Source organism: Megascapheus bottae, chromosome 7 (assembly GCF_031878675.1).
Source record: "Megascapheus bottae isolate mThoBot1 chromosome 7, mThoBot2.hap1, whole genome shotgun sequence".
Lineage (NCBI taxonomy): Eukaryota > Metazoa > Chordata > Mammalia > Rodentia > Geomyidae > Megascapheus > Megascapheus bottae.
The window spans coordinates 48404060-48476148 of NC_143515.1; positions in this window are offsets into that span (position 1 = coordinate 48404060).

Here is a 72089-nt window from a genome sequence, read left to right on the forward strand (position 1 = left end):
TAGAGAGCTCATAGTCAGAAGACTGAGGTTGCCTCCTTCTACTGGCTTCAGTGAACTGACTGTAGTGCTTGTGTGATGTGCAGTATTTAACGGGCAAAGCCCTAAAGAGAAGCACGGGCTGCATGTTGATGAGAATAACTGCTCACCATTCACCCAGCACAGCCTACTCTTTCAAATCCTCTTTCATGTTATGACAAGAGAGAACTTAAGAACATGTGTTTAGGATTTCTCTTTCTGTTTATGTTGGAAGAAACAGAGAAAGGAAACTAACTAGGGGATTGAAATAAACCAAGAAACCAAAGAAAACAAGTGGCAGTCAAAGGAGTAAGGGGCAGAACCTAAAGCAGTACATTTTTCCAACAGGAATGAAATTTTTATCTTAGGTTCTTTGTTCAAAGGAAGCCAAACTAGAAGGTTGATTTGGCATTGAAGATAAGGAAGGAGAAATGGGAGAGACAAGTACTACTATTGGTACATATAATCCTTATTACAGACCCCGTGGGGATTTTTAAAATCAATTCTAATGACTTCCTTTTATGCTTTTGTCTTCCTTCCTTTCTTTCATTTTTTGGAATGAAGTTGGAGATTCCATGACTTGCACCCAACCTCCCCATTTTACAAAGAAAGGACAAAACAGCTCTTAAGAAATCAAAATGACTTTTCCAATTTGTACTTCCACCAATTCCTCTAAGTGCTGAAAATATAATGTAGGCTTCCTGAATTTATTTCCAGTATCCTTTTCTGCTCCTTTTCATTATAAGCAGCTCATATTTCTCTCTGGTGTTTCCTTATTCTTGCAAAACAACTGTACTAATCTTTTTTTTTAATTTGGCATTTGTATAAAATCACAACATTGGTAGGATATTTCTTTTAAACTTAAAAAAAAAGTCAGTATTAGCCAGGCACAGGTGGCTCACGCTTGTGATCCTAGCTACTCATAAGGTTGAGCTCTGAAGATTGCAGTTCAAAGCCAGCCCAAGCATGAACATCTATGAGTCTCTTATGGCCACTTAACCACCAAAAAACTGAAAGTGGCGCTGAGGCTCTAGCCTTGACACTTGAATTTTGTTACTCTATTTTCTCTCCTGAAAAATTTAGAGGTAGCCTAACTATAACTCAAATCAGAAAGTAAATACTTTATTATCTAACATAAGAAATATTTGATGTCTAGTATTGCTAGTGTGCAAAACAGAGAAAAAAAGCAATGTTGAAATATTTTTTAATTCATTGAATAGTTTTTGTAACTGACTTTTAATAACCAACATTTCTGGTAGAATTGAAGGATATGGGAAATTGGAAGAATGTGATATGTTAGTATGTTATGAGGGATCTTCATGTTTTTAGGGGAAAATGTTAGAAAACATTACTTTCTGAAATAGAAATTAGGTGAATAAAGAAAGAATCCTGATGTTAAAGAGAGAATCTTGATACTTCAGGTCAAACAATATTTCCACTAAAAATATACAAATAATTTAAACAACATATGTTCTGCTCTAGACAGAAATTGATCCAAAAGTGAATTAGTACCAAATTCCTCAGTATACATGTCATAACAGTGCCATAATAGCAAGAAAAATCACACTTTTTAAAATTCATAAAAATGGATTAATGTGTGAAAAGAAATGCTAGAAGGAATGAAGGAAATTATGTAATTTAGCCCATTCATTTGGTGAAGAACAAAATTAAGCCTAGAGAGTGAAATGTATCATACAGATGTTAATTGACTTACATAAATTTTGAAAAGTTACTTTCAAAATTTCAGCTACAAGCTAATTTAATACCCTCCCTTCCAACACTGGGTACCAAACAGTAGACAAAATAATTCTAGAAAGTTATAAATTCACTAGGAAGTGTCTACTGATCCATATGTGAAATGAACATTGTCTATAGATTTGGAAAAGAAACATCACTTAAATGTATACTTTATTATATATATATATATAGGATTTGCTGTAATTTATATAATACCTTATTTATTTATTTAGATATTTATTTAGCCAGTTGTGGAGCTTTAACTCAGGTCCTGAGCATTGTCCTTGGGCTTTCTCAAGGCTAGAGTCGTATCATTTACGACTTTTTCTCTGTACATGGTACTGAGGTATCAAACTTGGGTCTTTGTGCATGCTAGCTACCACTAGCCCAAACTCCTGGCCTCTCATACAATATTTTATAATTATTGTTGATTAAACAATCATTTCTCAACCTCTAAAGGATCAATCCATTTTCTAATCTGAGAATATTATCATTTGATATCTCTCAACATTTTTGATATTTGAAGAATTTATTATATTTTAGCATACTGAGAAATAATGTTCCACTACATGAATGAATTATATTTATCAAGTCAAGAGCTGATATTAAAATTTATCATGTAAGTTTTTGGGAAAATGACGGAAGCCTAGTAGGTTCTAGGCTGAATCATATTTTAAACACATTTGGAAAATTGCTTTGTTATCAAATCAGCATTGTGATAAAATTAATATTACTCTGTGTTGATATGAATTTTTTAAAGTCAAATGTTAAATTATATTTAATCAAATTCACATGACCTTATATTCAATATTTAATTTTCCAAATAAAACCTATTGGTGGCATATACTTTTTCTGTTCCTTGAATTCTCAGATATTTTAGAATATAAATATTTTGAATAGGCTGCCATTATTATACCATGTCAGAATAATTGAGGGGGAGGAGTTTTTAAAATTAGTTCTGTGTAGTGTTAAACTACATTCTCTCACTCTGATTCTAGGATTGTCCTAGGAGACCTCTAAATAGGAAAATGATTTAGCCCTTGGAACTTGGGTGGTCTCAAGCTTTCAAACACAAAGATACCTGGTGGGATATGACTTTTGCAAGATTTCACAGTGGCATCCAAGTCACTTCAAAGTAACCCATCACAAACTAAGTTTGACAAGAGTGGTAAGGTTTTTCAAAGGATTCCAATCACCTCAATTAACCAAGCCACAGGGATTCAAAATAAAGCAATTAACAAACTTAAATAACATGGCATGTTGGAATGCAATCACTATTTTGACTTTCAAAATTTTTTAAATCCTTGGTTTTTGAGTGAGATGCTGCTACCATGTTACTTGTAAAAAAAAAGAAAAGAAAAGAAATACCAATGGAACATAATACTAGTTCTTAAAGGCCTAAGAATTGTGTTTTCAACTTTGACTATTCTGATTGTGTCAAAATAGTTTAATTATATCTGCTTTTAAAGGTAGTTTAATTATATTTTCATGTAAATGGAGTTTCAAAAAGTGTTCCTGATATGATAATCGTTTTGTATAAGACTTTGTGGATCGCCTTAAGTGTAGAGAAGTTAAGGATAGGTTACCCTAAAGTAAGGCACCTTTACATTTGAAGGATCACAATATCCTCACATTTGAAATTGTGGAGAAATAGAAGGAGGTGAGGAAGCTATCCCAGGAAACATATATATATATTATGTTTATTTTACAGTCAGACTCCTTGTTTATTTAGTAGAATGTAAAATATGTTATCAAAAGTATATTTAATGAGTTATGAAAATAGGGAGAGGGCCTTGGGGCTAAAACATCATAGGTTACTTAGTAGCTATGTTATTTGGAAGTTACATTTTTTTTGTCTTGGCTTGTTGATTTTTCATTTTCTCCTGAAATACAATGTTATAACTACATCAACAGATTATCAGAATTATAAAGTATAATATATAAAATGGCAAACCAAGGATTACTTTAGAATATGGCTAGCTGGTTGTTACTTTTGGGTTTGGTTTTTCTTTTTAAAAAAATAATATAGAACGATAACCTACCAACATATAACTTCATAGGTCATTTTAATCAACAATGTCATACAATTTTAGTACTAAAAGGCATATTCAGAAACATTTATTCCCTGCTTGAATGCATGTGTAGATGTGTGTGGATGGTGTGGGTGTGTGCGCATATGTGTGTGTTTTATGTTGTTCCTGGGGCTTGAACTCAGACCCTGGATTCTATCCATGAGCATTTTTTTTTACTTAAGGCTAGTGCTCTACCACTTTAGCCACAGTTCTACTTTTAGCTTTTTTGATAGTTTATTGAATATGTGTCTCGTGGACTTTCCTGCCCTGGCTGACATTGAAATGTGATTTTCAGGCCTCAGCCTCCTCAGTAGCTAGGATTACAGGCATGAGACACCGATGTGTGACTCCTACTTTTAAAGAAAGAAGAATTCAGGCCTATATTAAGTAAATAAGTTCTGTGTCATGAATTTAAAACAAATTTCCTAAGGAACTGTGCATCCATTTTCCTTGCTTAATCCATATTAGTGATAGATTATAATACTGTCCTTATATTTTTTAAATTTTACAACAAATTTCATATCAAAATTTTATTATCTTGCTTCCTAAAGAAGATTATGTTGAAAAATTGTCAAACACTGACAGAAATAAAGAGCTGGCAGTTATAAAGATAAATTACATCAAAAATTTTCTCCGCTATAAAGAAAATTCTGGGTTCTATAGCACAATGAGAAGTTCTCTCAGTAATTGTATTCATTACATGAAGTAATATGTGACATTGATTTGTGTTACTACTAACAGGTTTGATGATTTAGTGATGTAGCTCAGTGGGAGAACTAACTAGCATGTGCCAAGGTACCCCCTGGGTTAACTTCTAGGACTACAGAAGAAGAAGAAAGAGGAGGAAGAGGAAGATAAGCAGACATTTTGGAAAATTTATTTATTTGCTTATCTATTTGTCAGTTATGGAACTTGACCTCTGGGCCTGGGCTTTGTCCCTGAGCCCTTCAGCTCCAGGCTACTGCCCTACCTCTTGTGCCTCAGTGCAACAGTGCAACTTCCAGTTTTCTGGTGATTAATTGGAGAGAGGAATCTAAAGGATTTTTAGTGCGGAGGCTGGCTTTGAACTTAGATCCTCAGATCTCAGCCTCCTGAAGAGTTAGAATTACAGGCATGAGCCACCGCACCCAACTTTTTGTTTGTTTGTTTGTTTGTTTATTTATTTATTTTGCCAGTCCTGGGCTTGAACTCAGGGTCTGAGCACTGTCCTTTGACTTTCTCAAGGCCAGAGCTCTACCACTTGAGCTTCAGCACCACTTCTAGCTTTTTTCTATGTATGTGGTACTGAGGAATTGAACCTGGGTCTTTGTGCATGCTGGGCAAGCACTCTACCACTAGGCCAAACTCCGGGCCATGACTTATTATAAAAGTCCTTTTTTTTTTTTTTTTTTGCAAGAAAGTATATCTGGGTAAAAGTAGGGAAAATTAGAAAAGGAGAAATATTTCTTGTTTCCAGCACAGAGAATTAGTGTTAAACATTTCCTCAAATTAGTAAAGAAATGTTATTATTTACAAGGGAAAAGAGCTAAGGTAGTGTACTAAATAATTATAATGTGTCCTTTCAATCATAAAAACATATACTCCAAAGACTGGACTTTAAACACTTTTGGAATGGCAGATTTCCCCCATTCTACAGTAAAAAAAAATGTGTACATCAGAAAACATTTCTTTTTGTTGGTAATGGATTCAATACCATTCACTGAATTACCTAAAACTTACAACACTTGATCTAATTGATTTTACAGTAATAACAATGTGATTTAAAAGCTGAGTAGAAATCCAGCATGCTGTTTAGTATGAACAATTTAGAGTTCATGGAGGGAGCTGTTCCTAAAATACCATGATTCAAAATGGTGATGAGCCTTGAGGAGCTAAAGCTATACAGCACTACATGGTAAAAGTGGAGAGAAGAATCAATTAACTGCTTATATAACTAGAGATCAGCCTCACAGAAGAAGTGTGTCAGCTTGGTTTGTGAAGAGTAGATGTAATTTCCAATGAAATTAAATTTTTCAGGGGTTTTTCTTTATTCATAGGAAAAAAAAATGAGGAATCTTTGAGATAGGCCTCTGCTTGAATTTTATGCTTGATTTTGAGCATTCAAGAGGATGATGTAAACTGTCAAGTGGTTTGAGCTAATCTAGAATTCCTTTAAGAAAATGTCACCTAAAAGCTGGAAGATTCTAAGAGGCAAAATAAACTAGGACGATAATATTTTTAGGTGAAGAGATTTGTTAAGATTTTTTTCTCTTTTGATCATTCCAAAATTAGATATAATTTAGCCTGAAATGAAATTTATATGCATATTTTATATATAATGTTAAAGCATATGCTTTTATTGAATTTATCTTATATTTGCTGAATGATTTTTTTGTAGATTTTTCCCTTTTACATGAATTATGGATATAGAAGATATTATTAATACACTTCCTAATATGTACTCATGCTAGGTAAAAAGTAGTCTTCCTTTTTTATATAGACATTGCTCTGTGTTTTAGAAAACACATAATTGTTTAGAAAAGGCACAATTGGCCAAATGTTATTGAGTCATGCCAACTCCAAGGAAGCAGGACAAAGGGACAGAATAAAAGATGGCAGAGAAGAACAGAAAACTTAAGGAGGCTTATTCTCAAGGGGGTCCAACTTAGTAACAAACAAACCTAACTCTTGGCTTTTCAAGGTATTCTTAGAAATCTTGTGGAATAAGATAGCATTGGTTGGAAATTGGGAGGAATATTTTCCCCTCTTCCCTGTTACTCACAACTCCTAGGTAAATTCCATTTCATATGGTTTTTAGTTACATTTCATATTACTGGACAGGTCTTTCTCAGGTAGAGTAAGCCAGGGTCACTCTGTGTTGATGTTTCAAATCACAGATGCAGCATGTGCCCTCCCTTTCAGGTAACCACTTCACCAGTTCTGCCTGCACTAAAAGCTGGAGAGAACAAGAATGAGAGCAAAAGTGGGGAAGGACACAGTGATCACATGGTATATTTAAAATTGAACAGACCAATTTGCTCATCTGCTCATAAAGTGTCATAAATTAAATGTATAAATGTCCATTTTGATATATTTTCTAAGGAGTGTTCATTTTGTTCAATTTTGTGCATTTTTCTGTATGAATATTGTAGATAAAATTTATTTATTTATTTTTAATTTTTTATTGTAATTAGTAAAAGGGTTACATGAAATTTGCCAGATAGAAGGTGCCTTAATTCACATACATTGATACCCTTTCACATGTCTTGGTACCCATTACCCTCCCCCGCACCCACCCCACCTGTCTTGGTTTTCCCCCCTTCCCTATCAAATTTCAAATAACCAAATCCAAATAAATTCAATATATTAGATAACAAAGTGAGATACTGTAACAATATGAGATAACCAAGAGACAGCAAAGGAGATGAGACACAACATAGTACATTAAGGACAACAATCATTTGTTATATGGCTTTTGTTTCAATATCTTGGAGGTCCTTTCAATTAGCTACATACTATATGGCCTTATGTATCAAGATTTTGCTCTATTGCATATCTCTGCTAGTAGAGCCCAAGGTTTCTACTGATTATGACGAATCAGGGAAATCATTGAGCCTAAGTTCCTTTGAGTCTGGCTTACTTCACTTAATAAGATTTTTTCTAAGTGTTTCCATTTCCTAACAAATGGGGTGATGTCATTCTTTCTGACAGCAGCATAGAATTCCATTGTGTACAAATACCACAACTTGTTGATCCACTCATCAACTGAGGGACATCTAGGTTGGTTCCATATCTTTGCTATGGTGAATAGTGCTGCAATGAACATTGTTGTGCGAGTGGATTTAGTATGCCCTTGTTTTTGGATGGTTGGGTAAATGCCAAGTAGTGGAATTGCTGGGTCAAAGGGGATGTGAAAATGACAGTCTTGCCAAGGGCTATCTACAAATTCAATGCAATACACATTAATATCCCAATGGCATTCTTTAAAGAAATAGAAGAGGCAATTCAAAATTTCATATGGAATAATAAAAGACCCCATATAGCAAAAACACTTCTTAGCAGAAAGAACAGCACTGGAGGAATTTCAATTCCAAACTTTATACTGTATTACAGAGCTATAATTATCAAAACAGCTTGGTACTGGCACAGGAACAGGCCTGAAGACCAATGGAATAGAACTGAGGACCCAGATATTAAACCACAGACCTATGGCCACCTAATCTTTGACAAGGGAGCCAAAAAAATAGAATGGAAGAAAGACAGCCTCTTCAACAAGTTGTGCTGGCAGAACTGGTTAAGCACCTGCAGAAAACTAAAGTTGGATCCTTCTTTGTCACCTTGCACTAGAATTAACTTCAAATGGATCAAAGACCTGGAGGTAAAAGCTTCCACATTGAAAACTTTACAGGAAGGAATAGGAGATACACTAGGCCTCCTTGGCACAGGTTGAAACTTTCTTAATAAGGACCAAGAATCACAACAAATCAGAGAAAAGCTGGATAAGTGGGACTGCATTAAACTGCGGAGCTTTTGTATGGCAAAGGACATAGCAAATAAATTATTAGGAAGCCCACAGAGTGGGAGAAGATCTTCACCAACCAAACAACAGACAAAGGCCTCATATCTAAAATATATCAAGAACTCAAAAAATTGAATCACTCCAAAACTAATCTCCAAAGTAACAACCATCCCATTGGAAAAAATGGGCCAAAAACTTAAAGAGAGTCTTCTCTGAAGAAGAAACAAAAATGGCGTATAGACACATGAAGAAATGCGCAACATCTCTGGTCATAAAAGAATTGCAAATCAAAACAACTCTAAGATTCCACCTCACTCCAGTTAGAATGGCCAGGATCAGGAAAACGAATAATAACAGATGCTGGAGGGGATGTGGCCAGGAGGGATCACTACTACACTGTTGGTGGGAGTGCAAACTCGTTCAACCACTATGGAAAGCAGTGTGGCAGTGCCTCAAAAGGCTAAACATACAATTTATTTATTATAATTTGTTTTTACCCTCTGTGCCTATTTTAAACTGTTTACATGCTTTCAAATTAACTTACTGAATATCTGGTATGGTGGTTTCCAAGGCAATGAAAATATTTGAAAAATATTTGGTCATTTGGAAAATTTATAAAGTTGTTGCTAGAAGGCTAAATTTAAAATATGGCAGTAAAACTACTTAAAATCATCAATGATCTCTCAAAATTGTATCATCTTAATCTGTGTTCAAAGGTATATTTCATTTTCTATCAATTTTTACAGATAAATTCATTGAATCCAGGAAACAAAAAGTTGGTTTTATAGGGCTGTTCATTTTTACAAAATAAATAAAAATGCTATAATTCTATTTTTATTAGATATAGGAAGGATATTTCCTAAAATGTTATATCATTTTTTAAAAATGATAATTTCTTACTCAATATGTTGGTTGATCTTCACAGTCAACTAAATTGGACTGAGAGGCATGCAGATTAATAAAGTATACCTCTGCTTGCATCTGTGAGAATATTTCCAGAGATCACTAATTCTTGGACCTACTCAATATTTTAATGCATTGTTGGATTTAAATTTTGAAATGTCTGTTGAGAGGTTGTGAAAAGTGGAGACTAGCTAGAGGAACTGAATAACTAAAACATGGCTTTGAAGGGTATATTGGTTCTGGCCCTTTTTTTGTCATTTCTCTTTGCTTCCTGGCTGGGTTGTGGTGAGCAGCTTTCCTCCATCACACCTTTCTTTCATAATTTTTTCATTTTTCCTTCTTTTGCCTTTCCTTTCTTCCTCTCTCTTTCACCTTCCACCAAAAGCTCTGAAACCATGGGCCAAAATAAGTCTTTAATACTTTATGCTGTTTCTCTCAGGTATTTGTCAAGATGATAAAAAATAAATCAAACATAACTGACATGAGAGAGAAGTTAAATTTGTTTTATGATATCTATAAACCTGCGCGTGCACACACACACACACACACACACACACACACAAATTTAGAATTATATAACTTTAAAAAAGAATTAAAAAAGAAGCCAATAAATAATTGGAACAACTATACAAATAGCAACCAGCAGTGTAAAGACATGAGGGGGAAGGAAATGAGTACAAAAACATGAGAAGGGCATCAATGTGTGAGAGGTAATGCATCTACTATCTGGAGAAAGTAACAGTAACCCCTCTTACATTACCCTGAAAATAAAAAATTTTAAAAAGACTTAAAATCATATTAAGTAAGCCAGACTCAAAGGAACTTAAGCTCAATGGTTTCCCTCATTTGTCATAATCAGTAGAAACCTTGGGCTCTGCTAGCAGAGGTTTGCAATAGAGCAAAACCTTGATACAAAAGGCCATATAGTAGGATGCTAAATGAAAGGATCTCTAGGATATAGAACCATAAGCCATATAATGAATGATTGTTGCTCTTAAGGTACTATGTTATATCTCATCTCTTCTGCTGTCCCTTGGTTGTCTCATATTGTTACAGTATTTCACTTTGTTACCTGATATATTGTATATATTTGTATTTGGGTATTTGAAATTGGTTAGGGAAGGGGGGGGAAGGGGGAAACAAGATGAGGGGTGAGGGTGGGGGGGAGGGAAATGGGGACCAAGACATGTGAAAGGGTATCAATGTATGTGAATTCAAGCACCTTCTATCTGGCAAATATCATGTAACCCTTCTATTAATTACAATAAAAATATATGAAAAAAAGATTTGTATAAAGATGTCATAGGAAAAATGCAGGAGGAAAAAGAATTATAAATCAGCTTCTGACCATTGTGAGAAGAGGACTACAGGGAAGGCACATTTCCATAATGTCTTAATTTAAGTATTATAAACATGGTTTGATAATATGTGGTAATGAGCTCATTTTTGGTCAACCTTCATATAGAAAGCCAAATGATTTACTACATAGGTGTTGTTTCTACAGGGAGTTTACATCAGAATTTGCTCTGTTTTAGAAGTGCTTATTTTTAATCTTAAGTTTTTCTTTTTAAATTTTATTTCTCCAACTCTGAGTATATAAAGAGATAAAGTTAGTTGTTATAACCTTAACACTTATTTTGAACTATGTAGACTTTAGCCTTTTTCTGTTCCCTCTGTACTAAATACTGTCCCCATGCTTTCCTCCAACTATTCCTAACTAACTACTCAGGATAATAGATTCAGAAGAAGAAGAAGAAGATGTGAAACTTACCTTGCAATATTTATACTTCTCATTGGATCAGATATTCTGCTTCATGACAGGGTACATTGTAGGGTAATTAGTGTTTGGTATTACAAAGATCTCGGGAGGTGCTACTTCATGACAAATCTATTTGCTATAGATTAAAAAATAACAACTGAGGCAAATTTGTACTAATTCACTATGACTTTTCACTCTCTTGCCCATCTATTGTTCTTCCACCTGGTTTATCCTCTGCTTGTGGATTTTTCATGTAGTGAGAGAAGAAAATCCATCAACCTCAAGCTTTATAATTTGTGTAATTACTGACTTCTTGTAAGCAGTATGTCACACCTATTAGCAGAAGGTGATCAAAATTTTTCTACAAGTCATCCTCTGTAGCTGAAGGTTAGGAGAGAAGTTTCCTTATGTTTTCCAGAAGATCTTTTGGGAATCCCTAACACTGGAAAAGTGAAACAGTCCTTTCTCTCTTACTCAATGATCATTAGAAAAGGAAATATAACCATTCACTTTAATCTATTTCCTAAAATGTATGCATTCTATATTAAAGTTTAGTACATTTTTAATGTAACATATGTGAGACAGGATCTCACTATGTAGCAGAGGCTGGCTTTCAGTTTTCCTGTCTCTACCTGTCTGGTGCTGAGATTATAAGCATATCCCATTGCACCTCGCTTCTGTTCTTTTTGTTTTGTTTTTGGTAATGGTGTTAAGCCCAGGGTCCTGAATGCAGTGAGCATAAGCTATAATAATAAGCTTCATCCAACAATTTAGTCATCTAGAAGTATTAAGCAGGTTCATTCTGAATGTCAACCATGGTTATTAACTTTGACAACAGGGATAACTTTCTTCTTCATTTTTAATTGCTATGCATGATTTCCCACACTTTCCTAAGTGATGCAGGCTGACTGTTTAACACAAAACCTAGTGGTTTATTCCTTTATGGTAGAAAGAAAATATGCCTAAAGAAAATTAAAAAAGCCTGGCCAGAAATAGAATGCTTTCTAGGTAGAGGTGCTATCCTGACTACATACTTAAACCATCTCATGTAATCTTCAAAATAATAACATAATATAGATACATAGTCATTATATTTACTTCACTTTAATGGAGTCAAATGAAAGCAGATAAATTGCTTACAATTCCTAGCCTGTGACTAGGCTATGAAGTGGACTTAAGATTGTATGAATATAGGATCTGTCATCTTAAAAATCATAATGTACTATGAATGGCTATTGGCGATATAATATTTGTTGGATCAAGGCCTTATGTATTTGGTGTGCTGTAGCAGTTCTTATCTAATCATTTATCCATTTGCTTGAGGGACACAAGGACTTTATAGTCTCCTGAATTTTTATATTAAATGCACACAGACACACATTTCTTTCAGGAGCAGGCTAATATGTTTTACACTACTTTATTGCAAGGGGTAAATAATTTCTCTATTTTTTTCATATATTTTTTATTATAATTAATAGAAAGGTTACATGATATTTGCCAGATAGAGGGTACATTAATTCACATACATTGATACCCTTTCCATGTCTTGGTCCCCATTTCCCTCCCCCCCACTCCCACTCCTCATCTTGATTACCCCCTTCCCTATCCAATTTCAAATAACCAAATACAAATATATCCAATATATCAGATAACAAAGTGAGATACTGTAACAATATGAGATAATCAAGGGATAGTTAAAGAGATGAGAGATAACATAGTACCTTAAGGACAACAATCATTCATTACATGGCTTATGTTTCTATATCCTAGAGGTCCTTTCATTTAGCATCATACTATATGGCCTTATGTATCTAGGTTTTGCTCTGTTGCAAATCTCTGCTAAGAGAGACCTAGGTTTCTACTGATTATGACAAATGAGGGATCATTGAGCCTAAGTTCCTTTGAGTCTGGCTTACTTCACTTAATATGATTTTTTCTAAGTCTTTCCATTTCCTAACAAATGGGGCAATGTCATTCTTTCTGACAGCAACACAGAATTCCATTGTGTACAAATACCACATCTTGTTGATCCACTCATCAACTGAGGGACATCTAGGTTGGTTCCATATCTTTGCTATGGTGAATAGTGCTGCAATGAACATCATTGTGCTAGTGGATTTAATGTGTCCTTGTTTCTGGGCGATTGGGTAAATGCCAAGTAGTGGAATTGCTAGGTCATAGGGGAGCTCTATGTTTAGTGCTTTCCATAGTGGTTGAACAAGTTTGCACTCCCACCAGCAGTGTAGTAGTGATCCCTACAGGCCACATCCCCTCCCACATCTGTTGTTACTAGTTTTCTTGATCCTGGCCATTCTAAGTGAGGTGGAATCTTAGAGTTGTTTTGATTTGCATTTCTTTTATGACCAAAGATGTTGAGCATTTCTTCATGTGTCTATAGGCCATTTTTTCTGGGGGGGGAGCTGATGGAGCTTGAACTTGGCCTGGGCATTATCCCTAAGCTCTTCAGCTCAAAGCTACTTCCCTACCCTTGAGCCAAGCCCCACTTCCCATTTTCTAGAGGTTAATTGGAGATAAGAGTCTCAGGTCCTTTGTGCCCCTGCTGGCTTTGAACCTTGATCCTCAGATCTCAGCCTCCTGGGTAGCTAGGATTGCAGGCATGAGCCACAGCACCCAGCTATACTTTACATTTTTAACAGTTCTTCTTTTCTTAACTTTAAACTCCTGTTCTATGACAGTAGGTGTGTTGGAGTATAAGCTATTTCTTAAAATGATATCTTCAATAATGACCTTTTACTTTATTTTTTGTGTGCAAGACCTATCACATATTTACCAGAATTCCAAAAAATTATAATATAATTTTTGGTCTTGTGGAAATCATGGTCTATTTTAAAATATTATATATGGACTGAGAGGGAGAAAATAGAAATATAGACTATTATACAATAATATCTAGTAACATTGTCTTAAAGGAGAGTTTCTAATAATAATTATGTATTGGAAACCTAAGTCAGTGTCTAGATCAAGGTAGGTACTAATGTAGAGTTTGCCATCATGATTATCATTTATCAAGTCACCTTGAAAGGATTCAAGCCTCATAGCAGGTAGTAAGTGTATTGAGTTTTTTCTTTTACCTTCCATTCGAGATTTTTGTTAGTGACTAAAAGGATTCACAAAAAATCTATAATATTACAAATGGCTCTCCATTAAGAGTGGATAGTAAAATTATTCTGTATAATGAGGTAAAATCATTATGCATAATAGAAAAAAGTACTTGGTCCAGGATAAGTCTGCAATCATGGATTTTTGAATTCTAGCCAGATTTATTCAGGAAAACTCTTATTTATTCACAAATAACATTATTTATTCATAATAAACTGCTCTTTATTCGTAATAATCATTAGAGTGACACAGAAAAATGTTACTATGAAGATTTATTTGATCACATATAAGAATGGAGAAATGAAAGAAACGGAGTCTTCTAACGTTTGAATTTTTTGAGTACATGGAGCAGCTGAAAATGTTTAGAAACGGGGAAGGTAGTTGAAGTTAGTAAAATCTTCAAGAAGGGACTTTGCATACCCCAGGTATCTGAGGAAGTGGGGTCCTCTCTTATTGGAGGTGGTGCTTCTGGAACTGAGTGAGTGACTCAAACCTTTGCTTTTGAGTGCCAGTGTAAGAACTCAGACCTCTAAGAAAAGAGATTCACATCTCACGATGTTCCTCTCTATACATGAGATACAAAATGAGAGAAATCAGCAGGAGGCAACTTTGCCAAGAGAAATAGCCATCAAGGGATGATGCTAATGAGAACAAAAGACAACAGTAAGTCCTTATCTTTTTTTTTTTTGCCAGTCCTAGGCTTGAGCTCAGGGCCTGAGCACTGTCCTTGGACTTTCTCAAGGCTAGAGCTCTACCACTTGAGCCTCAGCACCACTTCCAGCTTTTTTCTACATGTGGTACCGAGGAATCGAACCTAGGTCTTCATGCATGCGAGGCAAGCATTTTAACCACTAGGCCAAACTCCTGGCCCCAGTCCTTTATCTTTAAACTTCTTCCAACTTCCCAGCCTGCCAGTCTCTTTCTATTATTTCTGGTTAACAGAATGTATAGTAAAGCTATTAGGAGAATGAGAAACTGGATTTATGCATTCAAATACAGTACCAGTACTAGTAAAATCTAAATGGGTGTGTTTAAAGTTGGAGAAACAATAACTTCCCAATCACCGCATGAATTTTTCCTCAATATGCCAGATAGTATCTATGTAAATAAAAACCCTAAAAGTGTGTGGGATGTCTGTAGGTATAATTTGTAGATGCTTTAGGGGAGAGTTTTAAAAGATTTACAATGTGTAAAGTACTTTAAAGGGAAAAGTTTGGAGATATATATATATATATATATATATATATATTTACTGCTCGTCAAGGACCCTATCCTCATGATAATGAACAAAAACTATTTTTTCCTACATACATTATACAAGATGCTTCAATTATTTTCTTGTATTTAGGAACACAATATTAATATGTCATGTTAAAAATGATGTCAAGGTGCCAGGAGTTTGGCCTAGTGGTAGAGTGCTTGCCTAGCATGCATGAAGACCCGGGTTCCATTCCTTGGAACTACATACACAGAAAAAAGCCAGGAGTGGTATTGTGGCTCAACTGGTAGATCTCTAGCCTTGAGAAAGTCCAAGGACAGTGCTCAGGCCCTGAGTACAAGCCCCAGGACTGGCAAAAAAAAAATGATGTCAAAATCTGAATGGTTAACATGTGATGATTGAACAAACAGATTAAAAAAAAGAGGAGGTCAAATACTATGAGCAGAGGACTGGTTATTGGTTCAGTTTTTACTGAATTGGAGAATATTGGAAATGGCACAAATTGTTTACTCCCCCAGATTTGTCTTATGTCTTCTTAAACGATGCAGTCAGAGTAGGTGTTTCTTAGAATTAATTCTGCTTCAAGTGTTCTGGGAACATTTCCCATAGACAATATCTCATATGTTATTTAATTATTTAAATAATTTTAATTTGAAATAAAATGTTTATATTTACCTGCACACCATGGAAAGTTGGCAAGGTGACACAGCCTCACTGTCTTAAAACGTTCAGTTAGATTTCTAGCTTCTTATTCCTATCTTCATTCCTATTTCAAGTTCTCTCACGTGTAATTAATAGTACCATTTTCTGTTCTGAACTAACCATGACATTCTAGTGATGAGTAGTTAGAATGTCCATTTCAGCCATTCCCTGGCTTAATGAAGCCATCTATAAAATTATCCCTAAAGGTCAGACATGTGTCAAGGCCAAAATTAAGTAATATCTGTTCTAGTCTTGGCATTTCATAGTCGACAAATTTTACATATTTTATTATTATTACCTTAGAAAGAAAATCAAAATAGGAAAGTTTTCTTATTGAGGACTAATTAAAGCTCTTTTTGAGACTTGTTATGAATGTTGAGACTTCTGGGTGGAAATCTACAGATGGTAGTAATTTTGGTTGAAATGCCTTTCCAGTTTCCATCACTTGGTAAGCTATAGAAGCGGATCTACCCTCTCTTCGATTTCTTGTTTATAACAAGATATGACATTTATAAAGAGACATTGGAACTCAAAAAAGGGGATTCTATTTTATAAATACTTTTTAGATCATCTACATTTTTGTTCTATTATCCTAAACTATTAGAAATACACCTAAATTCCTTTAAACCCTAAAGGAGTTAACTTTAATTACCATTTGCACTTAACACTAATTAAGAGTCTCCATATGCTCTTTACTTTGGTATATGTAAACTGTTACGTAGTCTGTAGGTTACTTTTTTGTGTGTGTTTCTTACTACTTCCTAGGTGATTCTTGCTTGTGAATGTTTACCTGCTGATTTTAAGCCCTTTGAATATTTGTTCTAATTATCTTTCCTTCTCACCATTGTGTGTTTGTGCATGCCCATGTGCATGCGAGTATTGGGGCCTGAATTCAGAGCCTTGACACTGTCCCTTATCTTGTTTTGCTTAGGTACTCCAATATTTGAACCACAATTTTACTTGCTGGATAATTGGAGAGAAGAGTATCAGAAACTTATTTTGCTAGGCTGGCTTTGAACTGTAAACCTGGATTTCAACTTCCTAAATAGCTAGAAATACAGGCCTGACCCAGCAGTGCACATTTTTCTTATCTTTTTTTAATTGTCAGGGTTATACATACAGTTATATTACAGTTACATTCATAAGCTAGTGAGTACATTTCTTCTAAAACATTGTTACACCTTTCCATATTTTTCTTCCTCTTCCCTTCCCCTCACCTCTCCTAAGTTGTACAGTTTATTTTCAACATATGTAAATATGTCTATTACAGGTTCATCCTTTGTCCTTTGTCTCATCTTGTTTTTCTTCTTCCTTTCCCTAATTCAAATAAACAAATAAATATATATACAATATACCAGCCATCTAAGTCAGATGCAGTCAGATGGGGAAAAAAGAGGGTAAAGAAATAACTACACATAGTACATTAAAAAACAAAGTTAAAAGTGTGCAATGATAAGTTGTGGGAGACAAAATTATGTCATGACTCATTATATTAGTAAAGATGGCAAAAAGGGAAAAACAAGGCAATATAAAATGTTGTTACATAGTAGCTACATTTGAGTAAACTAATTGCTAAAACAAACATTTCCCAGTGCCTAATTCAAATGAAGTACTAGATATTATTCATATCCTCATCCAATCTAACTTGTATGAGCAACTCTAACTCACATGGGTTGTACGAGCTTGCCATTCTGCTATGTTCAACATCATAATGCAGTATACACACTGACCAGATCAAGATAAGATATGAGTCTAGCCAGACAGTTTCAAAAGCATTTGAAGAAAGGACAGAAAATCAACACATATTGAGATTTATGCTTTAAAAAAATACAGATATGGCACATACACATCAATATTTGAGAAATACTGCTCCAGGCCTTCATCATCCAGTATGGAGTCCAATAGTCAATACCCAAGATGGTATTAAGCAGTTAACATGCTCTAGTCAGAGTTGAGATCTGCTATAACTATGAAGTACACATGAAAGTTCACAAACTGAGTATAAAAGCATACAAAAATCTAGTTTGTGATTGCATATTAAATGAATAATAATAGCAATGGGTTAAGCAAATACATAATTAAAATTATTTTCTCACTCCTTAGTTAATGAATATGTTCATGCTAATATTTCAAATAATTCACATTGTTCAACCCATTTATATTGGACAATATTTCTCCCAGGGATTAGAAGACTTTTATCTTCCAAGGTCATTAATATTAAAAGAAGTTGTCCAGGCCAAAAGTTGTCCCCCACAAGTGAATTTGTATAAAAATATGACAATGGGCCAATTTTGAAAGTTTTGTGATTTTTATCAAACTCTGTGCTTAGTCATAGTCATCAGTTCTCCTCAAGGCTAGAAAATTTTATTTCTTTATCTGTGTTTGAAAAGAGTTATACAATTTTTAATCTTACTGTTGTATTTTTTTCAGATTTCTTGTTTATTTATTTGAGAAAGGGCCTTAGTAAGCAGTTGTGCTAGCCCTGAACTCTTGATCCTCCAGCTTTAGTCTTCCAAGTGCTGAGATTATAGGTATGTACAATCATAACTAGCAAGATCTAGTTTTTAAACTTTGTGGGAGAAGTGATGCATTTGAAAAACAAACAACAAACAACATAATGAATAAAACCTGTCTGCCTCTGGCTCCAGACAAAACACGCATAAGATACTGGCTGCTATCCCAGAACTTAACCTTGGAGATGCTAGGAAAGCAAGAATCAGGTTGACAGACCTCAAGACCTTGAAACCTTAATGAACCCTAGGGAGGCTGGTGGTAGGTTCCCCCTGTCCAATTAGAAGAATGCCAGAGGCACAAATAGAGGATGGATGGAAGGATATCATTGTTCTTTGTTTTCATCTACTGTTTTGCTGATATCACTGCCCACCTATCCAAGACTTAAAAGCTCTAGAATGAATTGAATAGCTGATAAAAAAGAGAAAAGGAAGGATACTGGAATTATTGAATTGGCTGTGCTGGGGGAAAACAAGAAGAGATAGAGGTATAGAAATTCACCTCTGAAATTTCTTTTTTGACTCTCATTCTTCTCTTCTCACCTGCCTTGAACAAAGAGAAGTAACCATTGAATGTAAGTCATGTCAGATAATAAAGAAGGGTTTTCTTCTTGGGTCAGGCCTCATAAAAGTATAGAATGGATGTACTTTCTCTCCATTATAAGGGGCCTGCTCATCATAATAACTCAATATATCATTATCATAACATATTATTATATCATTCTGATATGAAACCCAAATGTGCTGTACATTTACTATAATAAAACTATTAAGTATGTTTGATACTTTACATATCTATTCTTATCCTTTTCTATTTTTACTTGATACAAGATTTGTCAAGTAAGCATAAACTTTATTCCCTAACGTGTTTAAAAAACACCAACAAGCAGGGCACCATGGCTCACGTCTATAATCCTAGCTACTCAGGAGGCTGAGATCTGAGGATCAAGGTTCAAAGTCAGCCCAGGCACAAATGGACCTGAGACTCTTATCTCCAATTAACCTCTAGAAAATGAAAAGTGGGGCTTGGCTCAAGGTAGGATTGTAGCCTTGACATAAAGAGCTCAGGGACAGTTCCTAGGCCTAGAGTTTAAGCCCCATGACTCCCCCCCCCCACAAAAACGAACACCAACAAAAACAAAACTAATTTGTTATGTATTTTATATGATTATGTTTCTACTAAGTTTGCTTATATCAGTTTTCATCTGACATTAATGTGTTTCACCTGATATTAATGATAACTGGTTCATATTGTTATCATTTGTATTGATTCTCAATACAGCAATGTTCCAAATTGGGGCATTTGAAACATGATTAGATTTAAAGAATTCATTAATTGATGTATTGTTGTATTTATAATTCATGCAATATTGCAGCTCTTGATGTCTTTAGAATATGGGAGTCTAATTTGAGAGAGTAGGTCACTTGAAACATGCCCTGAAAAGATGGAACTTCCCAATGGCTCCTTCCTTTCTAGAGGCAGCTTTGTTCTAACCTCCCTCCCTCCATCTTCTTTGTCACTGCCAGCCAGAAATAATGGAATCACATTATCATGTAGGAAGACCCCTGAAACTGGAAGGCAAAATAAATAATTCCTCTTCTAAGTTGTTGATCTCAGGGATTTTTGTCATAACAATGGAAAGCTGACAACACATATATTACATACCTCATAAAATTATAATTGAAAATATAATCTTTGACATTCCAGAAGGCGGAAAACTCCCACACAAAGTCTATGAGAGTGTAATCTTATTATGAAATAAATGTTAAGCTAGAATTTGATGCTATCACAAGAAAAACACTAAGGAATGAAAAGACAGAAATATCATTCTTTTTGAAAATAGGCAGACACAAGTTTTCAAGTTTGGCTCCAAGTAAGAGGATATGGCAATATCTGCTCTTTACCTGGAAATTGAAAAGTTCATTTTGTTAGTCAATTAATGTTACTCTACGGAAATGCAAATTTCTCATATTGTTATGACCAGAAATCATGTTATAATTTGTAGAAAGATACTTACTAATGCTTAACTATTAGAGTACTTCAGAACCAGAGAGAATTGCTGCCTTTTCAAACATTGCACATAGATGTTTAACGTATTCTGAAGAAATGCATTACTGGGTATTTAGGTTGGCATAAGACTTATTTAGTCCTTTCTTTGTTTTTCTGGTTGTGGGATTTGAACTTAGGGCCTAGACACTGTCCCTGAGCTCTTTCACTCAAGGCTAGTGCTCTACCAACTTGAATGCCAACTCTCCTTCCAGTTTTGGGATGGTTAGTTGAAGAGTCTCACAGATTTTGCTGCCTGGGCTGGATTTGAACAGTGATCCTTCGATCTTCCTGAGTACCTTACTGAAGAAAGGAAAATAGTTTGTGCCCAGGCTGGCTTTGAACTCTGTTCCTCAGATCTCAGCCTCCTGAGTAGCTAATGTTACAAGTGTGAGCCACCGGCGCCAGGCAAACCTTTTATCATTTTCACAATGGCTTGAAATAAATTACCATATGCAAGACACTACATATTGGTCCCAAATTCTATAAAGAGAGAAAAGAAAATAAAATAAAACCAAAAAAAGACAAGTCTCCAGGAAATTCGGGAGAACTATGAAAAGCCCATATTCCACCAATACAGATGAAAAAGATTGAAAGTATCATTTAGAAAATAACTAATAATCCCACAATAGTAGCTTCATAAAATTATATAACGGAAACATTAACAGTCTATAAAAATCTAACTTCTTGATGATTTCATGTTCTTTATTTATTTCTATATTTCTTTCAGATATCTTAGACCTTAGGTACAACAAAATATAGTGATGAGCTATGAGCAGACATACTTTGGAGAAATTTTGGATGATATCATATAAGTATTTAAATCCATAGCACACCATTAAGAGATACCATGATGTGGAAGCCACATCTTGTTGGTAGTGGATATTTTTCATTTGTTCTTATAGATGATAGTTTGTACATTGACGTTTTTTTCTCTCTTTCTCTCTCTCCTTGATGGAATAAAATGCTAACAGAAATACAAAGTTCTAGAAATGTCACCAAGAATATTTTTTAACATGATGTCTACAGAAACTGAAGAAAATGTAGGCAACCAAGACAGATCAAGAGTACAAACATATATTATGTGCTGCAGCTAAATGCTCTAAATACATTTCCTCTTTTCAGTTTAGGCTATGTCTAAATGCTTTTTAGCTTCCACAGAACCACGCTGAAATGAATTCTTTTTCTGTTCCCTAATATGTACTACATCTATTTAAAATTAAAATATATTAATTTAATTAAGTTGTTAGTACTATAAAATCAAAATATATTAATTAAATTAGGTTGCTAGTGATTATTAAGTATGAGATGGCTATAAATTATAGGTTCTAAAAGATAAGTTTGTCTGTATAAACATATTATGGCCAAAAGGAAGAAAATGTATCAATGTTTTGATTAATCAAACACATATCTCAATCACTATAGTATATGTTCTACTTTTTTGCTTCACATTGAATTTTGAAGTGCAAAATGTGCACTTTCCGTGAGCTCAAGCCTCAGTCCTTTTTCATTTAGTATCTTTTTTCAGGTAAGATTTCACATTACCTTGTCTTGGGCTAACTCCTAACCATGATTTCCCTATTTCAGCTTCCTGAGTAGCTAAGATTACAGGTGTGTACTACCTCTGCAGGTCTTTTAAACACTGTTTTTTAAACACCAAAAAAATTGTAGCAAAGTATAAAATATAAAAGTAAGATGGCAAGTGACTCAAAGTCAATAAATATGTGTAAAGCTAAAATTGTTCTTAAAAATACAAATAGAGAGCTGAGAGGGGATTTGTCTCCATCTGACACTAACTAGAACACATAAGGCCAGCCTTGCTAAGGATTCGCTTTTTCATATCCAAAGAGTGAATTGTCTCCATACTGAAATCTGTAAGTGAGCCAAAGATAGGGTTTTAGAAACCAATGAGATTCTAAACAACTTCATTCTTCAGGAGGAAAACAGATATAGATTACTCTTTTCATTTTAGAATTATGATTCCACAGATCTCCTAAATATCTTCACATAACAAATACACTTGAGAGGAAATTTATAAATATAAATATAAATATAAATTTTAACTTTAATTCAAACATCTTATACAAAATCCTTCAGATTTAAACCTTTTGTTGTGGGTTACCATTGTTTTATTGCTATAATTGTGGAAGACTATATTTTTTTTCTAAATCATTAAATCAACAAGTTTTCTCAGACTATGTCACATGGTACAAGGTATTAAGTAAAATTTTAAAACAATGAGAAATCGTTCGTGTTTAGATTTTTGACTGTCCTAGGCTTCTGTAACTATAAATCAAATAAACATTATGAGCTCTAAATCAGGTCTCATATTCTAAATTTTATTTTTATCACTGGCAATACGACATAGTAGAAAAAGAGAAAGATTTAAATGAAGCTGGGTACTGGTGGCTCATGCCTGTAATCTTAGCTACTCAGGAAGCTGAGAACTAAGGATCCTGGCTCAAAGCAAGCCCGGGCACAAAAATTGATGAGAGTCTTACCTCCAATTAAGCACCAGAAAACCAGAAGCGGCCCTATGGTTTAAAGTGGTAGAGTGCTAGCCTTTGAGCTGAAGAGATTAGGGAAACCTCCAGGCCCAGAGTTCAAGTCCCAGGATCAGTAAAAGAAAAGAAAAAAATGAAAAAAGAAATAAACACTTAAATGAGAATTTGGCTGTGTTTATTTCTTAATCACAAATAAGAATTTATTTAGGGGGGGCGGGAGTTTGGCCTAATGGTAGAGTGCTTGCCTAGCATGCATGAAGACCCGGGTTCAATTCCTCGGTACCACATACACAGAAAAAAGCTGGAAGTGATGCTGAGGCTCAAGTGGTAGAGCTCTAGCCTTGAGAGAGTCCAAGGACAGTGCTCAGGCCCTGAGCTCAAGCCCAGGACTGGCCAAAAAAAAAATAATTTATTTAGGGTCACATTTTCTAAGATCTTTTGAAAATAATTCCAGTTTAATAAGGTCATTTTGCCCAGGAAACAGGTTGCTGTTTTCAGGAAAAAAGGCAAGAAACTATCTTTTGTATTTTATTCCTATTTCCAGAAATTTCTGATAAGATACTATAGAGTATGGGTGACAAGATAGACTCCAAAAGCTGAACTTACCAAGCCTTTGATTTTACAAAATTACTCTAGGGAACAGATTCACCATTGGATATTCTGCTTTGAGTCTACTGACTTGTGACAGAGATATATTGAATTATTTACTATCCTCTTTTGACAAGAACTGGTTTCTGATCCTTATCTTAGAGAAAGTGTCACAAAAATAATGAGAGATATTTAGGAGTGATCAAGTGTTTACAGTTGCTTAAACTTATCCTTTGCTATGCCTTGGGCCCAATTTTCATCAGATTTCTCTCCTTTCAGGGAGGACGCTGAAGTCTGTAAAAAAAAAGAACCTACAAGGATGGAAGTTCTTGGGTCTGTTTGTGTGAGTCACAATTTCATTCTTCAGTGGGGAGATTTTCAGGTCTCACTGCCTTTTCATTTACCTTTTCCAAGGATTTTAAAAAGTAGCTTTATAACTCCTTCATAGAAATCACTGGCTACCAAATAAGTTTGGAACTAATTTCTTCATAAGGTGTGCTTAATTCTGTCTCTTCCATCTGTAACTCTGAGAGTATATCAACTCTAGGTTGGCTAGATCCTCTACAACTGTGGCATTCATATAGCCCAAAGCCTTGTGTAATGGAAGTATTTTAGTTAGAATAAGTTGATGGTGAAATTACTATGAACGAATTCTTGAGAAACTTTTTGTTTTTCCACTTTTTGATATCTCTTGAATACCAGTGACTAGTATAGCCTCTAACTAATGACTTAATTTTTTACATTAAAAATTGGCAAAAGTTCTGTCAATTAAACCTTAATCATTCCTTTCATTATCAGCCTATATGATGGAATGTAAGTACCCTTTTAAAAGTTTTTGTAGTAAATGATATTGCCTTCATTGGTGATTATAAATACTTGACTAAACTGATTGATTGAACAAAATTATTGAAGTATTTCAGGGATCTTATTCCATCTCACCACCAAAGATATCTACAGTGTTAAAAAGTATGTAAATAGTCCAACATTCTATATACGTGTTTTCTTTCTTTCTTTACTTTTTTAGAATAAATTATATATACTTTTGGGAGAATGCTTGAACTTTTGTGTTGTAAAAATATGTAATACTGGCAGCAAGTATGGCCTAGTGGTAGAGTGCTTGCCTAGCGTGCACGAAGGCCTGGGTTCCATTCCTTAGCACATAGAAAAAGCCAGAAATGATGCTGTGACTCAAGTGGTAGAGCTCTAGCCTTGAGAAAGCCCAAGAACAGTGCCCAGGACTGGCAGAAAAGGAAAGATAAAACACATAATACTTCCAAGTACTGATGGCTCACAGCTGTAATCCTAACTAGAGGCTGAGATCTGAGAATCACATTTCAGAGCCAAGCAGGAAAGTCCATGAGAATCTTTTATCTCCAGTGCATTACCAGAAAACCAGAAGTGGCACTGGGGCTCAAAGTGGTAGAGTGCTAGCCTTGAGCAAAAAGAATTCAGGGACAGTGCCCAGGCCCAAGAGGTCAAGCCAACCAAAAAAAAAAAATACTGTCTTACATCAAATATAAATATTTTTTACTTTTTATTGGAATGAGCTAAATTTTAATTTACTATCTTTAATCAGAAAAATTTAGTTATTATATAAATTAAGTTCCTGTTTTCTCCTTTTGTGAACTGATTTATTTGTTAAATGATTGAGTAAATTTTGAGACTGCTGTTATATGATACGTGGCATGTATTTTTAAGTAAACATCATGTAAGATTAAAGCATTCTGAAAGAAAAGCGCATTTTTTATCAAAATGTCTTTCAGACTTAAGCTTTAAAAAAACTTCTGCAGATTAAAGGTGTACTAACTCCATGACTTTACATTTTACCTTCTGATATATGTTTGTATACTTTCATAGGCAGAGAAAATAACTATAAAAAATTCTGATCTCTTTGTAAAGCCTATCTTTAGCCCAGCTTGTGGTGATTTTGCAAGTGTATTTTTTGAAAATTTTAAAATGAACTCATTTTATTACCAGCAAAAAAATATTTTTGTAGAGGTATTATGATGACGACAAGAGAGTTGCAGTTACATAAAGAGAATAAAAGTGTTTTTAATAGGTATTACAATGATGATGACAAGAGAGGTTGCAGTTACATAAAGAGTTTTTCCCTTCAATCCCCCACCAGAGCCTATGTTTTTTAAAATTAATTAATTAAATTTAGTTTATAGTCAGGATAATGTATAGAGGGCTTACAGTTACATTTGTCAGATAGTAGGTGCATTACTTCTCACACACTTGATGCCCCCTCTCATGTATTTGACCCCATTTTTCTCCCCTTACTCCCTCCCAATCATATTGTTTCCTCCCTTCCCTTCCATATTTCAAATAAATAAATAAAAGTATATACAATATACCCGGTAACAAAGTAAGTTACAGTAACAACATGAGATTAACCATAGGGCAAAAAAAGAGAAGAGAAATAACATAGTACATTAAGAACAACAATGCCACAAGATAAACCTCTTGTTTAGGAACCTATGTTCTTAAATCTCAGAAGCATAGCATATTTCTCTCACTTTTTAAAAAATATTTTATTAAATTAATGTATAGAGGGCTTACAGTTACATTCATTAGGTAGTAAGTATATTATTTCTTGAACATTGTTACTCTTACTATTTTTTACTCCCACTTTCCCTCCCCACACCCTATCTCAAGTTGTAGAGTTAATTTCCAACATTTTATCTATGAATATTACTGTTACACTGGTTCATCCTTTGTCTCATTGTCTTGTTTTTCCCCTTTGATTCCCTGATTCAAATAAATGAATATATATGTATACATATACATATACATATACATATCAGGTATCAAAGATAGATATACCAGTTATAGAAGATAAACCATAAGGGAAAGAAAAATGAAGAAGAGAGAGAAAAAGAAATAGCTTCACTGCAGTTTAATGCAGTCCCACTTATCCAGCTTTTGTCTGATTTGTTGTGTTTCTTGGTCCTTATTAAGAAAGTTTCGACCTGTGCCAAGAAGACCTAGAGTATCTCCAATTCCTTCTTGTAAAGTTTTCAGTGTATCAGCTTTTACTTCGACGTCTTTGATCCATTTGGAGTTAATCCTAGTGCAGGGTGACAAAGAAGGATCCAATTTTAGTTTTCTGCAGGTGCTTAACCAGTTCTGCCAGCACCACTTGTTGAAGAGGCTGTCTTTCTTCCATTCTATTTTTTTGGCTCCCTTATCAAAGATTAGGTGACCATAGATCTGTGGGTTAATATCTGGGTCTTCAGTTCTAGTCCATTGGTCTTCAGAGCTTCTGTATAGCAAAGGACATAGCTAGCAAAGTAAGTAGAAATCCTACAGAGTGCGAGAAGATCTTCACTAACCATACAATGGACAAAGGCCTCACATCTGAAATATATCAATAGCTCAAAAAATTGAATCACTCCAAGACTAATCTCCAATGAAACAACCATCCCATTAAAAGGTAGGCCAAAGAGTTAAAGAGAGTCTTCTCTGAAGAAGAAATTAGAATGGCCTATAGACACATGAAGAAATGCTCAACATCTCTGGTCATAAAAGAAATGCAAATCAAAACAACTCTAAGATTCCACCTCACTCCAGTTAAAATGGCCAGGATCAAGAAAACTAGTAACAACAGATGTGGGAGGGGATGTGGCCTGGAGGGATCACTACTACACTGCTGGTGGGAGTGCAAACTTGTCCAACCACTATGGAAAGCAGTATGGCAGTTCCTCAAAAGACTAAATATAGAACTTCCCTATGACCTAGCAATTCCACTACTTGGCATTTACCCAATCGTCAAGAAGCAAGGACATACTAAATCCACTAGCACAACCATGTTCATTGCAGCACTATTTACCATAGCAAAGATATGGAACCAACCTAGATGTTCCTCAGTTGATGAATGGATGCACACGATGTGGTATTTGTACACAATGGAATTCTATGCTGCTGTCAGAAAGAATGACATTGCCCCATTTGTTAGGAAATGGAAAGACTGAGAAAAAAATCATATTAAGTGAAGTAAGCCAGACACAAAGGAACACAGGCCCAATAGTCTCCCCCATTTGTCATAATCAGTAGGAATCTTGGGCTCTCCTAGCAGAGATTCACAATAGAACAAAATCTAGATACATAAGGCCATATAATATGAGGCTCAATATAAGGACCTCCAGGATATAGAAACAAAAGCATTATAATGAGTGATTGTTGTCCTTGATGTACTATGTTATCTCTTATCTCTTTTACTGTTCCTTGTTTATTTCATATTGTTACAATATTTCACCTTGTAAAACTTTCAGGGTATCCAAAGGAACATAAGCTCAATGCTTTCCCTCAATTTTAATAATTTGTACAAACCTAGGACTCTCCTAGCAGAGGATTACAATAGCTCAAACCCTGGATACATAAGGCCTTATAGGATGAGGCCAAATTAATGAATCCCCAGGACATGGAAACAAGAGCTTAATTATGAGTGGATGTTGATCTTAATGTACTATGATGTTCTCTTCTCTTGTGTTGCCCTTTGGTTAATCTCATATTGTTACAGGATCTGACTTTTTAGCCTGGTATATTATATATATGTTTATTTGTTTATTTGAAATAGGAGAGGAAAAATAAGATGAGGGGATGGGTGAGGCAGAGAAATGGGGACAAAACATCAGAAGGGGTATCAATGTATGAGAAGTAATGCACCTACTACCTTACGAATGTAACTGTAACCCCTCTATACATTAAAAAAATAGAAAACAAAATTCAAGGTATCTGCCTTAACCTCAAGGTCTTTCATCCATTTGCAGTTAATTCTGTTGCAGGGTGACAAATAAGGATCTAACTTTAGTTTTCTACAGGTGTTTAGCCAATTCTTCCAGCATCATCTGTCGAAGAGACTGTATTTCTTCCAGCCAGTTTTATGGGCTCCCTTATCAATGATTAGGTGGCCACAGATGTATGAGTTAATTTCTTTGTCTTCAGTTCTATTCCATTGGTCCTCAGGGTGGTTCATGTGCCAATACCAAGCTGTTTTTATTACAATTGCTTTATAGTAACTTTGGAATTTAGTATTGCTATTCCTCCAGCACTGTTCTTTCTGCTAAGAATTGTTTGTGCTATACAAAGTCTTTTTAAAAAATGTATTTGTATTCTTTATTGTTGGCGTAATGTATAGATGGGTTAAGTTACATAGTAACTGTAGTAAGTGCATTACTTCTCACCCCTTCTCATGGATTCTGTCCCCATGTCCCTCCCCCCACCTCCTCCCAATCATCTTGTTTCCCCCCCCTTCCCTTTCCTATTTCAAACATACAAATAAACATATATACAATATGCCAGGTAAAAGTCAGATACTGTAACAATATGAGATCAACCAAAGGGCAAATAAAAGAGAAGAGAAATAACAGTACATTAAGAACAAAAATCACACAAGATAACCCTCTTGTTTCCATACCCTAGAGTTACTTTCATTTAGTCTCATCCTATAGGACCTTATGTACTTAGGTTTTGAGCTATTGTAATCCTCTGGTAGGAGAGACCTAGATGTGTACTAATTATTACAAATGAAAGAAACCATTGAGCCTATGTTCTTTGGGTGTGGCTTACTTTACTTAATAAGATTTTTTCCAGGTCTTTCCATTTCCTTATGAATGGGGCAATGTCATTCTTTCTGGCAGCATAGAATTCCATCGTGTATAAATACCACATCTTGTTGATCCAATCATCTACTAAGAGGCATCTGGATTGGTTCCATATCTGTGGTAAATAGTGCTGCCATGAACATCGTTGTGCTAGTGGCTTTAGCATGTCCTTGTTTCTGGATGATTGGGTAAATGCCAAGGAGTGGATTTGCTGGGTCATAGGGGAGCTCTATGTTTAGGCTTTTGAGGAACTGCCATACTGCTTCCCATAGTAGTTGATCCAGTTTACACTTCCACCAACAGTATATACAGATTCTTTTATTATTTCATATATTTCTCTAAATGCTACTTTGGCTTTACTCTTGATTCAGATACCATTGTCATCAACACTTTCCTTTATTTTGTTCAAGATCTCCTTTAACTTGAACCAAGTCTGTGTCTTCTCTACTTTCTTACTCTACTTTGATCCTTCAATCTTCTTAATTCCACACAGTGACCTGTGAGCCTAGTCTTGCTCCTCCAATATTTACATCCTTAAGAACAGAGGGTATAGCAACTTATCCGGCTGCTGCTTATGTTAGAATATTTATTTCAGTATCACCTGTATAATATAGTCAATAATTTATATATAAGCACATGTAAAATATAAAGAATGTTTCTATAAAATGAGAGCCAATTTTAGAGGCATATTTTCCTAAATTCATACATCTCTTTTGAAAACTCTCTGAAACTCCTGGGAAACATTGTTTCATGATTTAAAAAAGCTACATGTGCCAGAGTTTACAGGCTTTCTGAGACCTATTTCAGAACTAAGGAATTAGAGAAAAGCTTTTAGACTAAAAAAACATGTCTGCAATGTTATTTAAGTCTAGCTTGACATGACAATGTAGCATCTGTTTTGGTTACTGGCTTTATTAATGGACTCCATACTGAAACGAGAGATATTATTCAAAGACATCGTGTTAATTGGAAAAATGCCCCAGTTTCTGAAATCCAATCTCTAACAATAACGAATCATGAGTATGCGAGCTAGTCAAGCTATACGTACATAATACAAACTCATAACTCATCAACTTAATCAAGCTCCGGAAAATAATTCTAAAATCTTAGGGCAAACCTAAACAGAAAATCTTTTTGGCACAACTAGACAGATACAGTTATGACCTTTGATTTAGCTAATATTTGTTTTTTACCTATTCTGGGGAAAAAAAGGATTTAAGTCAATAGCTCCAAAGCTATATATGCAGTTTATAAAGCTATGTCACTCCTATTATAATCAGGTATTTAAACTATACTATGATTATACTTGATCCTGTAATTCAATTACTTAAAAGCTCTTAATTTAAGGATCCCACATAAAGAAAATGTAGAAGCATTATATCCCTGATCAAATCAGATCTCAAAAATGTAACCTTGGTAATGCCCTAAGGAGAAACTCTCCCCACCAAACAGATGCTGGTGGTTCATGTCTCTAATCCTAGTTATTTAGGAGACTAAGATTTGAGAATCAAGGTTCAGAGCCAGCCTGGGCAGTCAAATCTACAAGATTCTTATCTCAAATTCATCAATAAAAAGCTAGAAATGAAGGAATGTCTCAAATGGTAGAGCATTAGCTTTGTGTGGCAAAGCAGAACATTTATTTTTGTTTTTTTCCCATCCCTCTTGATGAATCAGAGCAATTGATCTCATAAATGACCAGCCAGTGAGGATTCTCAGTTCTGAGAGTACTCAAAGATGCTATCCTGATAAATTCATGATCGAATTCTAAAATTTGGCAACTGCTAATTATATTCATATTTTCCATCAAAAGTTAAAAGTAGCATTTTCTCCAGTTCTTCCAATTAAAATACTCCATATTCTAGAATCTACTGATTTAGTTAGCAGAAGATACTATCACTTAAAAATGAACCTTGCATACTATAGGAAGTGCCCTTGAATCTTAGTTCTACCAGTGTTATTCCTGTTAAAGTAGAGATGTCCAGCCCAGAATTCCTGTCTCCCAAATGAAAAAAAATGTAAATGCTATGCCATCAGTAATTTGGAACCTCCCAGAAAGGTCTAGAACCAGGAGTTAGTTCCATAAGGCAAGCTGAGAGCAAACCAAGGTGGCAAATTTTGTTAAGATGCTTGAACCTGAATGCTTTCACTACCCACTCATGTTTTTATCCCCTTTTTAAGTCCTTTTTTTCTATCCCCTGCAGGTGCATCTTTGCTATTCACATAATTCTAGTCATGGTAGCTATCACTTTCTACAATGAACTTGATTTTGGTAATCTCTTTCCTCCCTTAGAATAATCAATTTCCTTCTTAATAGTTCCTCCATTAGAGAATCCCAGATTCCATAACAATTTTACAGTACCATCTCATAACTTTTTCTTTTAATTATTGGTTATGCATACTTTTTTTCTTCAAAAGCCCCCATTTCCCCTAAATCTTGCTTTTGACTCAGGTTTGAAGGCATTCTCTATTTTATCCCTAAGGACCTATTTGCTTTTTTACTTTAGTCTTCACAGAGATCCTATTTCAAGACTAAAACTTTCCAAACACACAAACACATTACAAAAACCCATTTTACAGGCAGAAGAATTTATACTCATTCATGCAGTGACATCCACACAAATATTTACATCATTTCCTCAAGAGACAAGAATATTTATTCCTTGCCTTGTTATATGAATAGAATGGATCTACATGGTATTAAACACAGTGTTACTTGATAAGTTTGGAACTGTCCTGCATGCAAAGAAAATGGGATCACTCTCATATTCCCAAGTGTATGTGGACAAAATCTCTCTTAAAAGAGATTTCAAGAATTACAAGATGCAAATCCATGGGAAAATTATTCTGTGAACTCTGGGTAGTCTTGAATGAGGCTTGTCTCATTTGTGGTAGCAATGTCGATTGCTATCTGTTTGTTACTTGAACTGGGTCCTTTTATTTCTATAATCTAATTAGTCTTTATCAAGTCTTTTATCCAATTGCCTTATTTTCTCTCTTGATTGTTCTATTATCCCAGTTTTAAGATTTTTAGGCACTAGATGAGCCAAAAGGTCTACAAAAACATGTTACAATGACAATTTCAGGCATGGCAATGAAGGGTATGAACTCTCCTCTAAAAGGCTGAAGTATTGGGAATAACCTAAAATACTTGGCCACTGCAGCAGAGCATGAACAGTGTGGACAGATTACTTGGAGCTGCTATTGTGTGTTTGTACTCAGGAATTTTCTGCGAGCTCTGCATCTTGCTTGCTCTGTCGTATGAAATAACTAACACTGGAACTCAAGTTACCTCAGTTACGAGCATTTCTTGAAGACTGCAGGGGGTCCCAAACAGTTGTCTCTCTTTAACCATCCTAATGTTGGATTTGATCCTGAATGCTCTGTGTGAGTTTCTAGAAGCCTTACTCATGCCAAAGCTATCAACAGCAATATTGATATCATAAAATGAGCGCTTTGACTTCCAGTGCTGCCCTTCCTCTAGCATCTGAACGAAAGCACACAGGGGCCCAACCTCTGTGAATTTCAGCTGGCAATTCTGATCTTGGATCTTGATCTTTATCATATGTGCAATCTTTAATATTTACTCTTTTCTTTTTTGATGAGTTGGTCTTTAAATGGTTGTTTTATGATTCTACAACGTGTCAGGCTTATGTCATGCTCAACATAGGATACAGCTCAATATAGGATATAGGCCAAAGACTACGTTGGTGCTGTATCTCAGAGAACAATGTGGGTAAATTTAAACCTTCCAATGACTGGCATTCCATCAAAAGTAGTGTGTTTCCATACCTTGGAGTTCCTCTCATAACGTAGATTATTCAAATCACAGGTAGAGATCTGAGGGAGGGAATGGGAGAGAATGAGAGAACAGAAAACACTGTAGAGAAGGAAATGTACTCATTACCTGATACATGCAATTGTAATCCCACCTCTATAGTAACACTAAAGTAAATTGATTTAAAAAGACAAACATAATAAAAAATAAAAAATAATGTTTAAGGACACATTTTTGTCTATTAAACTGGGAGAGTGAGAAATGACCAAGTATTTATAGTTTCCTTTTTTAAAAACTCTTTGCCAGATTCTCTGATTCCTCCCCATCTTATTCTTCATATTCCCAAACATAATCAATGACCATTACAAATCACAATTTTTCTTTAGAAAAGCAGTCCTTTCTGCCTGATATTGAGATACTTGCAGATTTTTTAATTGGAGTGTTTGCCAAGTGTTTATTCTGAATAAAACCTCTCCTTTCTAAGACTCAGTTTGTTTATAGTCAATAGAAATATTCGCACAATTTGAAATACCAAAATCAAACAAAAAATGAAAAAAATTGAGTAGAAAATAAAAGCAAAGTTTTAGTTTTTCAATTTATCAAGTGGAATGATACTCAGGAAATAAAATAGGCCAACTAGACATACATATATAGAGATAAACAAATTCTGAGTAAAAGTAAATTGGGGTAGAAGACAGCACAGTATGATTTAATTTATGCAAAGTCTAAAAGTATCTGAAATACTCTATATGTAAATGCATATAATATGCATTAGAAGCCTAGTATATTTAAATAGGTATCATCTTTGCAAATGAAAAAGAAATAACGTTTGAGGAGACAAACTAGGTCTAAGCAGCATCAATACGTGTTTTATTTATGTAAAATTAAATGCAAACATGCAAACAATTTTACCTTTTTTTTCTGTTGCTCATGAAGCTTGAACTCTGGGCCTGGGTGCTATCTCTGAGATATTCAGCTCAAGGTTAGTGCTCTACCACTTAAGCCGCAGAGCCACTTCTGGTTTTCTGATGGTTAATTGGAGACAAGGACTTCACAGACTTTTTGCCCTGGCTGGCTTTGAGCTTTGATCCTCAGATCTCGACCTCCTGACTACCTAGGATTATAGGCATGAGTCACCAAGGTCCAGATTATTGCCATTTTTTTAAGTCTAGGTGATACACATATTTTTCTTTGTATGTTTTGTTTATTTCAACAATTTCATAAAAAGAAAAAAAAACAGAGAAAGAAACTCGAAAAAAGAGACCTCCTGACAGATTAAAAAAATGTGCTCACTGAAGCAAACTCTGTAAAAAAACGCTAATGTAGTATTTCTCATCAACTCCCCAGAGACAGGATTCCATAAGTCCTTAGTACCTAACAGACAGTTTTCTGCTGAAGCCAAGGGCACTTTGCCGATCTCTTTGACTCATTTGTTAAAGAGAGCTATTGTACCTCATATTATCTTTCTAATAAGCAGTCTGTATTCTAATCAAAATATAAAAATCAAACCCATATACTTTGATAACCTTTCTGTGCACATTATTCTGTGGCCTTATTTTAAGTAGGTGTTTTTGCTAAGGCACAATAGAAAATAGTCACAGACCTTTAATTCTATCTGCTTTTCCTGGGTAGGGAATCAATCAGCCCACAGCAGTGAAAAGGCAGATATCATTAAACTTTATGATCTTACATTCCTTGGAAGAGTATTTTGAAAATTATTTATCTTCTCACACATTTTTAATTTGCATATGATTTTTTAAAAGATCATAAATTCAAATAAATGCCACAACGTATTTTTGAAGCAATGAATTCTAGAATTGCCTTACTTAGCAGCTTTTCTAGTTGTTCTGTAAGTGGGTTTCAGAATGGTTGCGGTGAGTTAGTTGTGTGAGTGTTTCATGACTCCAGTCATGAAATCCTAATTTATGGCTCTTGGATATATTGACTACTTAAAGTAAAAGGAAACTGAAACAAAAATATTTGATCTTGTCATGCATTTAATCCTAAGGAAGAGTTAGTAAAAGAAAATCAACCAATCAGAGAGTTACCTGACAACAAAATGGGGGTAGGCTGTTTCAAAAACAAAAAAAAATGAGGAACTAAGAAGAGCAAAAGAATGAGAAAGGAAGGCCCTGGTAGTGAATGTTTGGTACCATACTAATAGGAAACAGAACAAGATCCACTGTGATGGGAAAGAGAAAGATCCACTAATAACAAAGCATCTTCAAGGACTCCATTACTTACTAAACCAAAGACCCTATCTCTGAAAGAAGATGAGCCAACATGGCTGAGGTGAGTGCAGAGCTTTTTATCTATAGCATATTGATCACCTGTCTTCTCTTTCTCTGCCATATTTCCTTTCTAATAAACTTCCACATCATCTTTATCCTTGTCATGGTCGAATTCTCCTCCTGCCAAATATGAGGACAAAATTTGTTCTTTCCGGTAATAAATTTGGTTTGTTTGATTGCCTGGAAGTTAGGGATTACATATATCTATTTTTCTAAATGGAATTCATCAAAAAGTAACACTAATACAGATCTTACAAGCTAAAATTTTCCTAAACCTTTTCTCCCAAAATGAGAAATAGGACTAACTGATCTTACTCTGACATAGGTCAGTAGACGCTTATTCAAAAGGAATATTTTGGAAGGAAGAATGTCCTTAAACTCTGAATATCCACAATATAGAAAAAACATCTGAATAATGAGGCCTTTACTGAGGTCTCCAGGTTGTTTTTGTAAAACCAATCAGTCATATTTTCCCATAGCTATGCTCTTATTCACAAGACAGCACACAAAACATACAAATTTACTTGTTTATTCAGCTTACTTTCCTTTTGGGCACATGTCATGTAAAACATTAAATAAATGTACAATTCTCTTGTCAGTGTTACTTCCAGGACCATAAGAAACTTAAAGAGAGATGAGGAAATATTCTCCTAGGGTAGAAAGATTTTCTTTTGTTTCATGTCAGGAAAAAGTAAAACTTTTCCTGTGTTTTAACTCAGTTATTTTTTTCTTCAGGATATTAGTTTTAGTCCCTCATGCATTTTGCATATCAGCCCTTTATCTGGAGTGTTGTGAATAGCTTTCCTTAATCTATCCTGGATTTTTGTTTTTACTCTGTCAACTATTTCCTTTGTTTTGTAGAAGCTTTTATGTTTAATGCTATAACACTTACCTAATTTTGCTCTTTTTGCCTGTTAAAGGCAATATTTTAACTGGCACAATTCTCTTTTTTCATTCCATGAATACCTTACTGCTCAGCTCTAATATCTAACAACAAATCTAATCTATTTTCTACTAGCAAGACGCAGCTATCACTTGTTCAACATAAAAAGTTTGCGACTTTTCCTCCAAATGCATAATCCCAATAATCAACCTATCCACCAATTTAATTGCAGTCCCACTTAAAACTATATTTTTCCAGAGCTGAAGATTGAACTCAGATCCTTGTTCTTGCACTGAGCTGAATCCCGAAACCTGCCATACTCCTTTACTTATACATTAGGTATCAAAATACTTTGATCAAATTTAGAACAGAATTAATAACTGCAGTACATATGTAAGCTTACTTATAAAATATGTATATTTATATATGTACATATAAATGCATAGTTATTAGAATTGAAGAAAACTTATAAAACTAACAGTCCCCTTTCTTTCTCTTTCTTTCTTTCTTTCTTTCTTTCTTTCTTTCTTTCTTTCTTTCTTTCTTTCTTTCTCTCTTCCTCTCTCTCTCTCTCTCTCTCTCTCTCTCTCTCTCTCTCTCTCTCTCTCTCTCTCTCTCTCTTTCTTTCTTTCTTTCTCCATCACTCTCTTTCTTTTTTGTGCTGCTCCCGAGGCTTGAACTCAGAACCTGGGTGAAGTCCCGGAACTTTGGAACTTTGTTTTGGCTCAAGGCTAGTGCTCCACCACTAGAGCCACTGTTCCATTTCTGGCCTTTTGGTAGTTAATTGGAGACCTGTCTCTTTTTTTGCTGGAATTGACTTTAAAATATAATACTTAGAGCTCATACTTTTGAGTAGCTAGAATTACAGGTTTGAATCACCTGTACCTGGCTATAGTCCTTCCTTTTTAGTAGGTCAAAATGTCATAATAGCTTACAATGAGGACTTTCTTGTTCCATAATCTACTTTCTATTTTAACATTACCTAGAGTCTGAGATGATTAGAAGCTCTGATTCAATTCCTCAAATATTTCTTTAAATATTTTGTATGTGGAAATGCTATGTCTTTGTTATATGACAGTGAAGTTTCTCACTATTTTTGAACATGAATTGCTAAGAGAATTCTCCCAGTTGCTGACATTTTTTGCCCCATTATAGATTAGCAACTTGATTTATTTTGTCTTTCAGTGGAGAAACTTCTTTCCTGACTATTATTTCTAGTAAAAGGATCCCATTTATGTAGGTCTCATTCTTATTTTCCCAATGAAATGAAGAATTTTTATGTTCAATGAGACCTGAAACATTCAAACCAAGAACATTTATAGTTTTAATTACAGGAAATAATAGAGAGAAAGATAGATCAATCGATCAATAGATAGATAGATTTAATATAAATATTTCAAGTATATTGATATCTATTTTACTAAATTTTGTTTTTTAACTGATATGTAAAAACACAAAAATTAATGGAGATATTATATGATGTTTTCACACATGGAAATATTTTATAATGCTTAAATCAGGATATAAATAGCTAATTTTCATCATTGCTGTATGGTGAAAACAGTCAAAAGAGTTCAATAATTATTGTTATCTATAGCCCATATAAATTATAGATAGAAATATGAAATACTAGTCTTACTTCTTAAATCCAAAACTCTCATTTCCTCTGACTAGGAAGAGCTATTTTCATTTAGTATAATATGACTCAAAGTATTTCAAAGTTTTCTATGATTCATTGTATTCTTTGAGTCACAATATAATATGTTTTTGTAAGGTTTTGTTTAGGTACTGATGAAGTGAACACCACGAGGTATTCAAGAAGGAAAAAGAAGTTTATTTCTGAACAGCTGGCCTCTGACCAAGTTAGAGGTTGCATGTGGCCATAAAGGGAGGAGCTGCCAGGTTCAGGTTTAAATGCTGTGAGGACTTGGGGGGCAGTGCGGGGAGAGAGTGTGACAAAGAAGGGAATAAGTGACCACTCATGGATTCAAATGGGACCTCAGAACCTGTCCTATGGTCAGAAGCAGGTGATCTAGGATACCACCACAGAGAATGGGGGAGGTAGCTGCCTCAAGATGTGTCAGTTGCCTAGTAGCTGGCATGTACTGAATTGAGATTTAAACAGAGATGGGGAGGTGTAGGCATCCTGTCATCAATGGCAGACCTTCCATTTCAGTCCTTAATAATTACGGAAAAGGACACAGATTCTCTCTGGCTGTTTCCTGCTGACAAAAGTGTCAACATTAGGGGTAAGCAACCCAACTAATAAAAAGTATAATAATTATACTTTTGTCATATATAGGACCTACTGTTAATATTTGCACTATTTCTGACCATGAGCATGGCAGTAATTGAAAATTATTTAATAATTACATTAGTTAATGTTAACTTGTTTTCTGGAACTCTGAATGAAACAAAAAATGTTTAATATCTTTTTTGTTTAATATCTTAAATGTATCATAAAGGCATGTTTTGTACTGTTTTTCTATGTTTTTGCAGTAGTCAAGAGTATAAAACTTTCTGTATAAATTAGTTGGTAAAATGAGAAATCTTGCCAACTGTCAATTTCTAGTATGCTGAATGGTGATGAGTGATTCCTTAACTATCGTTTTCAACATTAAGGTATTGATTACATATTAAGAAGATGAGATTAGAGGTTGGCACTACAATTTATAGAGTTAGATAAACTCCAGAAGCCACCAGTGCTATGTGTAACTCTTCCAAATAAAGATATTTTCTGTTCCTCTTCTTGAAGATAAGAGAGAGCTGTAACACAAAAATAGTAAAAATTTCATTTTACATATCCTCAGATCTCAGCCCCTGGAGTAGCTGGGCTTACAGGCATGAGCTACTGCTCCTGGCCAGGTCTTCCTTTAAATTTAAGTAAATTCTGATTCATATATAATCATAAAATATCATTGATTTGGGGCTTAACCACAAAATACATTATACATAAACCTCAGGACAGTTAGTCTTCTTTGATTCAGGCTCTGAATTTGTTAATGTGAAAAAAATAAAATAAAACCTGACAGAAGGTATTGGATTTGTTTGCAAATGACTTCAAATGTACTTTCATTTTTACTTGTGTCTAAGAATGCGAAGGAAAAGGAATTGTCACTCAGTATTTGACTTAAAAATTCATTTATTTCTTGCTCATCAGTGAAGAGTTGTATTTATTAGGTGTAGCATCTGTGTACAGGGCAATTATGTGTCTTATGTATGAATTTGGCAAACAGATGTATCAGAAACTAGAGAACCTTCAGAAGTGACAGTATTTTGGGAGGTATGACTTTTGCTCTCAGTTATAGAATTATGACTATCATAAGTATTGGACTGCTGAGAATTGGCATTTAATGCTCTCATTAATGAAAAAAAATTGAGTCAGCTTTCATTAAGGCAAAGAAATAACATGTTTTTGAAAGGGAATAGAAATATTTTATTCTCAAGTACAACGAAACCCAAATATGCCTAAGTAGAAATGTAAACATTTCCATGTCCAATGTCAGATGTGCTCCTTGACAGAGGTATCAAAAGTAAAGAAACTCTTGTTACATATAGAAATATGAATATAAGAAGCAAAACTTCTGTGTAGGTGTCTACAGGTATGATGATTTTATGCAGTTTATTCATGCTGTAAAAACTGTAATTGAAAAATATTTTACAATTATATTTTTATTGTCTTTAAGTAGTTGAAGGAAGGAAGTCTACTCAATGTATGAGTTTATAAATACAACGCATTTTTTTTTGCCAGTCCTGGGCCTTGAATTCAGGGCCTGAGCACTGTCCTTGGGCTTTTCTCAAGGCTAGAGCTTGAGCCACAGTACCACTTATGGCTTTTTTTTTCTATGTATGTGGTACCAAGGAATCGAACCTGGGTCTTTGTGCATACTTGGCAAACATTCTACCACCAGACCAAACTCTCGGCCCTGTACAATGCATCTGGACTGATGTCACCATTTTCATTATTGTTCTTCGTCATCCATACCATCTTAGCCCTCCCCTCTACTCTTCTTAGTTTCATGGATATGCATCGGATTATATGAGTTCATTTTTCCCCAGTTCCTCTCTTCATTTTATATCCACTTCCACCTGAGCTCCTGTTGCTACTGTGGAGCAACATGGGTAGGGGGAGGGACACCCAGGGCCAGCCTGAAGTCCCCCGGAGCCAAGCGAGATGGTAAGTACAGATGACCAGCCCTGTCCCAATTACAGGGGAAGAAACCACACTGAGCCAGGAGCTGTGTCAGCCATGAAAGTGCAGCAGATCTCACTTTTATTGTGTCAGGCACTTAGTTATATACTGTTGGGGAAAAGAAGGTGAGAACTGGGAAGCTAGCCAATAGGAAGAAGACCACCACGCTATCACTAAGGGTCCAGGGCAAACTTTCAGGTACTAGGCGGGACCAGTGCAGGAAATCATATACACAGAGTACACAGAGATGCCTTGAGAGAGGTGTGCAAGGAACACGAGGAATGCCTGACCAAAGCCCTTTAATGGCCGCTGAGCCGGAATGATGAACAGGCATCAGAAATGGAGGTCAGGCCCCAACAATCTCCGTTATGCTTTTCAAGTATCTCTTTCCTGATAGTCATTTGTTGAATTATGAGTTTGTTATCTAAGAAATTCTCCCTGAAAATACTATACCTCAGTTAATACTTATGCATACACTTGCATACAACCCTATATTATGTGATTACCTATACATTTATACATACAACAATATTTGACTAAGAGAATCAGTGTTTATTTTCTTTTAACTAAGTCTCGCTTCACTGGAATAAATATAAAAAAGAAAAGTAGGCACCCACTATGCGGTACAATTATCTTGAAAAGTTGAATGTTATTATACTGGTGATGTAGAAAAGCAATGAAAATCTTTGATAACCTCTCATTCTAAATTTTCATGTGTTGCTGTAATCACTTCATTTTATTTTACCTATTTTAATGTTGACAGAAACTAAATTCTCTATTTTCTTTAGGAAATATATAGTAGCTGAGTACTGGTGACTCACACCTCTAATCCTAACTACTCAGGAGACTGAGATCTGAGGATTACAGTTCAAAGCCAGCTTGGGCACAAAAGTCCATGAGACTCTTATCTCCAGTTAACCACCATAAAACTGAAAGTGGTGCTGTGATTTAATTGTTAGAGCATTATCCTTGAGCTAAAGAGATAGTGCTCAGGCAATTTGCATACAACTGAATAAATGATTTTTATTCTTAGCCATCTTATAAATTGACCAGGTGTGTATGTCTCAGTGATTTAACACATTCCTGTAGTCACCAAATATAGAAGCTGGAACTCAAATCAAGACATGCAAAATATCTAAGCCTGTGGGGCTACAGCAAAATAAAATTAAAACGTATTTCCTCCATTGCTCCTCGTTGCAAATTAATCTTCTCCTTGGCAAATTGTTCCATGCTGTGAAAAAAAAAGAGTGTTTAACTCTGGGACTTTTAATTTGTCATATATCTTCTATATAATTTTTGTGGGAGAGTAGCTGGAATTTTGAAATAGGATGTTGCTTGTGACTCAATTACCCTCTTCAACAAATATTATTTATAGAGTTTCCTCTTGCCCTACAAATTGAGCCATATACCATCCGCAGTAAAGTGCTTGCCCTGGAGGAACAGAAGTAGGGCAGCTCTAATAGTCTATTTTGTTTTTTAAAGTGTCGGCATTCAGCTTATTGGAAGGTACATGATAAAACAATGTTTTGCCTTTTTCAGTAAATGATGCCACATTTCTTGTTGTTTTCCAATTTTCTTGCTCTCTGTAGGGCTCCATGACTTCCCAGTTGCAATGTGAAAGCACTAGAAAGTTCATTAGTCAATCCCCTCAACGCCAAAGGATCCATTTTATTAGGTCTTGCTGGTTTATGCATGTTCAAATTTTTTAAAAAAGTATTCCCTGCTGAGTTTTAGGCAGTAGTTATTCTTTCATTTCTTTCCATTTCTGTAAACTTTATTTTCTTCATCAGAGTTGATTTCTTAGTTTGTTACATGGTTTCTTGTTTTTATTTTCTCTTTGTTTCCTGTGAAACAAGAGCGTTAAACAAATTTAGCTAATTTCCCCATTGCTTTAGAGTAAGTACTCATTTCTATACTTCTTTGGTATTGGAATTTATGATTTATAATATTACTTTGAATTTCATGACTGTAAACTTCCCTTTTCCACTTATCCTAGATTTGGTATATTTATTCTGTTCATATTAAACCTTCTTACCTGGAGATGTATGTCAGAGTTTGTCCACTTCGTAGCTTATGGATAATCCAACTGCTGATTATTATGTTTAGATTCTTTACTATAGTGCTTAATGGAATAGTATCAATGAAGAGAAAAAATGTAAATTTTACATGATTGTGCATGTGTGTGTATTTGTGAGAAGCAGTAAATAATGAAGCAACAAACTATGAAGGATCTTTGTTGACTAACCCACATTCAAGATCCAGATGCTTAATTTTTACAATTCATAAATATGGCCCCCTAAATGTCCAGTATGTTAGACCCCATGATGAACATCCTGTTCCTCCAAAGGGAAAAGGGTGCCAGTTGGAGAACTCTTATCAGAAATGTACATGGCTTATATCGAGCTGTTTCTCCCCTCATATAATGGCAATTAGCATCTATTAAAATTAGTTTTGAGACCAGCTGAAGTTAATTTCAACTGAGATTCACATAAGTGTTGTACGTTTTCCTAAGGTTCCAGTGCTGTGCTATTTGCATTCGAAAGTACAGAAGGACATTCTTCTTGGATTCTTTGTTTTTTCCTTTTTATCAGTCTTACCAGTCAGTCAGTCAGTCTTCATTAGAACTTCAAATATATGGCAGGATAGGAACTCATAGAGTATAAAGTCACAGGCATACTACAGTAGACATTCAAACACACTGTCACTATAAATACACTGTCACTATAAAGTTCTTGGCAGTAGAGATCTTTTCAATTGGGGTTAATAATTCTTATTTACAAAAGTTCATAGAAAAATCCATGGCCTGGTTAAGAATAAAAGACTACAAACCATGCAGAAATTGTGTAATGTCCTATATAATTATATAATTATCCTTTAGTAGTATGAGTACATGTATACTCATCTAATCACATATATTGTCTCTCCATATGTATGTATATGTATACACATATATAGTTACTCATAGAAATATAAAATGTATATACAAGGCATAGCTGGGTAATATGTGTTTATTTGGTGTCATCATAATTTTATGCAAAAATAGCATTTGGTAAATCATATTTTGATAGTTATGTATTTACATAATATGAAAATCTATACTGTAGACAAAAAAAATCAATTATAATAGATTTTAGACACTGTAAATAGTAAGACAGCAAGCTTTTTAGAAGGAACAGTTAGCAGAGATTTACAATAGAACAAAACCTAGATACATCAGGCCATACAGAATAACACTAAATGAAAGGACCTCCAAGATATAGAAACAAAAGCCATATAATGAGTGATTATTGTCCTTAATGTACTATGTTATCTCTCATCTCTTTTGCTGTTCCTTGGTTATCTCATATTGTTAGAGTATTTTACCTTGTTATCTGATATATTGTATATATGCTTATTTGGTTATTTGAAATAGGATAGGGAAGGGGGAAAATAAGATGAGGGGCAAGGGTGAGGGGATGAAAATGGGGACCAAGACATGAGAAAGGGTATCAATGTATATGAAGTAATGCACCTTCTATCTGGTGAATGTAATATAACCCTTTTATTAATTACAATAAAATATATGAAAAAAAGACACAAGGACTGAAGACAGTGGCTACACAGAGTGCAGTAAGTACTCTGTAATGGTCAACCTGATGATTTCTAAAGAAAAATAGCTAATAGAGAATCACTTCAATTACCTAATCCTTTGGAAGATCTTTTACATATGCTGACGAAATCAGCAGTGCTTTACTGTCTAAGATATCCACTCACTGAAATAGTAGCAGTTAACCAACATTAAATGCCTTACGAACTAATTGCAAGATGGCCAAGGCCCTTGTTAGAGAGCATGTGTCTGTGAATTTCATTGTAATTAGGCTTAATGAGGCTATTACCTCTATGTGTCCACACTGTCATTTTTCTGGCCAAAGGACACTAAAGCTGGTGTAGTTCTGCTCAATTTGCATCAAGATTATTCTTTTTTAGGAAGAGATCACCTCAAGGTCAGAAACACAACAGGGAAGGACAGAAATGTGAGAAAAAAGGCGTTGTGATAGTTTTTTACTCTCTTAATTTTCTTTTTGGCCAAATCTTTATGCTCAAACATTTTATCCTTACATACCTCATGAAATGCAATAATTTAGCACTTTGTTCTTATACTAAAACACCCTGAGTAATAATATAACTCCAGGGATTTGATTTTTTCAGAGATAATAATAAAAAGTTAATCTGTAATTTAAATGATAGAAGGGCAGAGGTCAAGGGAAGAAGCTTTCTTCACAGTTTGATAACTTTGCTTGGAATCCTGTATCCATCATTTACCAACTTGGAAACCACAGGAAGGGATTTAATCTCACCGAACTTCACAAACACATTTGATGAATGTTGGCAATAATTTCTATAAATTATTTCAATAAACTTGAGACAGTATATGATAATATATTGCATCTGAAAGGAGAGCACAAAGTCATACAATAATAGCATATATGTATCAATGTTAAGTCTATCATAAAAAGGGACTTTCCTTCAATATGTGTGAAGATATTTGCCTGCAGCTTCTCTTGAGGAAGTGATGGTTCTTACACTAAAAAAAATGTGGGCCATAGATTAGTGGTAGATGCTTATAATACTGATATTTAGGAAGCTGAATCATGAGAATTGCAACATGAAAGGCAGCTTGGGCTCTATAGAGAAACCCTGTTTGAAACAAATAAGAGATGAAATAAGCTTTGGGAAGATGTCTTTTAGAAGCATATTTCTATGTTCTGAAGAGAAGTTAACTGTTATATTATAGGTTTAATAGAGTATGTGTACAAAATTTGAAGAACACACAAGGTCTTAAATTTTATATATAAACCGGACTTTTTAATTGTATTCAGCAAGCATCTATCTTTTCTTAAACATCCATAAACCAGAGCATATGTAAAACTTTGTTAAATAATACAGAAGTTTGTTACCTTTTCTCATTCCTTCTTTCTTTTTTTCTTTCTTTCCTTCCTTTCTTTCTTTCTTTCTTTCTTTCTTTCTTTCTTTCTTTCTTTCTTATTCTTTCTTTCTCTACTTTCCCTTTCTTCCTTCCTGCCTCCCTCCTTTCTTTCCATCTGATATATTATGTATGTCATATCTCAAATAAATAATGGAATTCTATTCATATATGCATATATTTATTATATTATCTTGACCAATTTATCTATTGGAAGGCATCTGAAATATTGCCATAAGTTGGAGATCTTATCAGGAAACATGATGGTTTGGGTGACTTTACTGTATCCTGATATATAATCTATTAGATAAATACCTATGAGTGAAATCACTGGATTCTAGGGTTGTTCCATGTTTCATTTTGAGGGAAATTGCCAAACTATTTTTCACAGGGGTTTTGTAATTTTGTATTTCCATCACTTTGTTAGGGTTCCTTTGTCCCAATATTTGTGCCAGCATCTGTTGTGTGTTGTCTTGATGATGGCATTCTTACCAGGGAGAAATGAAATTATAGTGTTGATTGGATTTGTGTTTTTTTATTGTTACAATTGATATCAATATATTGATATTGAGAATTTCTTTTTGTGTCTATTGGCTAAAAGGGACTATTGGCTTTGTAACTTCTGTCTCTTCTTTAATTCATTTTGCACTGAAGAGTGCGAGGGAACATTCCAGGAGGTACTGAGTGTAAACTTTGACAACTTCTTTTATTCTGTCACCTTTTCCCAACTTAAATTATTTCATCCTCTACTTTCTTCTAACTGTATAGAGGATTTTTTTCTTCACCAAAATTCTGAGATAACATGAGGTGAAATAGTGTTCTCTGTCTTTATTATCCGTCTTCCTTGATAGAGGCAGCAAACACAATTGCTTTACAACCCTATGACTCAATAGGTAGCACATTTTCATTGTACATTTTCTTTATGATTTCTGTCCAAGTTTGTAATTTTTATTCAGCTCAGAGGTGAAGCTTTGTAAGAGTAAATAGTTTTGTTCCAGAAGAATCCTAAAGGCTTTTGAATGACTTCTTCTAAAGTAGTCAAATCAATTTTTGTATTCAATTGCTCTGTCATCCAAGATTAAACCCCATTTTTCACAGGTGTGACTTGGAATGCTACAGCAAACATGAGAGTCCAGAAGTAGAAGTGACTGATGATGCTATTGAATTTAGCCTTGGTTGGATTATTATATGGAGCTTTATTCTCATAAAGATTACAAAAGAAAGCTAAAACAAACTTCCCAGAGTGACAGGAAAAATTAAAGTGACCTTATCTGTTCATACTTTTCATTTCTGCTACATTATTAGCCTATTAGATTTCCTAGAAATTCCAGTAAGTATCATAGAAAGTAGGTAAAATTTTCTATTTCTGGTGCTGGGAGTTTGGCCTAGTGTTAGAGTGCTTGCCTATCATGCATGAAGACCCGGGTTCGATTCCTCAGTACCACATACATAGGAAAAAAAAGCCACAAGGTGCTGAGTGTCAAGTGGGTAGAGCTTTAGCCTTGAGAAAGTCCAAGGGCAGTGCTCATGCCCTGAGCTCAAGCCCATGACTGGCAAAAAATAAAAAATAAAAAAAATTTTTTTTCTATTTCTATCCCATGTAATAGCAAACAATTTCCTTTTCATTATAGTTATCATAAATAGATGGTATGTTTTATCATTCAACTGTACCTTATAAGTGGCTAAAATGTCATATGGTCATCCGACATTTATTTATTTATTTATTTATTTATTTATTTATTTATTTTTTTTTTTATTTATTTTGTGGGTTATGGGGCTTGAACTCTGGGCCTGGGTGCTGTCCCTGAGCTCTTCAGCTCAAGGCTACTGTCCTATCCCTGGGCTTGGGCATTGTCCTCAAGCTCTTCAACTCAAGGCTACCACCAAAGCTCCACTTCCCATTTTCTAGTGATTAATTGGAGATAAGTCTCATGGTGATGTCAGAAAGACTTAGAAAAAATCATATTAAGTGAAATAAGCCAGAATCAAAGGAACATAGGCTCAATGGTTTCCCTCATTTGTCATAATCAATAGAAACCTTGGTTTCTACTAGCAGAGATTTACAGTAGAGTGAAACCTAGATACATAAAGCCATATAGTATGAAGCTAAATGAAAGAACCTCCAGTATATAGAAACAAAAGCCATATAATGAGTGATTGTTGTCCTCAATGTACTATGTTATCTCTCATCTCTTTTGCTGTCCTTTGGTTATCTCATATTGTTACAGTATTTTACCTTGTTATCTGATATATTGTATAAATGTTTACTTGGTTATTTGAAATAGGATAGGGAAGGGGGGAAAACAAGATGAGGGGCAGGGGTGGGGCGGGGAAATGGGGACCAAGACATGAGAAAGAAACTATTTTACTGATATATATATATATATATATACAGTTTGCTTAATCAATTGACTTATTTTACTTAATATCTTTGGTACCGCCCATATTTTTAGTTGATAACTAAATTCCATACTTTTCTCTGGGTGGTTAAAACTCCAGTGTGCATATAAACTACATTTTCTTCATCTATTCATCCATGAATGTACATCTGGGCCTGTCAACACTATGGCTATTCTGAATAACAATGTCTTAATGACAAGTAAAACAAAACAAAGAAACACAAATAATTCATACAATAGAAGTATCTGTAGTAAGCTGACTGATTCTTTTGGGTATATCCTAGAAATGGTATGGCTGGAACAAGGGAAAGGTCTGTTTTAAAACTTTGAAGGACCTTACCTTAGATTTCCATAGCATCTGTAGTAATTTATGTTTCCAACAGCAGTGGATAAGAGTTCATTTTTAACCACATTCTCATGATTATTTGTTGTAATTTTTATATGCAGTTTTCTGATCGCTAAATATGGTGAATAAGTTTTTACATGTATTTCACCATTTTCACTTTTTCTTTTGAAAAATGTCCTTTTAGTTCTATTTTCAACTTACTGATTAATTTGCTTTATTCTTTAATTTTTTAAATTGCTTCCTTTATTATGGTTACTACTAATTGTCAGATTAATATCTTGCAAAAATTATGTTTCATTCTGTAGACTGTTGATCTTTTCTGGTGTAACTTTTATTTTAATAAATTTCTTTTGTCTGTTCTCATTTCCTGAGTAATTCAACTCCTATCCATAAATCATTTATAATCACATCTTGAAGAAATGTTTTGTAATTTGAAGTTTTAGATTGGAAATTAGATCCCTTTTCATTTGATTTTTGAGAAATGGGGATGTACATATGTATATCATTTCTTAAGCCACATGTTAAGGAGGATGTTTTATTTTCTAAGGTTTTTTATTCTCTTATCAAATTTAGATCATAGCACTTACCCATGAATTACTTATCAATGGATTTATATATTACTTATTTATGGGTTTATCTATTGCATTGATTTACATGTCTGTTTGTGCATCGGGATCATGCTGAGTTTTTTTTGTTGTTGTTGTTGCTGTTGTTGTTATTTTGTGGGTTTTTTTTGTATGTTTATTGCTTTTTCTTATTGTTTGAACTCAGGCCCTGGTGTTGGCTGACATTCAACAACTTGAGCTATACTTCTAAGCCTGGCTTTTGCTAGTTATTTTGGAGATGGAGTTTCTAGATAGCAATCATCTGTATCTCCACTTCCTCCATATTTAGGGTTGGAGTTGGGAACAATGCGCCTCATTTATCACTTGATTTTGTTACAGTGGCTCTGTAGTATGACTTGAAGCCAGATATTTTGATGCCTCAAATATTGCTCTTTTTTTCAGGGTTGTTTTAGCTCTTTGAGATCTTTTCTTTTTCTATATGAACTTTAAAACTGTTTTCAATTTTAGAGAACTTCATTGAAATGTTTATGGGAATTTCATTGTATTTGTATGTGACTTTTGGGAGTGTGGCCATGTTTATGTTGCTGATCCATGAACACTGTAATTCTTTCTATTTTCTTATTGGTTCATTACTTGAGTCCTTTATAATTTTCATTGCAGAAGTTCTTAACATGTCTTTGGCTAAATTTATGCATCATTTTTTTTTTTGCTGGTTATGTGGCTTGAACTCTGGTCCTGGGAGCTGTCCCTGACCTCTTCAGCTTAAGGCTACCACCCTACCCCTGTAGCCACAGCACCTCTTCTGGTTTTCAAGTAGTTAAATGAAGATACAAATCTCCTGGTCTCTAGTGCCCCAGCTGGGTTACAAGTGTCAGCTACCATGCCCATTTTACCTCAATTTTTCCATTTCCCAGAGACAACTGTGAACAAGCTTGCTTTTCTAACTTTCAATGAGTTTGTTGTTGATTTAAAAATATTTTTAAAAATCTATTTATTTAAGTATTCTGATTTTTCATCCTGTTATTTTGATTCAAGTATATAACAGATTGAATTATTTTCAGTTGCATATTTGAGGCAAAAGATCATAACATCTACCAGTAGGTAAAATTTTACTTCTTTTTTTATTTTTTTTAACTATATGTATCCATTATATTGACTTCTGTTGCCTTAATTCTCTGGCTAAAATATTTAAATACTACATTAAAAGTAATGGTGGTAGGGCTGGGAGTGTGGCCTGCTGATAGAGTGCTGGCCTCCCAGGCAAGAAGCCCTGGGTTTAATTCCTCAGTACCACATACCAGAAGTGGCATTGTGGCTCAAGTGGCAGAGCATTAGTCTTGAGCAAAACATGTCAAGGACAGTGTCCAGGACCTGAGTTCATGCACCAGGATGTCAAAAAGAAAAGTAATAGTATAATAAATAACCTTGTCTCCACATTTATTTATTTATTTATTTACTTTTTTTTTTGCAAATTTATTTTTTTTGGGGGGGGGCGCTGAACTCAGCCTGGTGCTGTCCTTGAGCTCTTCAGCTCAAGTCTACCGCCCTGCCCTTGAGCCAAGCCCCACTTCCCATTTTTTTACTTTTTTATTTATATTATTTATTTATTTATTTATTTTTGCCAGTCTTGGGCTTAAGCTCAGGATCTGAGCACTGTCCTTGGATTTTTCTCAAGGCTAGAGATCTACCACTTGAGCCTCAGCACCACCTCCATGTATGTGGGTAGCAAGGAATCGAACTAGGGTCTTAGTGCATGCCAGGCAAGCACTCTACCACTAGGCCAAACTCCCAGCCTTATTTTACTTTTTTAATTCCCATTTTTTAGAGATTAATTGGAGATAAGAGACTCAGATCTTTTTGTGCCTGGTCTGGCTTTGAATCTTGATCCTCAGATCTCAGCCTCCTGAGTAACTAGGATTTACAGGCATGAGCCACCGCTCCCAGCTCTCAGCACTTTTCTTTTGTAATTCAATAATTTATTTCTCAAAAAAAGTATATAAAAGTATATAAAAAGTATATAGCGCTCATCCACAAGGTATATATGAATGATATTTAAAATGGAGGCCTTTTATTATAGTTTCTTTAATCAAAGTCTTAGTGTACTGTACCAGCCCTGTATTTTATTTTTTTAAAAAGAACTTCACAAATTGTTTGCTGCATATAAAAGAAGCTCACTGCAAAACGCTGGAAGGAAAAGGAAACAAGAAATTCAGAATTTCCCAGTCTCAGCATTTTTTTAAAGCAAAACTGCCTTTAGTTATTCTATATTCAGGATAATGTTGGCTATACATCAGGAATACTCTTGGTTTTACAAAAGTATTTTAAAATTTTCTCCAACCATTTAAAAATGTAGCTTTGCAAATAAATCTGATTATTAAAATATTGCTGCTTATATTATTTTCTTGTTCTCTTAAGTGGAGTCTGACTGTGCTTTTCAAATTATCAAATTTTTTACTTAGAAATTATTGTGTCTCTAGGTTTCATTCCATGTTTGAGAGTAGACTTGAATATACTTGAAAGTATACTTGAGAGTATATTTTGTTGTGATTATGTGATATGAGAATTTAAATTATTTGATTATTGTCAATAGTCTTTGGAACTTAATTACTTATCCTTCCATATGCTGATAGGTTTACCAGCCTCATTATATATTCTGAATTTTCTCTCTATATAAATTTGTCATTTTGTAAGTCTGTTATGTCTTATATTAAATTGCAATATAGTGATACCCTCTTTCATTCTTCTGAAAGAGGTTATCCTTATTAATTTATTCATGTATAGAATAAAACATAGATCATTCTGGAATTATTTCTTTGCTCTAGCTTTCTGCACTCAGTACTCAACACTTCAGACCCATGTGGCACCAGCTTCCAGAATACACCTTTTATCTCTCATCAAGTAATTGATCAAGTAATCATAAAACCACTAGATATCTTAAGAATGTCTTAACATTTGCACATCTTTATAAGACTATCATAGTAGACTCCTCAAATCATTTAATGTCTGTTGAGCTAATTAGTGTAATACAATCATCATAATATGTGAAAGATTGTTTAAATTTTTGTTATTTGAGCAGGAGTCAGACTGTCAACCAAAATGTCATATGTTGACAGTAGATAAAAGATTCTTTTCAGGGATTTTATATCTTTCTGTCATAACACAATTGATTATAAAAATTCTTCACTGAATGTCTACATGGAGCTATATTTGAGCAAAACATTGTGGTAACACTGTGAATTATTACTGTAAACTTATAGAATGGTGATTTCAAAGCCATTCTCAACAGGTATGGTTGTAACTTGCTAAAGAAAGTACATAAGCTGTAAAGGGTGAGCTTCTGTAATATAAGACCTTGATATTGTACAGCCTAAGTATATATGACTAAAGATTAAATCTCCCTCTGAGCCCTATAAATTCCTCTTAGCAGGTCAAATAAAGTACCTCTAGCAATAAATCCACAAAAAATTGTTTGTGTAATTTTGGTGGTAAAAGGCCTTTCTCAGTATGACATCGAAGTCATAAAGCATAAGGGAAATGTCTGATAGGTATTTCTACATGAAATACAGTTTCCCTATGTCAAAATAATATAAACCCACATTGTAATCTAGCAGAAAAATACTTATGTTCTGACAAAAGGTCAACGTATTTATATAAATAACTCATAAATAAGAAAATTATTCTTAAGACATCACATTGGATATTCACAGGCAATTTATGAATGAGTAAACTGTAGTACTAATCAGATTAATTGTAGTTAAATATGTACACAAAATGCAGCTTCTTGTTTATTTTTTGTTTTCTTTGCAAATAAATGATTTAGTTTTACTTCACCATCCTCCATTTTTCTGTGTAGGGGAGAAATAATCAACTTTTGATTAGCAGGCTTAGCATTTTTCCTTATGTAATTCGTCTGGGGCTTCATAAAGGTATGGCTGTTCCATCTTTTGGAGACTTTTCTCTGCAACACTGGTTGTGTGTGTGCATGCATGCGTGCGTGCATGTGTGCGTGTGTGTGTGCATGTTTGCGTGTGTGTGTATGTGTGTGTGTGTGTGTTTGTTCATTTAAGCCAGTTTCCATTTTTCTTTCCAATATAAGCTTGCTGCGAATCAGCAAGCTGATTAGGGAAACACATTTTCTGACTTAACAAAGTGTACTCACCCTCCTAAGTGTTCTTATACTCTCTTACATTAGTTTTGCAGTATTTGATAGAATGTGATTGTATGATTTATCTCTTGTCTCCTAAAATAGACTGTAGTTCCACCTAAGGAGTTGAAAATATTTTCTAATGTATTTGTTCCAATATCCTTATTAGTGCTTCATTCTGATAGTCAGCAGCCAAAGTCAATTAATTTACTTCTAAGGCAAATAAATAATATGAGTATGAACAGTAGTTATATATATATACAAATTAATATATAAATATATAAATTAATTAGAATAACCTCTTTCAGAAGAATGAGAGAGGGTATCACTATGTTGCAATTTAATATAAGACAACAAAGGATATATATATATATATATATATATATAACAGAGACATGCTAAAATAAACTATCGTGTTAAATGTTACATCAAGTGTGTGTATTTTGATATGAAAAAATAATCACTATAAAATTCTAAATGTGCTAAATCATGCTTCCTACATTATGCATCCATTGGCATGTACCCATTTTTATGCAAATAGATCCATTATGTACATATGCATCTTTTTAATGTTCTTTTTAATTATCTTTTTCTTAAAAAATGTTATCAAGGATTTACTTTAATGTAACTGTGTTAAATAAGGAATGAAGGGGGGAAAGGAGCATTTCATAATACCTATTCAGGAAACTGACATTGAATACACATTATGTTGATCTTCATGTTTAAAAATGAAGAAAATGAATGCAATTCTAGGTTAGATTATTAGAAACTAGAGAGATTTACAAAATAGTGTATTTCTCTTTAATAATTGACAGGATAGAGCCAGCCAATGGTGGCTCACTTCTGTAATCTTAGCTTCTCAGGAGGCTGAGATCTGAAGACTGTGATTTGAGGCCAGACCACATAGGAAGGTCTGTGGGAATCTTCTTTCAAATTAGCCACCAAATAGAAGTTGAACTGGGGCATGTAGTGGAATGCTTTTCTTGAGCACAAAAGTTCAGAGACAGAACCCAGGCCCTGAGTTCAAGCTCCAGGCCAAATACAAAAACATGGCAGGTTAGTATTCTATAATAAAATTAGCTAGTCAAAATTTTACACATGGACATAAAAAAGAAAAAATAAAGAAGCCCTGTATTTCACTACTATTGCAATTATGTCTCATTATAGTTGTGTATGTTATATCTTAGCTAAAACTTCAAAAACATATTTCTTTTTCTCTATCTGCCACCATAGAATAGTAGCAAATAACCTAAAAGATTCAAAAAGAAATAAGTACATTTTCTAATGCTTCTTCTAACACAAAGGTCACACCAGATGACCTTTCCATACTAAACAAACCGAGCATTTGTGTCAGTGCTGGATGAGAGCAGCTGAAGTTCAACACTTTCATCTCTGGTAGGAAGTTGCACTCCCTGTATGTAAGCTGGAAAAGATCAGGAAGAAATGTGATTAGGAGTTTCTTGGTACTGATGAAAACTCCTTTAATTCTAGTAGGGCAATGCTAAGGGCTAAGAGTAGTCTCCTCTTTCCAGTGTCTGTCCTACTCTCTGCTCAGGTGCTTTTCTCTGCTGCTCACACAATAAATGACTGGTGCTCGGTTATGCTTGCCAGGATCTGTGGTTCTGCAGTGTAACAGGGAAAGTGTGTGAATGATTGCCTGCAGGTGTCTGACTGTAGGGTGTCTTTACAATTTATTAAAAAAATCAAGGCTAGTTGAACAAACCTACTACAAGGCATCTTGTTACTTTACTCTGTGTTTAGATATATGATGGTAGGAAATGAAAGGAAAAATAAAAATAAAGTGTTGGACTATCTAGAAAGAAATGGAAAACCCCCAAATGTAAGGCAAGTCAGTACCTTAAGAAAAACTGGGGAGAGAGGCTGTGAGTTTGGCCTAATGGTAGAGTGCTTGCCTAGCATACACAAAGATCCAGGTTCGAATCCTCAGTACTACATATATAGAAAAAGCTGAAAGTGCTGCTGTATGGTTCAAGTGGTAGAGTGCTAGCTTTGAGAATCGCCCAAGGACAGTGCTCAGACCCTGAGTTCCAGCCCCAGAGCTGGCAAAAAAAGAAAAACTATGGAGGATTTCAGAAATTATGGGATATTTCCAGTTATAGCAACTGTCAAAACAATGCCTGGTAATGAAACACATAGTCTGAGTCTAATTTCATTTCTTCAATTTGCATTTTGTGCAATAAGGCAGAATGGATCTTCAAATTCTTGTGTTTGAGAAAAGTACTAGAGCTAGTTTTGATGATGGAGGTTGAACTTGTAGAAATGACTACCTAAGTCCAACAAGCACATTTTCATTTCACCTATGATGACATTAACATTCTAAATTTACCAAAGAAAATATTACTTTGAAAGAATTGAACTAAAATGAATGTGTGTATTTTACTATTATGTAGAACAAAATTATGGGAACAAAAATGAGTATGTGACGTACTCTATGATCATGCAAAGGGTAAACAGTATCAGAAATGAACATACATGGCTTGGATTCCATCTTGCATAACTATGCAGAATTCCTTTGTCATATTCTGTTCTGACTTGTTTTTCCCCTAAAATCTGACAAAGGATAAGATGTGATAACCTCTACTTGAAAGGACTGCCAAATAAAAAAATAAAGGCACTCTTCAGTCTAAATCAGGCTTGTCATCAAATTCTTGGCTCAAAGGCAGAATCATGTGGAGGAAAGGACACAAAAACATTTTGGCTTGAAAGCCTTAAATTCAAAAACAGTTTTGGTATTTCAAAAAAACTAGTTTGACATAACTTCCTCCAATGAACTTCTGTGAAATTATGACTGTTGAACTAGAAAGATTTTTCTGAGTTAAGGCCTGTTCAGGCATTTTTATTTTCCCTTATCAATCCTGTCATAACAATATTTAAGTATATGGATGATTGACATTTATATATGTGACAGAAAGATAATAAAATAGATGCTAGAAAGATTGATAGAGAATAGTGACAGAAGAATGAAGAAAGTGAGCAAGCAAGTTAGTAAAGAGGAATGAGAGAAAGAGAACCAAAGAAAGAAAAGCAGATGATGGTAATAGCTTGCTCTTCAGTCTCCACAGAAGTCAAATAACGAAGAGGTTATTTAGTGTATCCATTTTTACTTTTTTAAAAAGCTAAAATTTTAATTAAACAAATATACATATAATCAAAAACAAATTACACATATCACAATTTTTTTGCCAGTCCTGGGCTTAAGCTCAGGGCCTGAGCTCCTGTCCTTGGATTTTCTCAGGGCTAGAGCTCTATCACTTGAGCCTCAGCATCACTTTCAGCATTTTTCTATGTTCATGGTATGAAGAATCGAATCCTGGTCTTCGTGCATTTTAGGCAAGCACTCTACCACTACACCAAATTCCCATATCCTCACATTCTTTTTTCTTCCACGGATCCCTCAAATAGCTTCTAGGAAAGTAAAAATTGGACTACAACTGATTATTTATAGAATAAATTATAAATGCAGGCATTGGGAATAATTAGAGACATCAAATTTAACATGACATGAATAAAGCAATCATAAAGTAATTTTAAAGATCTCAGGGGCTGTTAAGCCCAGCCTCCTTAACTGTGGGTTTTCTTCAATAGGCCTTGGAACTGAAGAGCCAGGTAATCATTTGCTGTTCGGCAGTGTCTGGTACAGACAGTCATCATTTTGCTAAGTTAAACCATTTGCAAGCAAGGCAGGCATCTGTCATTCCTGAGGGCTCAGGGCCATTACACAAGATAATGTTGAGAATAGCCATCACAGTATAGCACTAGAAAGGGCAAAGTGCTGGACACTTTACCTAGAGAATATGAAAAGCCAGGGTTTACCAGCTAGTCTGTGTTCAACTTCAAAGCTCTTATCAGTTGAGACTAATTTGAATGTTTGATCCATGCTCACTGTTACAGGAGGCAGAGACTTCTGTCTCATGCAGAGAAGCCTACGTTCTCAGGGATGAGTGCCGTATATAGAAATGCCCAGGCTATGAACTGCTTCCTTTGTGACTTCCTTGGCTTTCGTGCCACTTCTGCTTAGCATCTCACTAGGCTTGGCTGCCTTGATGCTAAACGCCCTGGACAAGGTTTTACTTATAGTATAAAGATATGGGGGCGGCTGAGAGTTTGGCCTAGTGGTAGAGTGTTTGCCTAGCATGCACGAAACTCGGGTTTGATTCCTCAGTACCTCATACATAGAAAAAAAAGCCGGAAGTGGTGCTGAGGCTCAAGTGGTAGAGCTCTAGCCTTGAGAAAGTCCAAGGACAGTGCTCAGGCTCTGAGCTCAAGCCCAAGACTGGCAAAAAAGAAAAAAAAATAGATATGGAGGCATATAGGGGTGACATTTTGAACACTGTAGATATCTTAAACTTCTTTCTTGATGAGAGATTTCTGTTTACATTATTTAGAACACCTTTGCTTTACACTCTTGCCTAACAAAATATACTTTGGTTTAGATCCCATAAACATGGGAAGATTTCTTAGAGTGAGAATGATGAGCCATTAAGGTTTTTCATTAATCGCCTTATAGAAGCCAGTCTATGCCTTCTTATGGACTAAGCCTCATTGATTCGTGCTATATTCATCTGGTTCTCTGGTAAGGAGCATTTTCTCAGCCAAAATCATGTCCTTGTTGATTTTATGGGGGATATCTTTAGGTATCTTCTGTAGTAGCAGGCAGAGGTAAGAGGATAATGAGTCAAAAGTTGCCTGGCCTCGCTTAAAGTTATTCCTCATAAGACTGATTTTCAACTAGATGCCTATGGCTCATGCCTGTAATCCAAGCTACTAAGGAGGCTGAGATCTGAGGACTGTGGTTTGAAGCCAGTCCAAGCATAAGTACGCATGAGATTTTCTCTCTCCCACAGAAAATAAAAAAACAAACAGAAATTGAGCTGTGTCTCAGTTATAGGGGGCGAGCCTTGAACATAAAAAGCTCAGGAACAGAACCCAGGTACTGAGTTCAAACCCTAGGCTTGGCATCAAAATGAATTAATTTTTTTTAGAAAACAGTACTCAGTTACAAAAGCAGATGTTCTTATCAATATAGAAACGGGAATTTCAGAAGAACATCTGATCACTAACTCTTACCTAAAGGCTTTTATTGGCTAGAGGATACAAAGTTGCTGAAAATCTGAAAAGTAACTCACCAGTCAGAATATAGAGCAAACAAATAACACATGTTTAGGGGAAAAAGAGGATATCTCACAAGCATGCAACTGAATTACATGTTTCAGTAATATATTTTATTTAGACACATTAATTGAACAAAGAGGCTCTAATTATGTGTGTGTGTGTGTGTGTGTGTGTGTGCAATGTGACCTGCTCAAACTCATTTCGTTATCAATTTTTCATATCCCTTCCTTTCTTAAAACAATTTAACCATTGTCATTGTTCTATTTTCACATGTGCATTTGAAGTGCTTCAATCATATTCATCCTCATTTCTTTTTCTTACTCCCACTCCTACTCATACCTGCCTCTGTTTTACTATCATGTCACTCATTTTTAGTGTACATTAATGAAATTTCACCAGGATATTTATATGTGTATATATTATTTAAATTAAAGTAATACTTTCTATTGCTGTTTCTTTCCTGTGTCTCATTATGGTATTGATCAACAGCTTTAAATGAGATTCCCTCCTTCATACAAAGAAAAAAATTATTTTGATGTTATAAATCCTTCATCATTCTCTTTCCTTCTCCCCTTTTGTCCTTTCGAACAGTTCATAATTAGTTCTATATGTGTATACATGTATACATATATATTGTGTGTGTTCATTTGAGTTTGAACTATCAAATTGAACTGGATGTTCTACTAAAATGATATAATCAAATTTTTCTTTCTGATTGAGTAATATGGATGCTTTTAATCAAAAGAAATTTAGATAAGAGAACTCTCCAGAAGAAATAAACCCAACTTTGAATAGTGAAGGGTGGTTTCACAGTAGAATAATTATACAGAAAGTGATAACAATGATTTAAAAGTGTCACTTCCAGAAAGGATTAAATCACTCAAGGGCAGTGAACAGGTTAAGCAGAAAGTTAGTAACATCCAATAGAATAGAATGCTATAGTTACTGTTTGTGGCCTCCCATGCTTTAATAGAGTTGTAAAGCTAATAGGTGCAATAGCCTGTGAATTTGCACATATCCTCATAACATTGTATCCAATATATACAGATTATTGCTGTTTAATGTTAGTTGTATTTTATTTTTTCAATTATTTGGAAATGTAGCAGATTGGTAATCTAGTTGGTTCTCTATAAAAACCTAGAATAGATTTTGTCAGACTATCACATTGGTCCATTGTTTGAATACAAGTTATTTGCTTTTATTTATTATTTTGTTGCTAATAGATGTATTTGGAATTTGTCTTTTAAGTCAAAGACTTGTGCCTTGTGTAAATATTTTTAAAGAGAATATATTGAATATATTGTTAAAATAATAGTAAGGATATTTCCTTCTAAAATAGGCATTAATGAATAATTTTTATAAGTGTTAGGGATTGCAAAAGATGAACAGTTTTTACTGTCACAGAAATTTTAAGATGAAATTAAGAAAGTAGAAGAGGAGTTGTTGAGAATAAATTATGAAATTTGGGAGTGGTGGCTCACACCTGTAATTCTATCTAGTTAGGAGGCTGATATCTGAGCATCAAATTTCAAAGCCAGCCTGGGCACTAATGTCTATGAGACCCTTATCTCCAATTAACCCCTAGAAAACTGGAAGTGGAGCTATGGCTCATTAGCCTTGAGCTGAAGAGCTCAGGTACAGCATTCAGGCCCAGAATCCAAGCCCCACGACCACCACAACCACCACCAACAACAAAAGAAAATAAAAAAGAGAGAAAGAAAGTAAGTTAAGACCAGTGTGCCAATATGGATTTTTACCCAAGAATGAGTTAAATTTTTTCTGTAAATGTCTATGTGTGATTCTGGCTATGAGATTCTTAGCAAATGTATAAGTGTGAAGCAAGTTGAATTGAGCTCATTTTCTCATACAACAGAAATATTACTGTCCCATATTTGAGACCCATATGTAAAAAAAAGACTCTTCTTGCATGCCTCAATGAATTTTGAGTTTAAATTAGCCCATGAAGTTAAGTGGGGGAGAAAATGCTAGCATTTTTCAATGTTTATTTTCTGAACTTCCAAATTACTTGAGCAAAACAACAAACTTTTTTAAAATTAAAAGTAGACACAATCCCATAAGGCAGATACACAATTATATTCTAAGTTCCCACTCCTCTTTTTTGTTCTTCTCTTAGAACTTGAGTTCTAAATAAACATATGAAGTCTACTCCAGATATTTTAAATACTGTGTTTACATTACTGATGAATTCCAATAACATGAATTATAGTCCACCTGTGCACCTATCAGAGTTGAGGAAAAGATCATTATCTTTAAAGCCATTGATATTAATAGGGTGACCATTTAACAGTCATATTTACCCTCTTGAACAAGGTCAGAGTATTGGTTGACATATATCTTTTTTTCTTTCTTCTATTTTTTCTACTATTCTCTTAATATTCAGATACTTTCCCTTTTTCTTGCTGTTTCTGTGGCTCTCTCTCTCTCTCTCTATTTCTCTCTTTTACACAGTATTCCTCTGTGTAATATTTTCTCTGGTTTAGTCTCTCATTCCTATTTTTGGCATTTCTTTTGAGTATAAAAATTACATTAACATAGAGTAAGGTACAATTTACCTAGCAACTAACATATCTGTGACAGGCACTGTTCAAGGATGTTTAGCTTATTAATTATTTCATCTACTATAGTTCTTATGGCAATCCTGTGAATCTGATGACACTGCAATTGCCATGTTACAGATGATTTCTTGAATATTTAAAAATTTGAAAGTATTAAGGGAACAAGACATGAGGGTTTCTATTCAGATTTTGAGGAAAGTGACTAGTATTTTTTTTATATACTCTCATTCTTCAAATAAATGAACAGTTATGAACAGGGCCATGAATTATACAGTAGAGAGTCCCCAAGGAGAATAATTTTCATTTATTCTTCAGAATTTAAATCAGTCAGCCATGGAGGCTCAAGCTGAGCAACTACCTACAAGAGAGGCTAAGATCTGGAGATTAGAATTGAATGACAGCTCAGCCCAACAGAAACAACAACAACAAAAACAAAAGAAACTAAAAACCCACAAAAATCCATCTTAATCAATAGTCAAGCAGAGCTGTATGAACCTATCACTCCCAACTATGGTGGAAATGAAAAGTAAGAGATTGCAGTCCAGGCCAGCCCTGGTATAAAGTAAACCCAACAGAGAAAAGGGTTGATGGAGTTGTTCAAGTGACAGAGTTTCTGTCTAGTATGCATGATAAATGGCACTACTAGTTCATTAATTATGAATATTTTTTTTAAAATTCTGTGGACCTGGGTGCTGGTGGCTTACACCTGTAACCTTAGCTTCTCAGGAAGCCTAGGCAGAACAGTGTGTGAGACTCTTCTCTCTAATTAACCAGCAGAAAACTGGAAGTAGAACTGTGGCTCAAAGTGATAGAGTGCTAGCCCTGAATGAAAAAGCTCAGCGATAGAGCCAGGCCCTAAGTTCAAGCCCCATGACTGAAAATAACAAAAATTTGTGGAATTTAGTTCACATTGTCTAGGATAATTAAACTCATAGTTTTCACTATGATGAAATAATACTTAAAGTGGGTATCAGAAAAAGTGGGTTACATGATGTGAAAATGTGATATGATGCACATTATTTTTTTCTGAATTTCTTCTATTAATTTCCATAAAAGTTCAGTGCAGTATCTAACAATCTTACCCTGCATTGGAAGGCAGGCCCAGAAACTCCACATGATTTTCTAGATTCTGTTCCTAGGTAGCATCACTATGGCTTAACTCGGTCTAAAATATGAACTATTAAGTTTATGATTCATCATTTGTGATAGCACTCATAAAAATGAGGGAATAACTTTGATACTGACTTCAGATACTACTCTGAATGTAATCCATTAGATGTAAATTCTAGGGAAATGGTGCTTAGTTGGAGAATTTGTGGAGAAGCAAAATTCTCTGAATTATTCCAAGTAGTAAAATGTGTTGACTATTTAGAAATGATGATATAGAGACTGAATTGATAAAAATGTGGAGAGAGATTCCAAATGAAGACAGATGAGAATAGTTCCAGACAGGAAGTAAGAATTATGTATTTATTTTTATTCTATTTTCTACCAAATTATAACCTCTTGAAAATAAAAAAAACTCCTATACTTAGTTCTATCATAAGAACAAACATTTCATACAAACTGAAATATTTTGAAGTTAGATTTATTATATGTGTGAGACTGTGTCCTTATTTCAATCAAAGAAAATTCATTAAATTATTTCTTTGCAAAAACGATGAGCATGAGCCTGTGGTATTTGCATAGAGATTCTATCTATTCAACAGGCTTAGGCTGGAGATTTGAACAAATAACTTGATTTAGTAATTGCTAAAATATAGTCAAGAATATTAATATTTACTTGTGAAAAACTAAATGGATTAGTTAACATGAATAAAACATTTTAGGCACCTACAGTTCCTCTTCTTTCTTCCTGATTTCTTGATATAGATCTCTTGATCTTTCTCTTTTTCTTTTTTCTTTTCTTTTCTTTTTTTTCTTTTTTTTTTTTTGCCAGTTCTGGAGCTTGAACTCAGGGCCCGGCAATGTCCTTTGGCTTTTCTCAAGGCTTGAGCTCCACCACTTGAGACTTGAGCTACCGCACCACTTCCAGCCTTTTCTATGTGTATGGATATAATAGTTTCATGTTCTTTAGTGGTAGGCAAGCACTCTACCACTAGGCCAAACTCCTGGCACTCTATCTTGTGTGTGTGTGTGTGTGTGTGTGTGTGTGTGTGTGTGTGTGTGATGGGGCTTGAACTCTGGGGCCTGGGCGCTGTCCTTGAGCTCTTCAGCTAAAGGCTACCACCCTACCCTTTGAGCCACAGCCCCACTTCCTATTTTTTAGTGATTAATTGGAGATAAGAGTCTCAGGGACTTTCATGCCAGGGCTGGCTTTGAACTGCAGGGCTGGCTTTGAATTGCAGGGCTGGCTTTGAAATGCAATCCTTAGATCTCAGCCTCCTGAGCAGTTAGTATTTAGGTATGTGCCACCATACCTTACTTATCTTGTTTTTTGTTTTATTTTTTATCTCCTCAATCTGAACATCTTATAATCTTGTACCTATTGCCTTCATAATCAGAAATATAACTTCTGTAGCAAATAGCCAGCTTCCTCACCTGCCTGTTGTATATTGCTTAAGAAATGTTTATTAACCTACTTTAATGATTTCTATGAATACCTCCAGCAGTTGCTTCTTTTCAAGTTGATTCCTTTTTTTTAGTTTAACTAACACTCAAAAGAAATTATAGGGAAAACAAATTTTCCTTTAGTCCTTTGTAAAAACATGTTAAATCCTACAAGAAGTTAATAATTGAATTACAATGAATAATTAAGGGAATCCTATGGGCTGTGGGAGGAACTCAATGGCAAAAAACTTGCCAAATATTCAGGAGTTGCTGGGTTCCATTACTAGAACATCAAAACAAAGTATTCCAAAGCAATCACCTATCTGTTTTGGTGATGGTATATTGTTGACTAAACAACACCCAAGAATAAATAGCACCAGCATAAATGTGTAAATATAATCTAATGTTCTAGAGCATATGTTATGTGATCACACAAAGCAAATGATTTTCAAAATTATGTTTATTCTTTTTGATTTGTGTAAACAGTTCAATGTCTGCTTCCTAGGGAAGATTGTTGTATGGATTATGTAAATTCTAATGATGTTGGAAATAAGGGTGTTGGAAACTTTAAATATCAAACAGGCTAAGTATAAATAACATAGCTACATCTGATGCTCTTGTATTTCATAACAAATAACACCCTAAGAAAGTTCAACTTTAAAAGTTGTTTGGGTCTTATATGAAAATCTTATGTGAGCGTCTAGTCTGATACAGACAGATGGATCTAGACTAAGATTCAGGATCCCTACCATAATTCAATCTCCAACATGAGGATGTTGGCTTTAGTATGTAGGACACACTTCTTTGCACCTAAGGTTCTTATTGTTTGTGCTCATAACTACTCTCTGACTGCAGAAGTGGGGCAAAGAAAGTAGAAGATATAAATGAAAATTTGCTGTTTACATAATTTTTAGTATAGCTTGAGGCAAAACCAAAAATGTATTGCAGTTTACAGTTAAACTGCATTGAAATATATTGCTATTGAGGAAGAGGCATGACTAATTTTGGTGAAATAGCAAACAGACAAATTCTTCCTATTGGATGTTTTGCAAATGTGCAGCATGGAATATTTAGAATGATGATCATTTAAATGGTATTCCAGCATCTCTGTTGACTTGATCATATCTGAGTATTTCTCAGATATTGCACCATCTATTAGTACTGTTTACCATTGAATTTTAGAACACCCTGGTTATTACAACCTCCTACGTGATTTCAAAATCCAAGACATTTTATACATAAATAAGTAAATAAATGAATAAAGTTCACTATTATTTGATATAACAAGTCACTATATGCACCACCATTACATTTTTGGTTTTACTATAGAACTCTGTCAGAGATGCTACTGGGAACATTATATATTGTGTACCTTCTTTACCATTTACAGGATTTTAAAAGCCTAGATTCTGGAACCATACCTACGTGTGTCAATATTTTGGTGGTATTGCGATTTGAACCCATGGCCTTGCACTTGCTATGCAGGCACTCTATCAGTTGAATTATGCTCATAGCCCTGGCTCAGGACTTTTTAGGTGTGGCACTTGGTCCTCTAATAAGAATCACACTATAATAAATGAAACTTACATGATGGATTGAGAGAAATGAGAAACATCATTGAAATGAGAAGGATCTCAAATGCTGAATACTAACTGCAGCTAGTGAAAAGCTTGTCTTTCCATAGGTAGCACCATCCATCATTTCTCCAGGAAGCTTATCAAGCTGTCACTCTTCTTCCTCACAAAAGTCAAAATGCAATCTCAATGGTACAACTCAAAACCTCTTAAAACACCACTGAATCTCTTCCTGATGATTTGTCTCAATCTTGGCTTGCCAGGCACTTGGATAGCCCATGTGTCAAAGGAAATGGGAAATAAAACTATGAATGATTTGTGAAGACATCAAATTTGTCACAAACACTTATCATCATCCTAGAAATGAAACAATGTATATTCATTCCATCAAGAATTTCTTCCCCAAAAGTTGTAATGGCAATGAAAAGGTAGTGTTTGTAGCAGTTATTTTTAAGCTCTCTGTTTTCCCATCTCTGTGCCCTTTACCTCATAATACTGTGAGTCACCCCAGAGGTATACGTAACGTTAAATGTTAATACACTTCCTAAACTGATCTAAGTCTCTGCAGCTGCCTGTACATTGAGGTAGGTTAGCAAGGATATCCGGATATGAATTAGAAAATAGTGTTGAAAGATGATGAAACCATGTGTTCAACAATTGGAAATTAGCTAATGAACTAAATTATTGTATATTCATACTAGGTACCAATCTATAATTATTAAAAACTAAAATCCAAAAAGAAGCAAAGAAAGGCAGAGAAATTCTATCACCATAAAGCTGGACAGAAGTTATATTTCTCCAAATTCTAGCTACCTGGAAGGCTACAAGGAACGGTTATAGTTCAAGATCATTCAGGCAGGAAAGTTTGTATAATTCTTTCTGAATCATGACAAAGAAAAAAAACAGAACTGAGGCATTGGCTTAATTGATGGGGCAACAAAATGGCAAATGTTAGGACTGCAAACAGAAATAGTAAAAAGCAATATGAAAAGTATAATACTAATAATATAAAGCCTAATACTATGAATGTAAAATATTAATTTATAATATACAGCATACGTACATTGGAAGATAATATGTAAGTATTTTTGGCTCTTCAAACACCAATGACTCTAAGAAGATTGGTTTGCTTGTGATTTTCATTTCCATTTATTTGCCTTTTGTTAGGTCATGCAATTAAAAATAATGTACACATATTATTTGGTGAATCTACTAAATAAGACCAGAAACGAAGCCTCCACAATAAGTTCAATAGTGATCATTCCATTAGTACTCAGAAAGAGGGAAGAGTGTGAATGGTTAGAGAAACCACTTTCTTTGCAAAGATAATAAGTTAGCCCATGACCTTGGAAATGCTTGCAAAAGATATATGATCCTTATTACAAATATGATACTCATAACAGAACTAAACTGTCTAGACAACAAGAGCTCAGTATACTAATGCTTTTCTAGGGAGCTGATAAAGACACTGCTGAGATTTGGCATCACTCCAAGGTTTGACTTTCGATTGAAGGAACGTTGAGCTCTAAAAAACAAAACAAAATAAAACAAACCTTAATGAGTCTGGGAGTTTGGCCTAGTGGTAGAGTGCTTGCCTAGTATACACAAAGACATGAGTTTGATTCCTGGATACCACATACATAGAAAAAAGCCAGAAATGGTGCTGTGGCTCTAGCGGTAGCGCTCTAGCCTTGAGAAAGCCCAAGGACTGTGCTCAGACCCTGAGTTCAAGGCCCAGGACTGGCAAAAAAAATCTCAATAAATTGAGAGGACTGTAAGAGAAGCCTTCCAAGTTTTGCCTAAAGAGAGACATTATCTTTGTTGCTCTTAATACCCTAATAAAAAACAAAAGCTATCATAGAAGATATTATTGATATTATTCTATGCTATATTTATAATAGACATGGCATAGATATTATTTATAATATTATAAATATAGACAGATTATATCACAAATATTTTTATAAAATGCATATATATCATAGACATCTAGACATTGTTTATCATATATCTTTATATATCATTTATCTATTATATCATATATGATAGATATATTGATATATCTTTATTAGGATCCTTTTGGTTATATCAACTTATTTTTATATTTTTGTGTCAATAATAATTTAAGTAAGATTAATCTTCCTTCAGCTTCTGATATGATACGGACATCCTGGATGATATAACTCTCTTCCATACACATTTTAAAAACATCTTTGTCCACTCTCCATCTTACTCAAAATTGTTTTGAGAATTACATTGAAATATTATTGGATATCTGTATTCATATGAGATATCTTTGGATGTTTAACTATTTAAATACATTGTATGTTTTTATCTATATAGATTGCATGTATTTTAAGAAAATTGGAAACTCTCAATAGCATTTCATTCATATTCAGTTGAGTTTACACACAATTCCTTTTTTGTTTTTTTCAGTCATGGGACTTGAACTCTGGGCCTATGCATTTTCACTGAGTTCTTCAGCTCAAGGATACTGCCCTACACCTTAAGTCACAGCTCCACTTCTGGTTTTCTGGTGGTTAATTGAAGATAAGAATCTCACTGACTTTCTTCCCTGGGCTGGCTTTGACCCTAGCTCCTCGGATCTCAGCCTTCTGAATAGCTAGGATTATAGGCATGAGCCACAGTTCCTGGGAATTACTTTGTATTTTGTAGCTGTTAATGTAGCATCTTTGAAATTTCCAAATGTTTACTATTGGATGCCCAGAAGTATAACTGAGTTTTCTAATTTTCCTTTGTTTTATCTTTGGCTATTAATCTCTAGTTTCTTGAAGGTTTTCTAAATATCTATAAAGCTATTAGTAGATATGACAGAGTTTTTCCTTTTATACCTTTTTAAAAAATTTATCATGATTCTACATTTTATTCTTATCTTGGTGAATTTTCTTGTAGAAGAGAAATGATAGTTTTGGACATTATAATTTGTTCCCTGATTTTTTAAATAATTTTTATTGTGATTAATGTTCCCTGATTTTGAGGAAAGTATTTTCAGTATTATGATGATAATTGTATTCAATAAATATTCATTTTAAATAACATTCTCCTCTCTTCATATATTAGTATGTTGGGAGTTTAATAATATTATTAAGATACGAGTTTCAAGAATGTATGGATTATTAATAGACAGCTTTTAAAGAAAAATTAGTGTATCTCCAGTGCTTGGAAGAGAGGCCAGTGTATAATAATACCAAGAAAAACTCATTGAATTGAAATTGCATGTATTTTGGCAATCACTACATTCTAATATTAATCAATTAAAGCACTTATTTACTTCTGAGGAGCTAGGATTACAGGTGTCAGCCACCACACCTTCCTCATTTTAAAGACGATTTCAACATATTTAATATTTCTGTTTTCATATATGTGTATAACGGAGTTTGGCCATCTTTACCTCCCACAAACTCACTCTTTTCTTTATCCCCATGCTCTGGCTACTACCTTACTCCAAAGAGACCCTGTTGTACATTCCTGACATTTATTTTGAAGAACTGAATTTCACATTTCAGAAAGAATATACAGTATTTGTCATCCTTAATCTTTCTTATTCTACTTAGCCTGATGATATCCAACCCTACCCATTACCCTGAGAAAAATTTAATTTCATTTTATACTCAAGAATGCATATGCACAATTATGTTTGTATGCCACGTTTTCTTTATCTATCCATCCGTTGAAAGTTTCATATTCTGCCTACTGTTAGTGGTGATGTGAATAGTGCTCTGTAAGTACCTCAAGGATGTCTTGACTTACTTTCCTCCAGATACGTGCCTATGAGTTGTGTATGGAGCAGTATCATATGGTAGTTCTGTCATTATTTTTAAAGGGATTTTCATATTGAACCCTACAGTGGCGTCTTGCATTTCCACCCACAATTGTATAAAAATCATCTCCACCCTACCCTTGGAGGAATTATTTTGTTGTTTTCTTCGTGGCATCATTTCAACTGAGGACAAATGGAATCTGAATGATATTTTGGTTTTCTTTAACTTTATGGATAAGAACATTTAACATTTCTTTATGTATTCATTACTTATTTGTACTTCTTTTGGAAATTAAGGCTCAGTTCATTTATCTGTTTATTAGTTATGTATTCCTTTGATACCACAATACATTTGTCAATAAAAATTCCTTCATAAATATGATGATATCAGCAGTAACAGGCATCATGAAATGTCAAGTCAGAAGATGTGTTGTGTTCATGCCCCACCTTGTCCTTCATAGAATGATCTCGTCATTTTCCTATCCTAATCTGTTTCCTGTGTCTGGACTGAGGTTTGTTCTCTAATCATTTATCCAGAAATCCTGGCTGTTTTCAACCCTTACTTGTGCCTGCAATTGACTGATTGTTTCTGGTACACATTCTTAGAGGTGTTTTTTTTTCTGTATAGACCTGTGATGTATGGGCCCAGTGCTCCCCGCTTCTCACCAAGAGGAAGGCTGTGCAGAAGTCTATTTCAAGGCACACTGAGTTTGCTACACTCCCTGGCCACCACTAAGGGATGGAAGGGTAATATGTAGACACAGCCTTCTGGAAAAGCACTTCAAGCTGAACTAAAATGAGAAAGAACATTTCTGAGAATTCCTGCTTGAAAGAAGTGAATACTGACCCTGATGGTTATAAGACTTTACAATATTTCACTGTCAGTTTTTAATTTATTTTATTTTTGCCAGTACAGGGCTTGAGCTCAGGGGCCTGAGCACTCTCCTTGGGCTTTTTCAAGGCTAGACCCCCACCACTTGAACCACAGCAGCACTTCCACTTTTTCCTATGTATGTGATGCCAAGGAATTGAACCTCGGTCTTTATGCATGCTAGGCAAGCATTCTACCACTAGGCCAAACTCCTAGCCCCTGTCAACTTTATTTTTAATGGCACCAAATATCCTTTTTTAAATTTTATGGTCATGGGGCTTGAACTTTGGGCTTGGGCCCTGTCCCAGTTCTTTAGCTCAAGGCTACTGCCCTACCCCTCGAGCAACAGCCCCATTTCCTGTTTTCTAGTGATTAATTGAAGGTAAGTATCTCACATTCTTTAGTGCCTGGGCTGGCTTTGAACCTCAATCCTCAGATCTCAGCCACCTGAGTAGCTAGGATTACAGGCATGAGCCACAGCACCCAGCTACTGTTTTTTTTTTTTTAATCTCTTTATAGGAACCAGGGCATTTAGGTAAAAACTTTCATTTCATTAATGATAATAATAATATTAATAAATAATAACTATAATAATAAAGTTTACCTTAAGCATTATTTTCTCTTGTGACAATATATAGAATACATCATTATATCAGTAATATTGAATTTTAAAAAAGGAGATGCCAATTGATTATTGTATATATTTGTCATGGATATGATTTATTCTGAAATATTTAAAGATTTTTTTATCATATCTCTGATGACACTAGCTATGGGCTAGAAAATAAAGTTAAATTTTCTGTGCACATTTTAGTTGCTAGATAGTTACATCCGATAGTACACAGCAAGAAGTATCTTGAGGCTGTTTTCACATTTTCAGGAATGTTGTACTCAACTATTTTATGTCTATCATGGGTCCAGATAGGAGTCAAGGAAGGTAATGTGTTGTGTAGCTCCTGGCTTTGCTGCACTATGTACTGATCACAAGATGGGACCAAAGCTTTATTATAAGCTTACTAATGTATTTGATTGAAAAAGTCAAATGCCTTTGAAAGAAACTATCAAAAATTTCAAGTGCCTTCAAAATAGATAATTGGTATTATTAGTCTTTTTATTTAAAAAGATTTTCTTGGCCAAAAATGGAGCAAGATCTTGAAAGTGTGCAATTATAGTTCTTTCAGAGACTAAAAAATTGCAAAAGTGAATAAGGACTAAAGTTCCCTATATTTGCTTAAACCACTGGAATAATCACAAGTTGAAAATGATAAAATAAAATATTCCTTTGTTATGATTTTATGCATTACTTCCCTTCATGCATTCAAAGTGTTCACTAGGAAATATTTTAAATGTTTAATCTTGATACTGACCTCTCAGATATGGAGGTACTAGTATTCATGCTATACAGTGTGAATCTTGATTCACAGCAAGTCAATGCTTGAATATAGACAAGAGCTCTTATAGCTAATCTTTAAATTATGTCAGGTATAGAGGGGCTCATGTACTGAAATGCCTGCCACCTCCCACCCAGAAGCTAATTTCTTAAATGCTTAGTCGTTTGCTAATAGAGATATTATTAGGCACTGGAAACATTAGGAAGTACAACGTAATGAAAAGCAGTGAGGTGATTGGAGAGACATGGTCTTGAGGGTATCAAATCCTTTTTCTTTTTCTTTTCTTGTTCTACCAGCCAGGAAATAATAAGCCTGCTCTATTGAATGCCTTTTGGGATGATGGGAAGTTGATATTGCAGGCCTCACTAATGAAATGAGGTAGAATTAACTCTTTTTCCTTCTACTACCTCAGGCACTTTGTCACAATGAAAGAGATCTGAATAAGTAGTGTTGATTGACAGCCACTTATATATTAAACACTAGACATTAGGTTTCTAGCTTTGTAAGAATTATTCCCTGTAATTCTCATACTGTTGGTTTACTGATCCTTATTATTTCATGGCTTTTATGAATAATGTCATTACACTTCAGAGTTTAATTAACTTGAAAAGAACTATGAAAACAACCAGCATGTGACAAAGCTTCAATGTGGCAGTTTGTGTGGGGAGAGGGGGCTTATGCCAGAGTTACAACTTTTCAGAGACATTGTTAGCAGCCTTCCAATAAATCCAGGGTCACCAAATGGTTCCTGTTTTATGGCCCACTACTTTTTTGTGACTCCTTTGCGGCTTCTCTTTGCAACATCTCTGATCTAGTTTACCTATATGTTGGTGTTGCCAACTGAATTAAGATTATGCTTGTGTGTTACTTCTGTTCACACCTGTGAGGTGCTAATTCCAAATCTGTAAAAACTTCATTTAGGATGTAGTAAAATGTGGGGTGTGTGTGTGTGTGTGTGTGTGTGTTTCCATGCATGAATGCATGCCAGCCCTGGAGTTTGAACTCAGGGCCTAGGTGCTACCCTTAAGGTTTTCACTCAGTTAGTGATCTCCATGTGAGCCATGGCAGCACTTCTGGATTCTTGGTGGTTAATCAGAGACAGCCTCCTGAGTGGTGAGAAATACCCACATGAATCACTGGTATACAGCATGAGTAAACTTTATACTTATAAAATTCCAATTTCACGTGTTCTTCATCTATCAGATACTATTTTTTCTTACCAGTAATTATAAACCAAAGTAATATTTCACAAACTCCTACACTATAAACTATCATTACATACTATTATATAAATTATCTAAACAATAACATGTCTAGCAAATATAATCTCAGGATTCTTACAAACATACATTTTAGAAAAACAACATAATGTTC